A 72,089-nucleotide genomic window follows, 5' to 3' on the forward strand; every position below is an offset into this window, starting at 1 on the left:
ATCTTCATGTAAATCTTATGCATTTGTGTACTCTAAAGCTCTATTTACCTTTAAAGAGACCCTCACTTTAAAGTAAATCTACTCATGAGCAACAATTTTCGGATTGTAATGCTTCGGCTCGTATGTAACAAGGTCATGATACTATCACTTTCACAAAGTAATATTTTTTAACAATAAGACACGTGCGATAAACTTCCACTGAACTATGCTTTCATAGATAATAGTTCAATACCAACTCCCACTCTATAATTCAATTACTTTCACAAAGTAACATTTCAACTATAAGAGATGTTTGTGACGATTCAATCTACTCCCACTCTATCTCTCAGAAATATATCAATATTCATGAGAGATAGCTTTGTGAGTCACAAACATATATATTTAACGGAGTAGTAGGAGTCTAACTTAGACTAAGTATTAGCTTTCAAAAGGCCATCCTAACATGGCAGCTTGATTATCTGCGAGTCTTATCCATGTCATATGTTTAATAGACTCTCTATTCTAGGTATCTCATGGTTGACCATCCGTTTAGAATTACTTGTCCGTTTTGGATTGCAAATTCCCAAAATTGAGTTCAACAACTCAAACCAACTCATATTAGTTTGATCTTATGGGTAGTGACGCTAGGTCATAAATAAATCAAATTTATTACTTAGATCTTTGCCACTACGATTGGATCGTAATGCTTAGAACTTTATTCAATTGGTTCTCTACGTCATTTTAGAAATTTCTCAAATCTTTCAAATGCTTCACCTTTTTATTAGATTAAGTAAATATACCCTTATCTACTTGAATCATTGGTAAAAGTGACGAAGTAGTCATAAATTCCCCTTGCGGGAAGAGAAGAGAATGAGAATGGTGGAAAAGCATGGAACGTACCGCCGGAGGGATTTGTCAAAATCAATGTTGATGCCGGGGTTAAGGAAGGTGTTGGTACGGGCTTAGGGGTGGTGTGCCGTGATGTACGAGGTCGGGTACAGTGGGGCATGTCGGAGGTGCGAGATCAAGTCATGGACCCACATGTTGCTGAAGCTTTGGCGGTCTATGAGGGTCTCCTGGAGGCAAGACGAAGGGGCATTCAACATATCGTCGTCGAGAGCGATTGTCTAATGGTCGTGGAGGCTTTGAGGAAGAGAACGAAGGGTCGAAGCGACTTCTCCCTTATCGTTGATGATGTTTTAGCTTTGTGTTCTTTCTTTATTTCTGTTTGTTGGTCATTTACTAGTCGTTTGAACAATAGTGTAGCGCATATTTTAGCTCATGGTCAGCCTAGAGTAGTCGGTAGAGTATGTTGGTCTGATGTTTTGCCTGAAAAGGCGAACGATGCTGTTTTGTTCGATTTGAGTTTAATATAGTGAGACCTTGTGGTCTTCCCTTCAAAAAAAAAAAAATAAATTCCCCTTGCGGTGATGCTCATTAGAACACATACATTGGCATGTATTAGTCTCAACAAATCACTTGCTTGTATCCCTTTACCACTAAAGGAAGTACAATTATATTGCAAAGGAGACAAGATTCGCATATTCCATATGATTGAAAATCAAATGGTTCAACAATTCTAGTTGACACTAGCGTTTAATGCGTTTCTCATTTACGTAACCTAATTGAAAAATCAAATGTACAGATCATTTGGATTACCAGTTATGAGTCTTTTGGTGCGTATTATGTAGATATCTTTACATGAGTTGGAACTATCTAAAACTTGTGTATCATAAAGATAAGTGACATGGCTCACATCCTTGTCTATTTTCAATAAAATACAACAATTGTCTTTGATGACAAAATATAGATCCTTTCATGTCTCACATAGAAATGGAAATAATGCTTTAGACTAAGTGGGTACATAATAACAATTATGTAAATTATAACTCAAAGCTATTTGCTAAAACAAGTATATAAATTTCTCTTGAAGTGGCGGCTACCTGAGCTCCATTTCATTGTCGGAAATTCATATCATTCTTGTTTAAATTTTCCACATTTCCAAGTCCCACTTGGAGTAACAAGCCCAACTTTGATATCTACAAATACATGGGGCAATTTCGCTTCCAATGGCCCATGACATTACAATAATGACATTCATGGTAGGATAGGATACCCATCTTGGTTTTGTGGTAGTCTCACTATCAACTTCCAATTCACAATCGGATTTGGGTTTCTTACCTTTCTTTACTTTTCCTTTATTAATACCAATACTCCTTTCATTTGCAAGGATACTCTTGCTAGAACTCCCACTTAATTTGATATTTCTCCTTGTTTCATCAAACAAGGATGTCTTGGAATCTTTAAGATTCTCCTCATATGATCCTCTTACCTGAGAGGTAGGCATGAGTATGTGAGTGGGAGGTGAAGAAGTAGTAAAAAGACAAAGATTTCCATCCTCACTAAAGCCAACGCGTAATTCTCTAATCGTATCATTGTCATAATCGGAGCATTTTTCATCGTATGATTGGAGCTATGAATTAAGGTGATGGGTGTAGGAGTATAAGATGAATTCATTGCGAATAATTAACTACAAAATAGAAAATGAAGGAATTAATTAACATCTATCGTTTTAATAATACTCGTAAATTTAACTACAAGTATTGCATTTATATAGTGACCTCCACCCAACTATATAAATGATTCCGAGATCCAAATTCATATCAATTCGGGCACGGTGAGCCGATTCATCCCTTATTAATATAACTCGGTGGATTAACTCTTTAATCGATTCTACTTTTAGAACTCTCGGTCGATAAAAATTACTCTAATTCTCATCTTTAGCCCGGAACACATGCGACTACGGTCAACAATACTTCCGTTGAGCTCAATCCAAATTTCGATGTAATAACTTTTTACTACCCCACTTCGCCAACGTAACAAGGTTTGTATTACGGTGAAGCCGGATTAACTCCCTTGTGAAATTGGTACTTCATGGGTTTCTACTTTTTGGTAAGGCTATTTCTCAATTATTATATGTGAGAGGTCTTGTCAATTTATTATCTATCACATTTTAAGTGAACTAAAGCGGTGAACTACGATAATTATAAATGACACGGTCGATGACTCGATATGATATGCATGTGATGTTATGGCGATTTGGCAATGCATGCAACATATTAAAAGAAATGCAAAGCAATAAATAAAATTCCTAGTATGACCTTCCTAAAATAGAAAATCAAATAATCTATTACATATTCGGAAACCAACTCCTTTGGTCCCTTGAATCTTCAAATGGCACGCCTCCCAAGACACCGTCTTTGTCGGATCACCTTTCCGAATGGCACCGTCTTTGAAGATGCTCCATAATTACAAATAATAATAAAAATACAAAGCTATTCCTATTATACATTTGTAAAATGGAAAAACTAATAAAAATAAAATAAAAGTGATTCGAGATCACATTAAATTACAACCGAATCAATATTCCCTTTCATTACGGGTAATATTGATTAAACTAAGGCCATACTAAGATAAAATTACATAATTCAAAATTATATAAATAAAAGACATTCAACAATTGAAATATGCAGCATTATAATATGTATCTATCATGCCAAATGATGTGCCAAATCGCCCTATTTAACTTATGTCGTACATATAACCCGGATTTATGGAAATGCGTGATAATAACCTTTTAAAATCACTAATTAACACTTAAATCACATCTAAGCTCAAGTTAATTATCCTAACACATTTTAGGACTCAAAAATCAGTCATCACTAAATGTTTGACAATAGTTCAACTTGATTTAATTTTATGCTCATTTTTTACCTTAAAAACATAATATTTATGAAATAAATCCAAATTAAATCATAAAAGTTTCAAAATTTGAATTTTAAATTTTTGAACATTCTGGAATAATTCCATGACACTCATAATGTCAAAAATCATGGTTAAAATTTTCGAATTAATTTTGAGAAAATATAGTTGCATTTTATCAGTTTTATCTCATAAAATACATAAAGTATCCGAAAATTAATCCAATAATTTTTAAAACTTTAGATCTTAATAGTGGGATATTAATGCAACTTAAAATAATTTTCTCAAACCATGCAATACGTTTTAGCTAATATTTGCTAAAATAGTCACTATTTATGCCATTTTTACTCAAAAATCCATAAATCATGCAAAGTAAGATCATTAAATCTAGAAATTTACATACTCTCTGTAAATTATGCATGTGACATCATATTAAAAGATCATGGCTTAATTCGAAATTTAACTATTTTAAACCATTTTACCTCTTTTAATCCATTTTTATCTCATAAAAATCATAAATCATGCAATATTAATCAAATTAACACGTCCTTTTACACACAACTTGTAAAATATGCATGTGAGGTCATATAAAATTTTTAAGGTCAGAAACTTAGTTTAACTATTTTTAGCATTTTAATTCCCATTTTAGTCATAAAAATGTAATAAAATCACTAAAAATCATTAAAATGAGCAATAAATTTCCATAAATTATAAAAATAACCTAAAACCATTTTAGGACCAGAATATATAACATGCATAGTGATTTCGTGGCTTATACTAATAAATCACAAATCTTTAAGTTTTATATGTTAACCTTTTAACTCGGAAAAACAATAACCGATTATGCATGCAACATCCTTATGCTCTGATACCACTTGTTAGGTTCATATACCTATTATTAGACTCCTCTAATAGTGAACTAATTAACTTGTTAATTATTTGTTCTTTAGATCTAGTGCATGCATAACAAAATGAAAGATTTATAAGAAAAACAATGTTCCTTACATTGCTATATGGTTCGAAATATAGGGCACAAGTAAGGTCACCTTCCTTCACTTGTTCTTGAGCTAAATATGATGGATGATATTCCAAGATCCCAAGTATAGAAATCCTCCTTAGATTGCACCCAAGACTTACCCTTAAACTAGTATACTAATTAACTAGATTATTATACTAGTATCCTTAAAATGATTCTAATATTATTATTATTACTACACTAGTAATGTTGTTTTGATATTAGAAAAGATGAACAAAAACTTATGAATCTCCAAAAACTTGTTGGAGAAAGCTAGAGAGAAGGATGAGCAAAAACTCTTGCATGTAGACTTTGAATGAATGAGTAAGTATAATAAGAGACCAAAATTCTCTATAAAGAGAGTTGGAAAACCGGTAGGAAGGGTCAAGGGGAACAAAACAAAAGATGGAATCTCCTTTCCCTTTTTCTCTTATCAATAGCTTAGGTGTGTAAGGCTACATAAAGGTAGGTTCAATTATTTATATATATATTATCACATAATATAAAATAATCACAACCCATTTGCACACCCACCATTTCGGTCTATTCACCATAAAATGGACTACCATTTTATTTTTGTCAATTTGTCATTTGTCACACAATATGTCACATGTAGTATGTTACATGTTATTAATTAATTTTAATGCATATTTATCACATAAATATCATTTTACAAATTAATTAAATTACATACAACAAATTGACTAGTGATATTTGATCACATAAATAAAATGAGTCATATAATTATAATTCACAACATCTTGTAATTATAATTAACCATTCATTCTTATCTCTATTGTTTCTCAAACAATATGCAAATTTAGTAATAAAGCATTTTTATTACTAAAATAAATTTTATTTAATCCCATTACAATAAGATAAATTATATTCTCTCTCACAAATAAATTGTTCACTTTTAAGGAATTGATTACCTTGTATCATCATACAATTAACCAATTTATCCATTAAGGGAATTGTCCTTTAGGTGTGACCTTAAGGGATCAACTGACCACCACCGTCACACGACAGTAATGTCAAACTCTAGTCAGCCAATCATTACCGATGAATGACGGTCAGTCGACTGTAAAAAGAATCATCCCCCACATATTCTTAGTATGAGATTTAATTATGATATTTAAATCATGTGATCGCACTATTGTAGAGGACACATTTCCCAACAGGGGGGTGTTACGAAATATAGAATATATTCCGTATATGCAAAATATTGTTTGTAATACTTCGTGTCTTGGTTATGGTAATTAGGTCTCGTAATTATTCGGTTTCCTAAATCGTATTAGGGTTGTATGAGTATATATGTAATGGTTTTAACACAGATAATTCCCAAAACTATTGTTTATCAAGTTAGCCTAATCGATTTGGCGTCTTAGATTCTTTATCTTTAGTAATGGTATGTAATTTTTGGTTTTATGGCAGGTCCCAACTCTCGAGGACAGAAATCGACAAGTCTACCCTGAAGTTGTTCTCACATAGCGACCCTGACTCCAAGATGTTCATGATATGTCTTTTATAATCTTTAAACCTCCCAAGGGATTAGATATCTCACTAACTTGGTCTTTATAATCTTTAGACCTCATAAGGGGTTAGAATATGTCAATGACTTGGTTAACAACTATTGTAATGATTCTGGTCAGACAATTCGATACCAAAGTTCCTTCGCCAGTTTTTGAGATTAAATGAAGCTTTAAAGTAAGTATTTGTATATGTTATCTCTAAAATTTGAAGTTAGTTTAGACTTTAGCGGTCAAAGTCATGAATAATTAATACTTTTTTTTCTTTGATATCGTCATTTACATATAAAAATTACTCCTTGACAATAAAATTAAACGCTCATCTAAAGATTGAAAACCTCAGAAAGACCTGTGCCTGATGCTCCTTCAAGAATGCCACATCCACCCCCTCCAGTTGGAAGTGGACCATCAATGGCGAACTTCACAATGGGCCACCAACAACCGCCGCCGCCTCCACCTCTCCAAGGATTCCATGGACAACAATTGCAAAGACCACTACCATCTAATATGGCCTAGTTCCATGATGTGATAATCTCGGAACTTCTCTTTGCATTTTTGGTACTTGGTATACTTTCATTTTCCTAGTCCATGATGTAATGTACTTCGTCGGCCCCTGTCATTTATTATCCTTTTTCATTTTGGGTGTCTCACTCATTTGTTGTCCTTTTTATATTATGAATACATTTTATGAACAATTTGGTCATTCACACTCAATTTGGTCCACATATCATTTAGTAATTGACTTTCTCATCTTTTCTTGGTCTTTGTGTCAATACCAAAGAACTACAAATGACCGAAACGGATGGAGTATATTGTCGTGTACTGTACAACAGTCTTATTTCTCAACCCTTTTTAATAAGTTGAAAGTAAACCTACGGTCTCAAAAAGTTGTATAACAGCTATATTGAAAATTGAGAGCTAGCATACTTTATGAGCATGGGACGTAGGAAGATTTGATCATGTAAATATGCATGTGTATAGTGTAGTATGATAACAATACACAAATTGACACCATGCCCAGCTTGTTACCAACTCGAAATGCACACTTATTTATGATGACTAATTGGGAAATCGAGTATGCGACAGCATTGCCTGTTCTACTCTAACACCTGTATTTTTACAGAGATGCTGCTCACCTAATATCATTGCTGCCTCACCGTTCTCAAATTATGTACTTGAAATTCTTTTAGAATGTTCACTTTTGCAAATGTCACTTGATTGTCCCAATTTTAATACACAAAATCTCATTGAAGACGGTTATCCTCTCACAAAATATCCATTGAGAAGTGAGTGGGAAGAACATGGGGGTGCCCACCTTGTCCCCTCTCCCTTTTTGTGAGAGATCTTCAACTTGTGACGGGATTAGCCCGTCACAAGCAAGACGCTTTGATTTTAATATTAACATTAACATTAACATTAATATTAAGTGATTCGCACAAAAAAAAAACATTAGTATTAAGTGATAGTTTAATATTGCCTCTGTCCAAATTTTTTAAGGTGGTTTGAAACTCATTGGCCACAACTTACCTCGCTCATTCGAAAAAATGAAATAAATTGGTCATGTCCTAAATGATCAATCTAATTTTCTTAACTTATAAAAAAAAAATTAAAATGGGCACTATAAATCACTTTTAACTTTTAAAAAATTTGTGAATATCAATTAGCTTAATTTATAAAGTTATTAGAGGTGGTACACTGGTACTCATGAACCATGACCTGGGTTCAAACCCTGTCAGCGTTAAAATCACCCTTATAACTCTCTTTACACAAAAAAAAAATCACTCAAATAATGAGAGGAGATACACTGGTACTCATGAAACGTATTCTGCCAAAACTATAATGATGTTAAAAGCCACTAATTCCCCTGTAAGATGATTTCATGAAAATCTTAATGTGAAACCTCTCACTATTGGGTCATTAACATTTTTATTTTTATTTTGAGTCAACTTTAGTATATTATAAACTAAACCTCATGCCATCTTTCTTGCTAAAGGCATCACATTTAAATAAATTTATATTTTAGATTGAAATCTAGTATCATTATCTCGTGTTTTATGGTCTGACAAAGTAATGAATCTTTTATACCATGAGGATTTACGAAAATGTAGCTAATTGATCGAAATATTGAGAATATTACATTTGTTACTCAATTTTACGTTTTTATATTAGTAACTTTCATTTGACTGTTAATTCAATCAAAAATATTCCTCCGTATTTAATATTTTACATTTTCACTAATATTTCATATTATATTAAAATAATGGTACGTGACAAAAATAATTAAATGATTGACTATTTAATAAAAACGTCGGTGCTAGTGTGCCACCGTTTATATGAATGAATATGAAATCGATTTCTAATACCAAATTAAAATGCATATAATACAAATTTTAATAATAAATTGAATTATGGATAGGTGTATTTTGGCAACCTTGTTTCAATAGTAGGGATATGTTGGGGTAGGTACGATCATTAATAAAGACGTCGTTATCTGGAAGAGGCCACACTTGATATGCTCCACCACCTGAGGATGTTCATTCTTCTAACTTCAAATCCAACCTATACATTTTAGCTTTACATTTTATAGAAAATATTACATTTATGTTGTATATAAGTCTTTTTCTTTCTTTTCTTTTTCAAGTCATTCAAACTCTCATACAAAAATGTCATTCAAACTTAAACTAGCCCTATCAATTAGGTGGAGCCAATGTGCACTTGTTAAAAACTCATTTGACAAGGCCAACAATCCTTTTAACTCAATTTTGTCTAAACATTAAAATGAGTCTAATTTCATCCTACTTGAACATTTAAATTATCTTTTGCTTTTCCCCTAACCCCATCCCATGTAAGCTTTTTTTTTTTTTTTTTTTTTTTGGTCATTCATACTATTTGACCTGTCTTAAATTTAAGACGAATACACTAATCTTAAACAAAAATTTGTCTAACTCGTTATCTCAAGTCTAATATATATTCATAATATTGGCTCGTAATGTAAAATGACCTAACTAAAATATATGGTTTAAGGCTCTATTCTTTCTGGCTTAATTTCAGTTCAGTTCAGTTCATCTTTTCACAAATTAACTATTTCTTTATCTTCATTCAGTTTATCTCTGCTCCATTCAGTTCAATTCAGCTTCTTTTAGTCGAAAAAGAACAAGTTCAAGTATTGTTAAATAATTTTTTTTTAATAAAATAAACCTTACACGACTTGGTATGTTTATCAAGTATCTTTACAAGAATATGGGATGTAATTGTAGACCTGGTAAAAGCAACCCGGCCCGATTGACCCGATGAAAAGGCTAACCCGAGACCCAAAATTGACCTGAACTACATCACCCGAATGTGACCCGAAAACCCGAATTGACCCGAACATGACTCAAGTTTTCTTACAAGAATATGGGATGTAATTGTAGACCTGGTAAAAGCAACCCGGCTCGATTGACCCGATGAAAATGCTAACCCGAGACCCGAAATTGACCCGAACTACATCACCCGAATGTGACCCGAATCCGAATTGACCCGAACATGACTCAAGTTTTCTTGACCCGATCCGAAACCACCTAATCAGAAAATGACCTGACAAAACATAACTCTAATTGAACCGAAAACACTTGAAATGACGTTTTCTCTCTTAGTCATTAACCCGAAAATGACCCGGCCAACGAACCTGAAATAACTCGATCCCACCCGAATTAACCCAAAATTATTGTGATGGGGCATATTCTGCACCCGCTGACCAGTCAACATATTGAGCAAGGTCAAAGATATCCACAGCAAGTCAACGGCTTAGACAAATTAACTGACGCACGACTGTCGGCTGTCTCTTGGGTCCCGGTTGTGCAACTAGCCACCGAGGCACACATCCGCGAACTCATATCCAAGACCCCTCGGCGGTGAGTCAACAGGGCCCGCCGGCCTGCCATGGGTCCTTCGGCCGAAGGGTAGATCAGTCTTTCCACCTGCTAGCCACTTGGCCACTTGGCCACTACGTGACAAAAGGTGAAAGTCTATAAATACTCCTCAACTCTCATTGAGGAGGAGATCCACAATTTAACCTAAGAATCACTATTCATCTGGTAATATCTTCTTTATCTCTCTACAATATATACTTCACCAAGTAACAACAACTTATCTCTCTAAGTTTACTGACTTGAGCGTCGGAGTGAGATCGCTCGGCCCAAAGCCGAGCCCTCAGTTTGTTCATTGTTTCAGGAGACCGCAAGGAGGATTCAACCAAAGACGTCATTCTACAAGCACGGGTGGTAACAAATAATCGCTCCTGAATTACACCCGGAACAATTGGCGCCGTGCCTGGGAAAAGATACTAGAAGCTAGTCACATTCATTCCCAAACGAAAAAAAAAAACCAAAACAAAACCCACCCAAAAGCTAAGAAGATGTCAAAACAACAAGAGGTATTCGTGAATCGACGAAACCGAGTTACGCTAAGATAATACCGTCCCACGCTTCGAGTTGCGCAGCCCTCCACCGGCCGAGTAATTCAACCGGAGTACGGGATGCCAAAAATACCAGAAGGACGAGGTGGTCAACACCCAGATATCCGCCAGAGGGTGCAACATGCAATCCCTCAAAGTGGCAAAGAAGTCAGGGAAGGGGAAGAGCCCATCCTTGCAGCAGGAGGGCGACCCGATGAATACCGACGTCGGCATGGTTGAAGAAACCCCGACCGACCAAGAAGAGCCGCATCCCGGCATATGGGAAATAACTACTGACGGGTCCCCCACGGCGAACAGCTCAGGAGCTGCCATGCTTATCACCAGCCCAAACGGGGACGTGTTTGAGCACGCCTTAAAATTTACCTTCTCAACCTCAAACAACGAATCCGAATACGAGGCGGTGATAAATGGAGTCGAATTAGCTAGGGCTGCCGGGGCGGAGCACGTCGTGGTTCAAACATGCTCACTATTGGTGGCCAACCAAATCAGGGGAGAGTATGAGGCTCGAGATGACGGGATGGTAAGATACCTGGAAAGGGTGAAAGCCGACACCGCCAAATTGAAGTCCTTCCGTATACGAAGACATTCCCAGTCCGACGCTCCCTCAAGACACACCGGCTGACAAACATGGAGGGTGCACCTTTGATGAGCCATTAGGACACTGACAATCTCGGGAAAATTTTGTATAAGCGGCGGAGGTGCCCAAGACAACTGTGGACACCCCGACGCATGTTTATATCTAATGAAGAATCGTCCAAGTTTTCCATCAAAGTATTCATTTCCCCCATAGTCACTATCAAGAGCGACGCGCCGTCGCAGTCACCCCAAGAAGTAGACGCTACGGCGATCACCCCAAGAGGTAGACGCCGCGAAGCGACTCCAAGAGGTAGACGCCACGCGATCACCATCAAGAAATAGGCGCCGTCGCATCACCCAAGAAGTAGACGCTACGGCGATCACCCCAAGAGATAGACGCCGCAGCAGTCACACTCCAAGAGGTAGACGCCACGGCGAGTCACCATCAAGAAATAGGCGTCGTCGCGATCACCCCAAGAAGTAGACGCTACGGCAATCACCCCAAGAGGTAGACGCCGCAGCAGTCACTCCAAGAGGTAGACGCCACGGCAATCACTATAAGGAAGCGACGCGTCATGACAAGGTCACTACCAGCGGTTGATACTCGCGAAAGCGATCAACACGCCCTAGAACGTTAAACACAATTGAGATACGCATTCTAACCGCTCGGTCAAAGCCGAGGTAGAAACAAAAGAAGCGCTCAATTAATAACGTAAGAAGACAACTCAGACGAAGACAAGAAAAGACCTCGGCCAAGCTAGAGGCAAAATAAGCAAACTCTTATTAAAAATTATAACAGTTACAAGGAGAATACAGATTTACGGTCGTCCCCATAAGGATAAGCCAAAACACAACCTACCAAAGTTGTACAAAATACAAGGGAAAGAAAGGCAAAAGGTTACAGACATATCATTTAAGCGCCAAAAGATGGCGGGGAGGAAAGGCTTAATAATTGGCCCCGAACAGCTAAAGCTATCCGAGACGCCGGTGAGCCTCGGTGACGACCGCCCGTCTCCCTATGCCTTCTTTGCTTGCCATTAGCGGCGTTAGCGAAGATCGTCCTTAATGGGCGACCCGGAAAAGTGTCTCGGCTCACCGTCTCGGCTTTCTTGGCGCGCCTCGGCCTCGGCCTCGGCCTCGGCCTCACGCCTCGGCCTCAGCTTTCTTGGCAGCCTCAGCCTCAGCAGCCTCAGCTGCCTTCATCCTCTCGGCTTCCTCTTTGGCCGCCTTAGCCTCCTCAAAGAAGGGTCGCCTTCTCCGCGGCCGCCTCTTCCTCCTTCTTCACCCTTATCTCCTCCTTGGCCTTCTCCTTCGCGGCTTCCTCCTTAGCTTCGAGCTTGTCATCAAACAACTCGTCAAATTTGTCCCACGGAAAGGAGCCATCAAGAGGGAAGAGCTCCCCAATCACTTCCCTGGCAGGCTTCTTCACGGGTCCCGTGATTGGGCGCACATGTTAGGGAGGAGAACGGTTTGGAGTGTCTCAATGTCCTCCTCCCTTTGGGCGATGATAGCATCCTTGTTCCGAACCACCTTCCCCTGGACTGGAACAAGCCCCTAAACTCGTCCCTCTCGCGTATGGTAAAGGTCGGCGTGCTTCGAACAAGGTCACGCATCTCCAACAAATTTAGCGGCTTTCACGCCGCGACCTCGGCCTTGGCTCTCTCGATGCATGGACTTCCTTTTCGGCGTCCTCCATGAGTTTTCTCTCAAGACGGACGCCTCTTCACCTCGGCCTTGGCCCTCTTAGCCTCCTTGTTCGCCGCATCGAGTTCCGGCCTTAGCCGCTCGAGTGTGGGGCGACTTCACCATGGTCTTCTCTTGCTCCATAATGTGGGAGCCACTAGCCGAGTCCATTTCGCCACCTCTTGCATATTCTCATCCCCTCCGCCACAAGCTCGGTGGGGAAACCTTCCGGAGTAGGGAATCGACGGTGACATTTCTATCACCCGCCTTCTCAGTCGCTTCTCTAATTGCCGCACAGTGAAAACGGCGGCTGCCGACGGTTGATCTACAAAAAATCAATTAAAACATCCGTGTCGCATACGAGGACATATCGGAGAGCTCAGAATCGAACGCCTAATGAACCGGCTAAGTCTGAGCCACAGGATATATCCGTACCATGCTTGGCCTTCTTGCTCGGAGGACGCATCTCCTCGCCGGCAGCGATTGCGAGAGCAGCAAAGCAGAAGCATCGCGCAGGGGTGGGCTCTTTCCTTTTACGGACAAGGGGAGATCCCTCCTCATCGGAGTCCCCCCCATTGGTAATGTCAACGATCACCACCCTCTCCTTCTGGACTGAAGGGATGGGAGGTGGAATTGATGTCGACGTCGTCGCCGCCGAAGACTTTGTTTTCCGCGTCCGGCGCGGCATGTTACTAGCAACCTTCGCCTGGGCCGCCTCCACATTCAAGCCTTTCAGCCGCTGATCCATGAGATCATTCGGCGACGTTCTGCGATCACGGGCTAGGGCCTTAGGATGCAAAACAGCAACGGTCTTATCCTTGTGCAGCCCCATTCTCTTAAGAATATCCTCAGATAGGTCCGAGCCAAAATGATCTGCAAAAGAAACAAAGCAAGAGTTAAGCAAGGAACCAAAGTTCAAAATGAAAAAACATTGAGAGCAGAGATGGGCCTCACACCGACCCCACTCACCCTGTGCTAGGGCCGGTATGAGGCCGACATGGTAGAGCAGCTCATCCTGAAGAATGATCTGCGTTGGGGGAATCCATCTTTTCGGCACCCCACTCTTGTCCGCCTCAAAAAGCCTCATCGCGAGCTTCTCATCCTCAGTAAGAGGGACCTTGCTGGCGTCCATCTTAAGCTTTTTCCGGGTGACCCATCTGTCATGTTCCGCCTTAGTCCTGGGAAGCTTCGACACTCCAGGTAGGTGGGGTGTCGAGTGTCGACACGACACTTCACCAGACACGACACCTGACACGTCTGGGATACTGCACAGTACGACACGACTCCCGACACTTTTGCACAGTGATAGTCAGAAGTATTTCAAGGAAGATGGAGAAGAGAGAGCGAGAAAAGATGAAGAAATAACGTGGGGAAAGGTGAAAAGGGTTAAAGAAGAGAGAGAAATGTGGGGAAATGTTAAAATATAAAAGAAGAGAGAGGCGGCAATGCATATTTAATGGTCTATTAATCTATTTTATTTCCCCACAAAATTACTCACATGCAATTGAAAACTGAAAAGTTGGACTTCTGAAATAAATTCGTCCTTTCCCATGTAAAAAAAATGATATTAATAAACTATATTTACTATTTATTTGTAAGCTTTTAATTTCGAAGTGTCGTATCGGTGTCTCTAAAGTCGGTCAAGACACTTGTTTGACCGCATCCCCGTGTCACTTAAATTTTAGAATCACGCGTCCGACACTCCGATACGCGTCGGATACGACACTTCTCTGCCGAGTCTGAGTAACACAGCCTTAGTCTCGCACCGCAAATTAACTTGGTGCTGGAAGGACCGGGGCAGCGGATAGTCATCCTGCACCTCAATGTACACCCACCGATCTTTCCGTCTTTGCAAGAAGACACTTGTCAACGGAGACGTAACCCGCTCCATTTGCACGCTCGTACCATCCGACGCGACCGTAAAAATGACGGCCGAAGGTGGTGAAGCCGACGGAATAAATTAACCGTTGGGACCTCCCCCTTAAAGAGACAGAGCCAGACAAAGCCGACTATGGTCCTAATAGCCAACGGGTGCAGCTGGGCCACAGCGACGTTCATGGCTCTAATGATGGCCATAACGTAATCATTCAGCGGAAACCGGAGCCCGTACTCCAGGTGCCGGATGTATACGCCGGTGCAACCCGGTGGAGGGCAACAGATGGCTCGACCCTCCTCGGGATAACAATTTTGTATCCCCTGCCAAAGTAGAAATGGCCCTCGAAAAATGTCTCGCCGAACAATCGGCGAACTTATGGGTCCAAGTACGGTCAGGGCCGACCTTACAGGGGTCGCCGTGATCCATGACATACTGCCTCCCCTCATTAGGGCGAGCCCTTTCAGCATCATCGTCATCATCATCAACATCGTCATCGTCATCGTCCTCCCAATCCTCCAAAGCCTTTGGGTCAACTTCGGGAGAAGGAGACCTAGGGCCCTCGGACCTTATCGGGACGGCATCTAGCATCTCCTCCTCATCAAGACGCGACGGGGAACTCCCTGGCGCAGGTTTGCTAGGTCCAGCATCGGCAGAAGACACGTTTACAACAAAACTTACAAGTTAAAAAGAGAAAATTTGTTTGTTTACCTTGAAGAAAAATGCTACGCCGGAGTAATGATTCTGAAAGCTAGAGAGAAGTTTCGTCAAAGAGGGCTAGAAAGAAGAAAATTTTTGAGAAAATGAAATTGGTGCCCAATTTCAGGGATTAACTGCCCTATTTATAGGAGAAGGCCCATGAAGAAGGACCAATCAGGGCACAACCCATGAAACGCCAGCCAATCAGCAAACAGACACGTGTCGGACATGCAACCACGGAATGTCAATCGTTGCAACAGTTGAACGTCAATCAATGCAACAGTGACTAAACGTCTTCAACATGCCCCTTCAAATCTCTCTGCCCATTCATCTTCCTCAACAAATTCCTAAGTATCCGTTTCTCTGCCGACCACATGATCAACCAAGCCAAAAAGCACCGGCCAGGGGGCAATCAGAAACAACCGACACTCTCCACCCTGGTCTCAGCCAGCGTCATTGCCTTTTCCACATCGGATGTCCATTATACATCCATGTGGAGGGGAGATATGGTACGGCCTAAGCAGAGCCATGCCGGGGAAGAAGAAGCCGGGGCAGAAATTTTCACTTGCGCAGAATATACGCTCAACATACATCGAGCCCATACCACGGCATGTAGACTACGCCGGGGCAAATTGATGAGGCATATTCTCACCAATGACTACCAACATATTGAGCAAGGTCAAAGATATCCACAAGAAAGTCAACGGCTTAGACAAATTAACCGACGCAAACTGTCGGCTGTCTCTTGGGTCCCGGTGGTGCAACTAGCCACCGAGGCACACATCCGCGAACTCATATCCAAGACCCCTCGGTGAGTCAACAGGGCCCGCCGCCGCCATGGGTCCTTCGGCCGAAGGGTAGATCGCCTTTTCCACCTGCTAGCCACTTGGCCACTACGTGACAAAAGGTGAAAGTCTATAAATACTCCTCAACTCTCATTGAGGAGGAGATCCACAATTTAACCTAAGAATCACTATTCATCTAGTAATATCTTCATTATCTCTCTACAATATATACTTCACCAAGTAACAACAACTTATCTCTCTAAGTTTACTGACTTGAGCGTCGGAGTGAGATCGCTCGGCCCAAAGCCGAGCCCTCAGTTTGTTCATTGTTTCAGGAGACCGCAAGGAGAATTCAACCAAAGACGTCATTCTACAAGCACGGGTGGTAACAAATAACTGCTGTGGAATTACACCCGGAACATATTGAAAGACCCGAATTAAACCGACCCGAACTGGCCCGACTCAAAATCGGTCCAATTGGCCCGTTTGCCAAGTTATGTAATTGTATAGGGTATACTTAAAGCAAGGAAGCAATTGTTCTATCTAGCTCTACAAATCTACAAGCAAACCAAGATATTTCATAACCTCTTCACATTACTCCTAAGCAAAACTTAATACCTCATTTATTTGCCATTATAATAATAAAACCACACTCTTCCTCTTTATTTGTCCTACTTAAATACTCCTCCTATAACATAACTATACTAATTAAAACCTCCTTGATTGATTACATTTTTACATAAAGGGTATAGAGAGAGAAGGGATTAATATACTCCAAAAGATGAGCTCAAGCTCAAATACTCAGGGGCAAAATAGTAATTACGATGCATCATTCAAGATCTTGTTGATCGGAGATTCAGGTGTCGGCAAAAGTAGTTTACTTGTCACTCTCATTTCTAACGCTCTCCATGATCTTCCTCCTACTATTGGTATTTTTTCTTTTTTGGATTTTTTTTTACAGTCGAACTCATTTTATTTTCATCTCTATTTTAATTATTAAGTTAAGACCATCTTAAACAAGAATTGTTATTTTTTTAATTAATTATTATGCACTTAGTTCTTCATTTCTAAGTTACCGTTTTGATTAAGCAACTTGTTGCATAGAACATGTTTTTTTTTTTTGTTTTTTTTTTGTTGGTATAATTGTGCCATCAATGTTTGATCAATTTTATTGTTTGCTGTGATATGTTACGACCAAAAGAAAGTTATTGAATTGGCTTTAAAGTTACTCAGCTCATTTATAAAGTTGCTGATGAGCTCAATGACTTTGTGAAGGAATTGAGCTTTTTAAAAATTATCCCGCCTGACTTTGTGAATGAACTCAGAAACTTTGCGGAGGAGCGTAAAAAAATAATCTGGATGAGCATACAACATTTTATAGGAGGATCCATTAACTATTGGATGTGTAGATGAAAATTTTGAACTTAGTTAGACCAATTTTAACAAGTAGATTAAACCAAAAGTTTAAGCTGAAGGTCAAGAATGGTCAAGACTAATAATCAATGGTTTTATGCCTTTACGGAGTTGCTCTTTCACATACGCCTTTTACTTTTTTACATACATTTTCCCATAAGGTTTCCAAATATTACCCTTCCCCAAATTAAATAACCTAAATTCCATTTCTCCTAAACCCGAACCAAATCCCTCCCAAATTCTTCATGGATTTTAATTTTTATACCGGGACAAATAATTAGATCGTTTTATCGTTTTATTAACAAATGACTCTAGTTTTTGATGGGTTAAGTTGATTTAATCTTTTTTGTTTATCAGAATTAATTTTCAATTAGAATATTGATTTGTGAAGGGCTTTGTTGGCTCCTTGCTGCGAAATAATCTGTGCACCTTTAATGGATTGGAGAATTTGTCCATGAATAAATTGGGAATTGGTCTCAGTGCTCTTTTACACAAATTTTCTTCAAGAAATTATCAATTACTCATAAGAAAGTAAGTAGTACGCACCCCAAATTTTATGAATAAAAAATCAGTATGCATACAATCAAGAACAACATAAATTATTTCAAATAAAACTCATTGCACAATTTTTTTCCTCGAGCATGGAACGGTTATACACAGGTTTAAATAATTATTTGGATTAAAGATCATCAATTATGTACACAGATAGGACCTGGCAATGTATATATATTAAAAATTGTACAGATCAAAGGTGGTGAACGGAGGCGGTGTTGGTGATGAAGAGAGTTGAGGGAAGGCAGAGAAAAATCAGTTGGATGAGTGAATGAAAAAAATGATAAGGGTAAAATTGTAAAAGACGTATGTGAAAGAGTAAAATTCGTATGTGAAAAAGCAACACCCTAAATTTATTAATTCATTGGATTTGGTTACTAGAAGATCCAGATAGTAGATTGATTGATGTATAACTACTATATATTCATTGGATATGGCCTAATATTAGTATATTCAAATACAGAGTAGCATTAGCATATTGTGATATACATGAAATTTATATGTTGGGGGAGACTGTAGACCATTCGGTATAGTTTGGATTCGACCCGATGAAATTTATATTGGTATGTGATATTTAACAAACATATTTTTTGTAATTTCGCTATTAAAATGAGCACAAATTCTCATTATTGATGGGCACTATCCGTCTATACGTATAGACGGATACCATTTCTCCTCACAAAATACTCATTTGCCATAAAGTGGGAAGCACATGGGGTGCCCCATCTTGTCCCCCCTACTCATTTTATTAGAGGTCTTTACCCGTCTGTTCGCCCCACCCGTCTATACCAAGACCTATTGTAAAATGAGACGGTCAACCTGTTATTAGTTTGCTAGTCTATTCCATTTTAACATTATATGCTGCCTAAAATATGTATATGCCAAAATTGCCAATTGTCGCCTTTGTTAATGTATAGATAAGAGTTTTTATTTTTTATTTTTTCCCTTTTATACTAATTAAAATTTTTTTTACCTTCATATGAATTTTGCGTTTTTTTAGCTTGATATGAATTTTTTTGTTTTTACTTTTTGAAGTTTTCTGCTTTCATTTTTGTATTTTTTTATAGCCATTTTTAAAGCAACAAGCAACTCTTTATCTAGTAAACATTTGTCATAGTGTTTGTACTCATTTGATTTTTGGTAACGATTCGTTTTTAGGTGGCGAACCATTTTATATCGTATATAGTTGTTACTTTATGTTGTTTCGTGATCCTTTTACTCTTTGTAGTAAAAATGGTTTTCGTGTGAACTTGTTATAAGATTGTCTCAAGACTTTTGCATTTTGGTTGAATATAAACGGTAGTAAAATAGGTCCCTTGTTACTTGCTATTTATATTAGTTATCGCTTTTAAATGCCAGAGGAATGGACTAGTTTCCATTCATGTAGATTTTTAGAAACCGACTTGACGCAGACTTGGACCGTTAGTGAGCTTCGGAGTATTAGATAATGCACTTTATCAATTGTGTCATAAAGTTAAACCAACATTTCACATGACTACTTATGCTACAATTCACAAGTGATAGATCTTAGATGAGAATGCCATCGCGGTAAAGGAAAAGGGTGATCATATGATCAGAGTACCACAAAAAATGGTGCATTACTTCATAATGTAGGATGAGCTGCATGGCGAAATCTTTTCTGATAATTTGTGAAGGCATTTGTGCTAAGTTTTTTTCGTTGATTATTTCTAGGAGTGGATTTCAAGATCAAAATGCTAACGGTGAGTGGAAAGAAGTTGAAGCTTACGATATGGGACACTGGTAATTATCTGCCCTTTGAAAGTTTAATCTTATCTGAATTATGTATCTGCGCAAATGTGTATCACGATGGTCCAAGACCTTGCAATCAGTAAAATATGGTGGTTTTACTTTGTGAAGCTAATATGCATACTCCAGTTGCTCTAGGATCAACGCGAAAAGTTTTCTGATGATTGTTAATTTACACATGATGCTTTCTCCCAAGTTTTTGAAAACTTTATGGTAAGATTATTTGCTGATATATGCATATTATTCTTTGCAGCTGGCCAGGAGAAGTTTAGGACATTAACGAGTTCCTACTACAGAGGGGCCCAGGGGATAGTTCTAGGTATGCTGTCTAAAATTAATCTGTAAATTTTGCAATTCGCAGATCATATAAGCAACTAGTTCAGTAAGAGCATGTCATTGATTTCGCGCAAATTAGCTTTTGGATGGTTATTGTCAAGATCTTAGTTTACCTTTCAAATACGGTTGATTGTTAGTTTTGGTTGTTGAAAACATAATGTTATGTTTTGGTATATCACCTGAGTGCAGTCATATGTGAATATTTCATTTCCTATTGACTTATTCTTTTATTTTGAATTTCCCTGTTGCCGTTTCAGTGTACGATGTAACACGAAGAGAGACATTTTCCAATTTGTCTGATGTATGGGCGAAAGAAGTGGAACTTTACTCCACGAATCAAGATTGTGTCAAGATGCTTGTGGGAAATAAAGTTGATAAGGTGAATTTGATTTTTCATCTTCTTGTGCATTGTCTTTGAAGGCCGATTACCTTTTGAAGTTTTGAGCAGGATATTTCCTTAGATGGACATTCATGTGGTGGTAGTGTAAATACTCGATGTTGGATCATTCATATGGTATTATAAACATGATATCTGTTAATTGTGGAGTTGGTACGAAAACAAAATACAAATAAGGCCTTCTGTTCTTGTGTGATTCAGAGAGGGGTTTGGAATGTTCTTAATTTTTTTTGGCATGTATAAAACGAAGCACCGAGACCTTTAAACCAGAGATATAGTTAACTTCTCTCGGGACCCTGTCCACCATTTTAACTCGGTAAATCATTAGTTACGACTGTTAAGTCTTAACAACAAATTTCTTACAGGTTTGTCTGTTGGTATGTTCAGTAGTGGTAGCTAATGAAGTACTAACTTGACTTTGGTTTCAGGATTCTGAAAGAGGTGTAAGTAGGGAAGAAGGAATGGCTCTTGCTGAGCAGCTGGGGAGTCTATTTACCGAGTGTAGCGCTAAAACTCGAGAAAATGTTGAGCAGTGCTTTGAAGAACTGGCTATGAAGGTAATATTTTGATGTTTCATTAAATGAGGGTCTTGAGTTATCGGAAACAGAGAAAAAATAACAAGGGTCTTGAGCTATACTTGCATTAGTCCAACCCTAGACCGGGTCGCAAATATGAGGAATGAGCCTGCAGCTTGGACTATGCAGAAAAACTCAAAGTGGGGCTTAGAGGAGTTGAAGTACGGACCCTATTTGGCTACTTATAATATTACGAAACTTTGACGAGTTTATGGGATGGCAAGCCTGAATTAAGTTCTTAAGAATTAAATTCTATTTTGCGGGTACTCAAACTCAACAAAGTCTGAGGGATAAAGTTAGTCTTATATGCACAGCATGTACACAACTAATTAGATGTTATGTTCCGATGTTTTAGCTCAGTAATCGAGGAAAATCTTGGTTTTGAGTTGAGCTCGATAATCAATCAAACTGAACAGTTATCATAGAATACACTTTTTGAAAGATCAGTAAGATCTTAATACAAAATTTAAAATATATTTCGGTTACCTACACTGAATTCTAATTTTGTGTTCGCATAACCACAGATTATGGAGGTACCTAGTCTATTGGAGGAAGGATCGAATATTGTGAAAAGGACTATCTCCAAACAGAAGCCAGAAAACAAGCCTCCGTCGGGTTGTTGTTCCTGAATTAGCTGTTGAACCTAAAATATCGACTGAAATCCGTGATTGTGGGATTTAATGATTGATAACATCATCGTCCGTCAAAGCTAGTTCTTGTCTAAATTATGTACATTCTCTCTTCTTTCCCCCCTCCCCCTACTTGTGGTAAAGTAGCTCTATCAATATCGACTAGGAGTTCGACAAGCTTGGTTTCTTTCAATCAGTCTATTGTGAAGTTGTTGAACTAGTTTTGTTTGAGAGCCTGTATGTAAGAATTATTGGAATTTGGAAATACAAGAGTTGCAATTTGTGTATTGAAGTCCTCCATGGTTTTAATTCATGGCAGTCATTTGCTACCCTTACCTATTCGCCGTATTTTCCTCTACTTTTCTGGAGACGTCGCGATAATTTTTTTGATTTATGAGGACATTTTTGCTATTTGTAATTCGTTTGATTGTTTGTTTTCTTTCGTTCGTAGAAAATTTAATAAAGTATATAGTATAATGAATTTGTATAGATTTATTTAATTACATTAAAGTCTCCTGGTTTTCGGATTAATATATAGTACGTACTAGATTAGATACGTGTTACAATTTTTTTTTCACATTTAGTTGGTAACAGTGTAACACAATAGATTAAGCCATGGCAATGGATTGTTGTTTTCGGTTGTTGAGTTCCTTAACCAGATCGCAAACGTTCTGATACGAGGATCCACCCCTCTGAACAGCTTCCTTACACTTGCCCACGAATGGTTGTACCCGTTTTCTCATTTCCTCTGCATTGTCGTTCATCATCCGTCTAACTGCTTCATCAACCTTATTTCTTGTTACGCTTACCTTTCGCACTACGAGATAAGACGCCCACTCCTCATTCCCAACCCGAATCCCTACTTGTAGTACATCCACCATGAAACACTCGTTGTAGAACTGTTCCACCATCAGAGGCCAGGTAATTACTGGGACGCCATTACTCAGACTCTCTTGGCACGAGTTCCATCCACAGTGTGTCATGAATGCACCCACGTTAGGGTGACCTAGTATTAGCTCTTGAGGAGCCCAGGTTTTGAGTACCAGCCCTTGGTCCAACTCCCTTACACGAGCCTCGAATCCTTCAGGAAACCAGGCTTCGTCATCTTGATTGCCAGACCTATTTACCCGAGCCACCCATATGAACGGGTGGCCCGAGGCCTCAAGACCGTAGGCAATCTCGTGGAATTGCTCCTTACACATTGGGGCGTAGCTCCCAAAACTCAAATATAGTACCGAATTTGAGGTCTTGGTATCTAATCACTCAAATATGTTATCGTCCTTTGGAACCGGATAACAATGGGGTGGAGCGACTAGACAACATTTCCGCCCCACCACATTATTGTAATAATGGACGTACTTGGACTCGAATTCACAAGAACTATTAACCATCAAACAATAACATGTATCCATTGCATGTTTGAAGGATGATATAAAATCCTTACCCACTATAACCGGACCTCTAAAATGATCTGGCAAGCGCGATCTTGTTAATTCAACATGGTCAGGCAGGCCAGGGAGGAGAAACGGTTCCCAATCTGAACCCACATTTACATTTTCATGGGGCTTGAACCGGTTAAGACTATCCTCACAACACACATGAAACAAACTCCAAGGATTAAACATTATCAAAGGAATGTTACCCTCAAATGCCACATTTGCGGCCCAAGGGTGAAGGAAGTCGACTACAATGCAGTCGGCCAATTGATCTCTAACCAGGTTCAGAATTGGGGTCGAAAGCATCCCAACAGCCTTCATTAATTTAACCGCATTCTCAATGTCAAGGGAGGGAGTGGTCAAGATACTTTCAAGGTCGTCTTCATGTAATTGTTACCCCACTTCGGAAATGGGTATCTTAACTATATGGAAGCCGATATCATGATTCATGACCTAAAGCACGGTCGGTGTCGATGGCACTTTGGAAGGTTTGGGAAATTTGTAAGGTGCTGATAATGGTAACTTGTACATTTGGGTGAGATGCAAACAACCTTGCTGCTTTCACCATTGCTGCAATGTGACTTATTCCTATAAAGGCTGGTAGGAAATACATTTTCACTTTGTTTTTAGAGACTCTGTTTTGTTTTGTCATTATTTCTATATTTGTGTTCCTTAACGATGGATTGAATTGGATTTGGATGATAGGAAATTGTTTTGCTTTTTATGTGCTTTCGTTTTTGTGACAACATGTCACAATATATATATATATATATATATATATATATATATATATATATATATATATATATATATATACACACATATACATATACACATTAAAAAGGTTACTATGTAGGCATGTACTGTAAGAAATATCGGCCAAAATAGAATTAATGTCACATACTCCCTCCTACTCAATAGATTCTTTACATTTTATTAAAATACCCCTCACAAATGAATAAAGAATTTGTTGAGTCAGAGGTAATATTATTTACTCGAGTTATAATTATATTTGTGAGCTATTGATCAAGTTTAACCCAAAACTGGGCTTAATTACGTCTTAAATGGGTCACATGCATTCTTTATTGAAGGGGTCCCCACCTATTGCATTTGAGAGAGTGAGGCCGAGATTAAGTGTCACCCGGTGACGCAACTCATTTTCCATTAGAATGAGCGCATTAGACTGCTCGCATTATCAAGGCGAGATATAGACGAGGACAATGCCGACGTTTGATCCCCAAACATTCACATGGAACTTCAAATAAATGTAACTCCTTTCGTCCCGGTCAATTGTTATCCTTTGATTTTGGCACAAAGACCAAGAAAGAAGAAGAGGCCAGTTATAAGATGACAAGTGGACCAAATTGAGTGTGTAGGATTTAATTGCTAATCAAATGCAATCCTAAAATAGAAAGAACAATTAACTTAGACATCCCAAAATGAAATAGGACAATAAATGACTGGGGGATTGAGTGAGCATATTTTATCAACAAATCTAGGCAAATTAATGCTGAGAGCAGGAGCCATGCAGGTGCCAACTGCCAAGGATGGCGGTGCCCATTTATATTTAATTTTACTGGTCAAAAACCCGTAGCTTCGCACGCGACATTAAAGGCTTGTACCAATGACGATACAATTTTTTTTGTTTTTCGATTTCAATTCCAATTATTGTGGTGGACACAAGTCCCAACGGGTGCAAAAATTTTTAGCAGGGGTAAACGGGTAATGGTATAAAGGTAACTCGAAAAAAATTAGAAAATTTTAACTAAAACCTTTGCGATTTTCATCCGCTAATGGGGGCGAGCGCGCCTACTAGCCCCTAAGCTTCACCACTGATTCCAAACGAATTTTTAGCTTTATGATAAACATAGTTCTACATGTGCATAATGTCCTCGATTTTTTAAGCTGGAAACCAGATTCATAAATAGTCATGCGGCTAGTAAAAAAACCAAAGGCAATCCCACGCTTCAGCTCACAATAGGAACACACAAAACGCATAAGGAAATGTCTTATTCTATTTTCGATGAACGATTACATTTGCGTATCCTATACAAATAAACGTAGACAAACTGAGATACGATTGAACGTGAGAACCGAACCACTATTAGAGTTCAATATTTATAGTTAGCAACGTTAGACTCAAATATGACGCGCCAAAGAACGAAATCAAATACAGAAAACCGCTGTGTCAAATGCTCTGTGAATTAAGATCAAAGCTCAAATTCAATCTCTAAAAATGGAAGAAAAAGAATTCGATGCATTAAGGGTTTTAACATGAAGGAGTAGTAATATACATGTACACAAAAATTCGACAATACATAATCAATAAGATAAGCTATCGTAATTCTATCGTCCACCGGGAGGACGATACTCCTCACACACAAAGACAGTATAATATTCATTTGGTGGATTGTTTTTGTGTGGGAGGAGTACCGTCCTCCCGGAGGATGGTAGAATTTTTGAGCTAGCACAACACTGTCATGTCGTTTCTTTGTGACCATTAACCAAACCCTTAGTGGTCAATAATTATTCATGTTCAGTTACACAAGTCAAAGACACCATGTTATTAAAAGACAATGAGCCTACTTCATCTACCTTCATTTTAAAACGGTCCAAACAATCGCTCAAAATTTATGGGTTCTCTAACGGTGGTAGGCGATCATGATTTCTGAATTTCCGACAAAATTGATGCATAAGCACTATGACAATAAAACTTAAGATAAAATATAAGAACATAAAATATTTCTACGACATTAAGCAAACATCTGGCGTGCATTAGAAGATAAAATGCATACTCATAAGTGCAAACGACAAAGACGATGTTAAAAGGCGATAAGCTCAATTCAAAACGACAAAGACGATGTTAAAAGGCGATAAGCTCAATTCAAACGACGACGATAAGCTCAATTTATCTACCTTACTCCTAGAAGGCTAGAATGGCGAGTAAACCATACAACAAGGACCCAAACTATCATCAAATGTTGCTTTAAGGACCTTAAGTATTACAAGGGTGCAGCGAAGTTGGTGAAGGAATTAGAAGAACATGTGGACATTGAAACTCCGAACTCTACAGGAGTAGGTTCCGATGTTACAAGGGTGTGGGGTTGTAGGAGATTACAACGGAGGGAGAACAATCAACGTCACATGGTAAGAAATGTGACTTCGGCTAAGAAGGCGGCAACTTAAAAGACCCCGTTGATAAAAAGGGTAGAGGTAGAGCTCCTAGGCCTAGACAAAAGACGGTCAGGAGGGCTATAAACGTAACATGGACGAAGCTTGTAAAGAAGAGACCTTAGGGTTTTATCTTAATTGATTTTGCGTTTAATTGATTTAGTTTACTCGAATTAGGAATAATCGAATTGGGTTTACTAGATTTAATTTTATTTGGAGGATTACGTAAACATTTTTATTAATGTATTACACAATACTTCTAAACTAAACATGAAAAAATAAATAAAACGAAACACCGAAAGTAAAAAGGGCAGAGTATAATTTTAATACAAAAAACTTTAATTCGGGGGCGTTTGTTTCGTGCACGGGTATGGGGTTGGAATCAGGAATCATACCCGGGTGGTATGGGTTTGAAACTTGATTCCTCATACCTTGTGTTTGGTTCATTTTTGAGTTGTATGAGTTTGAACATCAATTAAGGTTAAAATGCGTAAATTAAAGTATTATAAATAATAATTTCAATATTATAAAATCATGAAAATGATTAGTTAACCAAATAAGTATATAAAAAATTGGATTTACAATATGCTATAATTTGTTTTTTCATATTTTTGATCAATTTAGTTTGATACCCGTGGGTATCAATCTCATACCCACCCCCTTCCTTGGGTATGAGAAACCCATACCTCATGGGTTTGAGGTATGGGTATGAAACCCTTGTATTTGCCAAACAAACACTTGGTATGGGTTTGACTCATTCCAAACCCATACCTCATACCTTTTTTGGGTGAACCAAACACCCCCTAAGTGGTTGCAACGGACAGAAAAGAACACGTAAGCAACGGGTGATATAGAGGAAACAATGAACTAAAAAAGTCTTCACCCTTCCTCAATCACCAAGATCCAAAAGATGCTGAGATCCAAAAGATGGATCAAAATAGACGAAGACATTGAGATCCAAAAGATGCTGAGACAATTCAAACTCTAAATCATGTTTCATCATTTCCAACCTCTTGCAAGGATGGTATCGTTTGTCGAATTTCATAAAGAAACCAGAAAATTATCTGTACTCTAATGGTGGCTATAAAATCCACAATTTAAATAGAGAACTCTCGTAAAATCTTTCCTGCTCTAATGATTCATGTAGGACACAATTAAGAATGACTGGAACAAGAAGACCAAGGGATTGCACTTGAATCAGTACTTACTAGTGTCCTATAGCATTAGTTGCAGCCTCTAGAAATCCCCTTGCATCTGACTCGGGATCAGCCAGTTCACATGGGGTCTGCCAAAGTATGAAAAATGAATTTCTTGAGTTGAAATAAAAATAGGCAGTCTAGTACTACCTCTATCTCAAATTTATGTCGATATTTGACTTTGGTGGTCAACTAACATTAACTCTGACCATCAAATTCTCAAAACGTATCTTAGAATGTAAAATTTGGCAATCACTGGTATATTTAAATTTCTTAAAAAGTTGTGAATAATTGAGAAAATATCGGTCAAAGACAACATTGTCCGATCACTAAAGTCGAATGGGGGAAATACAGATGGTATGGGGAGGGTAACAGAACATTAACTGAAAGACAGCACAGCCAGAATCACTTACCTTGTGATAACTGTTCTTCGTAGTAAGAGACGCGCCATGGGACAGCAGCAATCTGATAGTGTCCAGGTGCTCACCTCGGGCTGCATGATGAAGGGGCTACAGAAGGGAAAGGGTGTTACTACATCTTATTGTGTGACAGCAGGAAACTGATACTCCCTCTGTTTTACAACATCTTACTATTTGATCTTTTGACTATATGCTTTTGCATTTATGTACTACAGTGTTCTATTTTTTATTGAAAATTGAAATTTTTTATGACAAATGTGAACATTTACTATCATATGACAATTTTAATAATTTTTCAATATGATTACGGAGTACAACAAAATAAATATAAATATCTAATTGCTACTTACTGTGTCTCCTTCAACGTCAACTGTATCAAGCATCCGTCTAACACAACCTGGATCAGTGGCGCGGCTAATCAAAAGTTGGACTATCTCAGTATATCCTGTTACCATCAAGAAGATTACAAGTTCAAATGCAATCATTCGAATATCACGAAGATGAAAGTATTCTAAGATATTAAAGCCAATCTAGAGCATTTGACCAACCGCCAGCACTAGCATCATGCAAAGGAATTGCACCATCCTCATCTTTTGCCTCCAAAGAAGCTCCCCTTTCCAAAAGGAGCTGAACAATAATCATAAATTACAGAGTAATTATCCTTCATTCTGATAATAAAGACATGCTCACCAAAAAAAACAGAGAAAAAGTAATCAACCTGAGCACAAGGTAAATGACCATATAAACAAGTAAGGTGAAGAGCGGTATCTCCATCTTCAACCGGTTCGTCAACATCGCCATCCAAGTTATCTACATGATCAACAAATAGTTTTAGAAAAGTATAGGGGCAGTGTTACCTTCACTAAACAACATCACTATACGACAAGTCGACAATCATCCTTTTAGTACATGCAATGTTCAATAAATGGGCAGAGTAAAGCGGGGTGGTAATCGAAAGATCCAATCACAGTAAAGAACAAAATCAAACACTCCTTCCGTCACAAGAAGAATTATAATCAATTAAAGCTCATTTATATGGTCTTAAGGGCATGAGCCACAAATAACCCTCTCTATTTAGCATAAGCATTGCACTCCACAATACTTTCCATTTTGCGAATAATTAAGGCCAATATAAACATATACTCCCTCCGTCCTGGTCATTTGTTATCCTTTTCCATTTTGGGTGTCTCCGTCATTTGTTGTCCTTTCTATTTTAGGAATGCATTTGATGAACAATTTGGTCATTCACACTCAATTTGGTCCACATGTCAATTAGTAATTGGCTCTCTCCTCTTTTCTTGGTCTCTGTGCCAAAACCAAAGGACAACAAATGACCGGGACGGAGGGAGTAGAAATTTAAACCTACAAAGCATATCAAATACTGTAATAAAGTATTTTGGAGAAGCCAAAATTCAAATGTGATCAATCTTTTAGCGACAAAGGAGCATCTTCAATGTACTACTAGTAATAAGTGATATTTGAAAAAAAAAATGAAATGTCAAAAGTATCATAGCAAATTAGCAATCCAACAATAGGCCAGCTCGTAAAGTTAGATTCTAATAACTTCAGAACATAGGATTCATATGAAGACGCAATTTAGACCCCTAACTTTTTTTACATGTTTTACAGCTACATATTTACACTACAAAGTTTAAAGTGAAAGTTCTCGCTCGACCCAAATGGAGCCTCAATTATGGTTTTACAGCTACATAATTATTGGAAGAATGATTTAGGTTTCGAAGGAATACAATCCCTTTCAGCTTACAACTTACTGTATTGTTTATACGATAAAATTCAACTGTATTACTTAAACTCAGCTTTGCCTCATTTAGTTTCACAACTGCATTGCTTACGGGATAAAAATCAACCTCCATAAACTGCGAAAATGCGGCAAACTAACAGTAGATGCTATTTCATCATCATCATTATACCACATCAAGTATATGTGCATATAATCACACTGCAAAAATTCAATGCCAAAAATAAAAATAAAATTAAAATCACTCAATTTGTCCAAAAAAAAAAAGTACAATCAATTCAATGTAACTCAACTCAATTCAATTTAACTTAATTCAATTCAATTTAATTCAAGCATTGCAGAATACAGCGTAAAACATATAATCCTATTTCATGATAACTAAACAACAATTCCTTCTAAATTCAACTCAATTTAATTCAATTAAAGCATTGCACAATACGGCGTAAAACAATGAGCATAAACCCTAGAAATTAACCCTAGAAAGAAGAGAGGCTGAAACCTATGGCAAGGCGGAGGGCGGCGAGGTCGCCGGAGCGAGCGGCGGCGACAAGGTCTCGGAGGTGAGGAGGAGTGTCAGCGTCATCGTCAGCGTCGACGGTATCGAAGATTCCATCTTCGACATCGTTGTCGTCATCTTCCAACATTCCGTTTCTTCTACCTGGTACTGCCATTTCCACTATATTTTCTTTCTCAAAAAATTTAGGGTTTCAGACTTTCAGGTTGTTTACTCTTCTTATTAGATTACGATAATTTAGGGTTACCTAATATTTACCTTATTTTCATAAATACTAACTAAAGTTCTTAATTTTGCGTGAAACTACCTACATTTTCTTGACTTTTGTCGGTCACTACCAAACTGAAAACTCCGATCAAATTAGACAAAATTCTATCGCGAAAATATTATTTTTGGCATTGAACATACATTATTTACTATACTTAACAACCGCCAACTGTGTTGATTAGCTACTAACACATTTATTTCAATTTTTTTTACTAAAATTCTGACTAGTTTGGTCGAGATTGTGGCTAGTTTGGACAACATTATGATTAATTCGATTGGCATTTGACTTATTTGTCGGAATTTTAGTTAATTTGAAAAAAAAAATTGTCGAATTTGCTCATTAATTTCAATTTGGTAGTTTTCGACAAAAGTAAAAAAAATATTAGGTAGTTTCTTGCAAAATTAAAAACACTAGGTAGTATTTATGAAAATAAGGTAAATGTTACGTAGTTTTTGACAAAAAAAACTCATTATGATATAAAATACGGTAATGAGCTGTATTTAAGAACTAAATTACTTCCCAAAATGGAATTAAATTAGGAATTTATGACACAATTACGCGTAATTTGATGTTATTAATGCTTAATTTAAGTTTTTATTTCCTTTTTAGTTATCTTAAATACAGCCCGCCCTTAGGGCTGTATGTATCATTTTCCTATAAAATATATTCTGTTAGTTGGCATTCGGGTTGATTCCGCTTGCTTGACTCATAAAATGCCAGGCTTGAATACCGGAAAAATAGACTGTTGGGAACAATGTCATGAATTGACCATGGGCCAGTCTGACGGTCTGTGCATTGATAGATCGTCGACATGACTCAAGTACGACAATATGGCATGTTTTATCAGCACAGCAGCACTCGACAGAACACGATACATACTGTGTTTAAGGTGTCGCTTTAGTTCAACTAGCTGTGATGAATGATGATCAAGCAGTATATCTACTATTTCTTGCTGATATTCTAACTGGTTTGTTGTAATGTTCTATCGGCATAAATATTATAGAACATTTTCGATGACAAGCTAATTTAGTTTAGGTTTGTCAGTTGCAAGTATTGAATTGTTTTATGATTTCTCGGAAGAAAAGTAAACTCGTAATTATTTCATTTGAAAGAATAAATAACAACCTTACACTACCAAAATCATCATACAAAACTGGTAGGCTCACAAAATGAGAAGCAAATATGTATCCTCCCCAAAATTTATGGTACAATATATCAAGTGCTTTTGCTACAAAATTTCCAGCCTCCTAATTGCCATTCTCGGTTTTTCATCCTCCATCCGGTAATAATAACTCCGTCCCATTGTCATGGAGGTCATTGGATGATTCAGAGCAAGTCTCAATCAGTATAAAATATATCAAGGTGCAGCTGAGTCGGCATATTCCTTGGCCTTCTGTCTAACATGTTCAATTCTTTCTTCATCACCTACGGACTTTTCATAACCGAGATACTTCTTGAATAAGAACTGCAGATACAGATAGAAAACAAGAAATTTTAGTCTGAAAGAGACGGAAAGCAAAGATAATGATGACTGAGAGAAGCTTTACTTACATTCATCTTCTTCGGTGGGAGACTTAAACTAGTTGCCCTCTCGAATAAACCATGGATTAAGTCAGCATCACCAAGTCGAATTTCCTGTACAAATCTCAGGAGGTTAAACGCAAATTCTTGTATGAGATGGTCTGTATATGAGATCAACTAAATTTGCAAGGATGTCCTCCAGGAGACTTGCTGGAGTTTAAAAGGGTATATTAAAGCATAAAATTAACAATCTCACCTGATCAAGGTAGACACTCCACAAGTCTGTTCTCTTTGGATATTCACGCAACATTTTCTCAAAAGTAGAACGCCCTCTATCCGGAATACCAATTTTGAACTCAAGAATTGCTGCTTGTGATAAGAATTTAATGTGCTCATGGTATGGAAGAGATAAGAGAGCACGTTTTATCATATTATCAACTTCGTCGGGTTTTTGCTTCATAAGCCACTGAATTTGCCTCAGCCATACCTTTTACAAAAACAATAGAATTAGAGAGTTGAATTTCTTCATTATAAAAACAGTGAAGCGGGCATTAAACATATATACCTCGAATGATTGCTTGAACTTCTTCACCATTTTCCCAAGGAGCTCATCGGCCAACTTGTGCTGCTCAGTCCTTTCGTACAATCCAAGCAATTCCAAATGCAACTTCAGGGGGTCACAATATTGCAAGGCTCTCTGAAAGAGATTAGTGACAGCCTCCTGAACATACAAGAAACCGAAAGTTAATAAGAGTAATTTTCTTAAACGAGAACACGATCATCCAATTTTCGTAGTTTAAGTTAGGTTAAAGAAAAGCACCTCACGAGGATTGCCGTACTGATTTTCCAAGTTTAGATATGCCACCCACACATTTAGCTTCTCCGTCTCATATGTGATGTTGATGGTTTTCAGGGCCCTTCAGAGAATTAGAATCAAATAAATAAAGGTCATAAAAAACACAACCCAGAAAAAATACATTTTTATAGTGAGCTGTGAAAAAGGCACGCTTAAGGATAAGATGGCGTCAAAAACGTCCCTCAATCTTATCAAAAATAGAGTAGATTAGTAAAATAAGTAATACCAAGAAATAAAGAATGCAGGCCAACAGCCACCCCCAAAAAATGTCAGGAGTGTCGTAAATAATCTTGAAGCGAAATTTTCTACAGAAATAACAGGCTAACGTCCTTTACCTTTCAGCAACTGAACGCGCTCCCTCGACATCAGCTGTTGAAAGCATAAACTGCATGAATTTTATCCAGACAAAGCTATTGTTTGGAGAAGTTCTAACCACTTTCTCAAACTCGTCGGTAGTTTTTGGTGCATCTTTTTCCAGTAAGCGTTGCTCGGCAGCCCTGATTTCTAATTCTCTATCTTCCTTGGCCTTTTTCATTGCCCGCCTTTTGTTCTTCTCATCTAGAACACCAACAATTTGACTTTCCTTCAAGTCAAATCGCTCATCCACACCGTCCTCCTCAACATCATCAAGAGTAACCTCCAAGGGTGGAACCGAAGCCCTTGACTCAACTTGCGCAATTGCCAATTCATTTTCATGTTCAACTTCAGAAACTGAATGGGAAATTTGAGACACACCAATGTTCATGTTTGACGCAGAATCGTCAACGGCGTCAAAGTCCTCTGAACCTTCATCAGAACTTAAAGATGAAGAGCTAATAGCAATGTCCTCGTCCATCAAATCAGAGGACTTCATCCCAAGTGATATTCTTTGACGCTCAACATCTAGCTTTTTAATCTTTGCAATAACTCTATCCCCTGCCCTGAATTTGTCCTCAAGGTTGTCAATATGATCATCTGAAACTTCTGACACATGGCATAATCCAGTCAACTTCGTATTATCAATCACTATAAAGAGACCAAATGACTCAACCCGCTTAATCCTGCCCTTAATAACATCTCCAACATTCAGATCACTCAACTCCGACTTGAGACTACTGTTGCCGCCCACCTTCAGAGTAACTTCAACTCGTTTAGACAGAGGCTCAACCGACAAAATTTTCCCACTTACAAGTTTACCCACAGGGAATTCTTTCGCCGGGTCTTTAATAAACTCATCAGACAAGTTGGAAATCAAAATTTTTGCGTCGATATTTCTAGAAATCAAAACGAAGCACCCTTTAGGAGTGACACTTTTCACATAACCCTTCACCTCCATACCAGGCTCAAGTTCTTCAATGTTATCAAAGCGACTAGAACCCTCCACGAATGAGCGCAATGACAAATCAATATGGACATTTCCCAGGTCCGAATGGCTGATTTCAAGGACTTTGCACTTAACAAATTGGCCTTCTTGATACCTTGATAAGGGGTTCGAGATCCATGAATCTACAAGTTCTGTGTAATGAACTTTACCATATACACGAGGTCCCAACTGCACAAGTAGGCCCCCGACACCAGGAAGAATTTTCCCAACTCTACCACCAACAACGTCCCCATCATGAAAGTGAGCAATACCCTTCTCATCTAATGTGTCACTGCTCTTGTTTGCTTTGTCGGCACATCCTTTCTCCACAATACCATTCAAACCAGCAGAAAACTGGCGAGTGACTAAACGAAGAGTCTTTCTCTCCTTGTCAATTGTCAATACATACCCGGATACTACGGATCCCACCTTGAAGCGCTTCTGGAATTGCTTGAGATCATCAGGTTCACAAGCACTGTCAAGAATATAGAGCCTAGCTTTCACTAGTCGAGATATTGCTAACAGGACCCACTCTTTATCCACTTTGACAACATAGCCAAGGACATTCTGTCCTACTGAAAAGTTGAAATCATCAGCCATTTCTAGACTCCTGCCCATAGATTCTGGAACAGTAAAATGGGTTAGAAAAGTGAATGAGATAGGATATGGCTTGCTATAATATATCATACATTACACGATGACACGTCCATTAGGTTGAGATACTTATAAACTGGGAAGCGAACCAATAAGAATTTTACATCAACATTTACTTTTATATAATGAAAAAACTAACCAGTAACGTGAAAGTCTGACGATTGTAAACAACTTCACTTTCAGCGTGCTAGAATTTTAAATGCTACAATTTATGATTCCTAACAGTTTGACTGCTAGAAGCCAAACATTTGATCACTTCCTTGTCTAACTGTTTTTATTTTTACATAGTTTTCCTTATCTAACTTAGAAAAAAGCCTTGAAGGCAACGATAGTTATAAAACATATGATCTCGCAATGGACGCATTGCGTAATAGGAAACTTAAGAGTTCTTGTTAAAGAGTCGCATTAGTTAGATACTGTAGAAGTTAAACACAAATTTCTGATATTCGTGTTATCCATTAAATAACACTAAGACAGGAAACTTTATTATTATTATCAACACAAAACATCAACAAATTAAACTTTATCATGATCTATCCTACACAAACGTAAAATAAAGTAAATTTCTATAATTCTGGGAATTCTTAAGGTCTATAGCTAAATGTTACAATTAATAATGTCATGGAATCATATTAGTTCAAATTTGGACACATATGAGAAAAAAATAAAAGACAAATAGCCTAAGCCTGCTTTTGAAGAGGAGAAGGAAAGCCAAATCTCCTTGTGGAGACGAACACTTCCATTAAGCGCACTATTAGGGAGCGTGCGGAGGGAGCCAACAGCTACACTAGCTTCAAATAATTTGAAGAAAATCTAACAGAAATCTGTAATTTTATGTTTCTTGGCTTAGAAACTGTAGGAATTATGGACCTACCTTAGGTTACTGGTTTAATTTTTATTTTTGGATTCTAAAATTCTCTAAAGTGGCTGCGCTGTGAAGTAGCGGTCCTTCAATGCAGTTCTCGACGCAATTTTCATCTTGGGTCATTCGGAAACAGCCTCTTTGTGTTGCTAACACAAGGGTAAGGCTGCGTACATCCGACCCCCTCTTACCCCGCAATTTGTGGGAGCCATTGAGGCACTGGGGTAATGATGTTGTTGTTGTTGTTATTCTAAAATTCTCTCTCACTACTACAAATAAATCATATACTCTACCATTTTGAGTAAAGCCTACAACAGAGTAACAGCCTATAAATTTCGGTGAAGGTAGTGGTCTGAACAAGGACTAAGTTCAAAGACTATGGACAAGTAATGTGATTAACATCAATTAGGCAAAACTTCCAAAGCAAATTTTCTTGACCTCCAACAAACGATACAATCTACAAGCTGAGCTGAAACATATTGTAGCTCAGAGTACAACACCATTGGTAAAGGGCTCAATTAGGTTATGTCAGACACGACTGCTTAAACAATTTAACAGCGGTGATATACAATTAATAGTGAAAAAATTGAAAGACCGTTGATTAGAGAGCAAGCAGCAGAAAATTGAGCTTCACAAGATTTGCCATAAAAATTAGTGGTTATGTTTGGCATTATATGTGTGAGGTGACTATGATTCTGTGAATAATGTAAACACTGAAAAATGAAGTTCTATAAATAAACTGATCAGATTATATATCTCCAAGGAGAGTTCTACGTCTGAAAGTAGATCAGATTATATATCTTTTAGGAGGATTTGTTATGTTTTAAATATGTTGTTCATGACTACAGTAATTAACAAAATATTTGGAAAAAACAAAAGTAGTTGCCATAAATATGTTTAAACCTGAGAGCAGTGACGATTTCAGAGACAGTTCCCATAAGCACGCATTCTTATTCCTCTCAGCAGTTGGACATTTACCAATAATTTTAGCAGTCAATATCTGCCCAACCTCATAAGAAGAGAAAGGTTCTTCAACAACATTCTCATCATTTGTCTCTGTAATATGAACTCGTCCTCGAAGCCCACTTCCAAATTTTACTTGTAGCTCAAGAGGTTTGATATCAGTGATCTCAGCCTCGACAAGAGATCCAACATCACATCCACCCTTCTTTTTAGCTTTTTTGGCATTTGAAGGCAGGCTACTAGATTCAAGGAGAAGCAACAATCTGTTTCCAGTTGATTCACTTGGAAGCTCCATGATATTTGCAACGATAGTTTCTCCGCCAGTAAATCTTTTGCGTTGTATGTTCTGTGTATTATAATCAGCCACGGCTATATACCCAATGGCAAAGTCATACTCAGGCAATGAAACAACCAAGTAATCCTCTTTGACTATCTCAACAACTGCATTCACTCTTTCATGCACCTTAAACTCCTTAACTTCTCTTTTACGTTTCTTTTTACTTATAGGAGGGACGACAAAATCAGGCTTTAAAGACAGATCAACCAAACGTTCAGATTTAGCAATGTCCAGAACTACAGCTTGAACAGTGGACCCTACTTTGAGAGTCTTCCCACCCAACTGATACTGCGTAATGAACCCAAAAACGTCACAATATTTGTCAAAGCTAACAACAACTCCAACGTCCTTTATGTCGCTAATTTTACCCTCCACAACACTACCAACACTGAAAGCCTGCAGCCAACCGAGCTCAGAGTTCAAATCAGAGACTTGCAATTCAGCAATCTTGCTCTCTATTAGGAAAAACGACCGAAGGAAGGAGATATCTGTTGACGAGCAAGAAGACTGCTTCAGTGACAGTGATATACGGCTACTTTTACGATCGATGTCGGTAATATTGCACCGGACAGATTGCCCAACATAAAAAGCTTCAGAAATATCGACATTTCGGTCGTCAAGGGTATTTTTCTTTGGAGAGAAACCAGTCAAGCGCCCGAGAAATCGAACAAAACATCCAGTCTCAATCAAATTACACACATAACCATTTATCACAGAATTCAAAGACATCTGAGTAATGTCAGCAGGCAGCGGCGGACTGGCATGAATAAGAGAGTACTTTGCACTGAGAATTAAATTGTTTCCTTCCATATCTAGAACCAGTAGCTCAGAAAACACATACCCAGGCCTTACTGCTGACTTTAACTGAGAAGCTTGTCCCTGATGATCAGCCAAGTGTTCCGTAAACAAAGTACCCTTAATGTTCCCTTTCACATTAACGTGTAATAATATGGCGTTTGGCTTAACAAACTCAACAACTGCAGAAACTATACTACCCAACTTGACCTTGTCGGCATCAGAAATCTTGGGTGGCGAGATAATAAAACTGAGATTTATATGATGTGCAGCACGACCTGTTACTCTGCATTTCACTACTTGCCCAACATGGTATCTCGTGCTCGGATCACAACCTGACTCTAAACCAAGTTCAGACCTGCTAAAACAAATATTATATTATAAATAATCCAAAAAAAAGTAATCTACCAAATAAATCCAAATAGTCAAGTGACAAAAATTAAAGACAGCAAGACCTCAGAGATGGTTAAAACACATTAAGGATCGAAGGTAAAGAGAACTTAAGCAAAGAGTTATTAAGAACCGCTACATACAAGAACAACTACAGCAAGACCCATCGTCATTTTTTTGTTATTCACCAAAAGAAGGCAGTGTAATACTTCCTCCCATTTTCAGCTCATTAACTGATTTCATATCATTTCCCTAAAAGACCCATATGCCCTTTTACACTTAACCCACCCTCACAAGTCACAAGTCATACCCTCTCCTACCCTGCTCACTTATCTCAATTCTCATCCCAAAACCAAAACTAAACTCCATCACCATCCATGACCACTCTCTCCATCACCATTCACCACCTCCGTCACCACCTCAACGCAATCTCCACCTCCACCTTCACCATCAAACCTACCATTACACCAACTGACCTATCCCATACCCCTCTCCTCTGGGCCCACCATTACACCACCACCACCACCACCAATGTTAAGATAGAGGGAAAGACGGCGAAGGTTAAAAACCCCTAGATCTAGGATGGTGGAGGTCGATGATAGGGGTTTTGGTAGTAAGGTGTAGTTTCAAAATACATAGATCTACGGTAGCACACAGTGGTGGGTAGTGTTGTGTGGCTCGAGAGATGTGTGGAAGAAAGTGGTGAGCAGGGGGCGGATGCATCTACCATGGCAATGTCAGCAGTTCTAACATGCCGTTAGCGGTGACTCGGCGGTTCTAGCACGTCATCGACGATAAGGCATCAGTTCCCGCACACCAGCGGTAGGGGTCAGGGTTTGGGGGCTGCTGATGGGGGATAAGGGGTTGGGGAGAGGTGGATGATAAGAGTAGGAATGTAGGATTGTGGGTGATGTAAAGATGGGTATATTTTAGTAAACAAGAAGCATGTTGCCCACTAGTTTTGATGTTGGGGGTAAAAGCAAATGCTATATTTCCACTTAATGGGAGGGAGTAAATAATAAGACATATGTTTAGTACAATTGTCATCCATGGTCGGTTTTAGATTTGATCTCCAAATCTTGTCAAGTGCAATATAGCCCGAATCCGGCACCGACCAAGCCATTGTCGCAAATTAACAAATTTTTAAAACTTCTTCAATTAATTGAACCACACATAATCATGTTGTTGAGAGACTACCAACAGAACACCATTGAAATGCAAATAAAGAAGGATTGACCTTGGAACAATTCCTTTCACTCCATTGTAAAATTGGACAAAACATCTATCTATCTCTATCTTGGTTATCCAGCCGTGGGTAATAAATTGTTCAGTTGCATCACCATAAGAACTTAGAATTCCAAGCTTTGATTTGACCTGAAATCATAATTACAATACATAAGGCATCATGTAAGAGTGGAACATGGAGATAAAAGTACAGTAATTAATTAGATTAAATGCTATGTAAAACAAAAGGATGCCTCTCCCAAATATTGGCACAGTTAAAACATCACAAAAGGACACCCCTAAAGCTATAGTTACACCATAGAGATACTCGACAGCACATGAAGAACATAGTCAACCTACCAATATGATGTATGAATACACTTGAGCACAAGACACCATAAGAATCGCATTTATCATTTCGGTGTGCCAACAGTAACAAAATGAATTAAGACCTTCCCTAAACTTAACAGAAAAAGAAGATAAAAACTGCTCGGTCATGCAATAGGACGACTTTTCAATTGTTGAACATGAGATAGCATCAATGGAAATCAAACTGGCATCCACATCAACCATACAAGAAAAAATAACTACCAACTTACAAGAGTTTTCTTATGCGTGACAGTTGTTCTTTTTGATTTGCATCCCAGGACACGAAACTCTAAGTCAGCTCCAACCTGAACAGAATCATTGAATTCAATAAGCCTCTAATGTCAGCAGTCTCCTTGAAGATAAGAGTACAGTGACATAGGAAGTATATTGCAACACAATATAAGATTGTACATTATTACACTTTACGACATAAAAAACACACTTGAAGTGGTCTCTTACACAGGTCATAATGCGACGCTTTATCATACTAGGATAAAAAGCCAAGTTCGAGTAAGCACAGTACAACATCCACCACCACCACCATACCCTATACTTCAAAGGCTACCGATTATGTCAAGAACATATAGAGGTCACTTTTGGAGTGACCAACGATAAAATAAAAACAGCGTTAAAATAGCATTAGATCGATGTTCCTTCACAATATAACAACCGGAAACAGTTTAAAAGACATTTTGCTTTACTCTATAGCACCAGAAAGCGAAAAAATAGTGAATCTCTTGGCCCATTCGAAATGGGAGATCGTGTTCAACATGATGATTGGTTAGTTTAACAAGGCATAATTTAAATTAATTACATAATAATACAATAAACGTTCCAACAGTATTATACGGCCAGCAATGGTCAGGGCAAGTACGTCATGCCCGAACCATAATAACTTGAAGAAACCACAATTTACCTTAAATTTTTTCCGGGGACGCTGGACCTCTAATTCTGACATGTGTTGTGAAGGACAAAGTGCCTTGACACCACTTGGAAATTGCACAGTAGCACCAACGCTTTTGACATCAATAACTTTAGCCCTCACCACCATACCTGGCTTAACATCTGCATGAGTGAAAACTGCACCTTCGAATGCACTAGCCTGTTTCAAAAGAAGTGATGAAAAATAAGTCAAACTAGCAAACTAACAATCAAATTTGCAGTGTCTATGGCAAGCATCTAATCTAAATCCCTTAATAAACCATGATGGTCCAACCTGTACATTCATTTGCATCATTAAGCTGCGCATATTTCAGATAATCTATATAATAAAAATGACGAAGTCGTTCCCTTCTCAGTAATGCTCGTTTTCTTATCCATTATCACCAATGTGATTGATAAAAATTAGATCTTATGCTTTCATCTGTATAATCTATCTCATTTTTTGCTGGTCTCTCTTAACTAGCGGTGAAGGGCTGGTCGTGGTAAATGAAAGCACAAAATATATTTCCAGAAATAGTTCTGCTGAAGAAGCTGGAAATTGAAAATCTAAGGTCATCAAGATAAAACTCAAGAAAGAGCTTTAACTCAATACCACAAAGAGGTCGATCTTTACAAACAGAAGGCTCGTGAAAATAGGATAGCAACTATAACTCCTCAAAAGGAGAACCATGCATAAAACTTCAGCATTTAATACATAAAAAATCACAAGACACTTTTCCTAAACTAAATGAGAAACTGTGAAAGGGGAATACCAAAGACAAACGAGAAAAGATCAAACCTTGAGAACACCCATTGCAAGGCCCTCCATGTGCCTAAAACCGAGTATTCTAGCTCGAACAACACTCCCTTCCTTGAACTTCTTCTCCAGATTAGGGACTTCAGTATCAGATACATCAGAAACCTGAAACCATAGATAATTATTGAGACCAACAACAACAACAACAAAAAAAAAAAAAAGTATGTATCACGAAAAAAATATGGAACTGAGAAAATGCATACTGTCACATATGCAGGAGTGGCATCGACAGTGGAATCTGGGCAGTTTGGGATTGCAAGCAAAAGGCCCCATTGCTTGTCTATTCTGATAATTTTGGCTTTATCATATATTTCTCCTGTCTTTACTAGCTGCATATCAGATATAAAACTCTATCAAACAAGGTGTGAACTGTACATCAATCACAAATTAATACTCTTATACCTAAGCATGCATAACAAGATTCAGCAGTCAGCAATAATCAAATCTATTCTACAATAAATCGATGAAACTGATTCCCACTGGCAGAATTTCGATGTAAAGAAATGAAAAAACAGGTAGAGCATGAATATGAACAGATTACTGATGAGAGGTGAACAATAGACGATGACGGCGCCAACAACAACAACCCAGCGCCTCAATGGCTCCCGCATATGGCAGAGTAGGGGGGTGTCGGATGTACACAGACTTACCTTTGTGCTAGCAACACAAAGGGACTGTTTCCTAATAACCCAGAGTAAAAAAATGTGTCGAGAACAGCATCAAAGGACTACTACTTCACAATAGAAAGAAGAGTAGCCAGTTTAGTGAGCCATTTTGCTTTATCCCAATAGACCAGAAAAAATAAATTAAATATTAAAGGGACAATTTCAAATACGACAGGGAGGGCAAAAACCTTCATCTACACAAGAAAAGCTACATAAATGCACAACAGTGAAAACGGAGAGGTACTCAATTTAGTCATTTGTAAGTTATGAGTACGAATTTCAGATTATTAAAGTGATGAATCAAATGCCCCTATAAGCTGCATATAGCTTCATGAATCTATCAGGGAAAAGAATGCCTCATCTTGGTGGGAAGACATTTTAATAGATGTCCCTACGAAGTAAAGTTTCATATGGAATTACAAGAGCCACACACACTATACTCCCACATACAGACTGACAAAGGTTGGAAGAAAGAGAAGGATTCATTAGTACCAACTTTAGCCACTTATGATACACCAACAACGTCCCTAATTTAAAATACCAAAAATGTAGGAATCACTTTGGCCATCCACAAAATTGATTTTCTTCCAGTCTTCACACTATCTTGCATCACTTCTCTTTCATCCATCTCAACTTACCAATTTTCACCAAGCACATTTCCAACAATAAGGATCTCGTCATATAAACCCACATTTTCTCTCGCGAATATAATTCTAAATAAAAACAACATTAATGTCTTTTTTTAGAAAACTATAGAACACAAAAGTTGGTGTAATTTTTAGAATTTATACCAACTCACACACTCTCTCCTATTTCTCACACAAGACCTACCATATGCTCTTCGTGATACAGATTTGTTGTGATGAGTTTTTCAACATGCTTCATTACACAGAGGCTCATTCTTTCATTGTTGTGAGTCTCATGAGACGACATTATCTCCTAAGAAGAGGGGATGAAGATCCCCCTGATCATTATTGAGGGTGGTCATAAGGGCTTACGAATACATACTAAGAATTCTACAGTAAGAAGCATGTTTTACAGTACACCACCCCGTACAAGCCTGATTTGATTTCTAACAGAAAGAATGCACATGATTAGATAATTGTTCGACAGTAGCTTAGATATAGTATAAGCAACACACCACAGGAGGAGCCTTGTTGAGAAGGAGATGAGGGTTCATAGTTAAACCAACTGCCCTCGTAGAAGGATCGACAAAGAGAATACGAGCATTGACCTGCAAAACAAGAGGGTCGATTCAATAAAGCTTCTAGTTAATCAATGAAACAAAAAAAAGACACATTAGATAATCTATTATACATGAGATTTACATAAGTGGCAAAACCCAAAGAGATCCAGCTGCATATTATTTTTTTTGAAGGGGTCATCATCATCATCCCATGGACGGTTCTAAAGGATGATTCATGTCAGCCGACCCCGAATCATTTTGGGATTAAGGCTCTGATGTTGTTGTTGTTGTTGTTGTTGTCATCATCATCATCATAGCCTTATTTTTTTTGAAGGGGTCAAAATTTAAAAATCATAACAGCTTACACAATATCACAATGTAAGTGAGTTGCACAGCATGGCACAATCATACTACCTCCGATTCTTTGAGAATGCTCCAATTACTTTTTGCAAAAGGATTAAGGCTGTGAGTGGGGTGGCGGGTCTCACCAATAAAATAGGGTGATTTCCTAACAAAAACATGCTTAAAATGGAAATGAGGCAGTTCTAGTGAATAGGTCAAAAACGGAATATGGGGCGATTCCTAATAATCAGAGGGAGTATCTATGCATGCACCATTCAGCAGATTGGAATCTGAGTTTCGCAACTGGGAGAAACTATATAAAAGGCAAGAAAATAGAGAAAGCGAGCAAGAAGGGAAAAAGATGAAACAACAGATTTCTCAAAATTTCAAAATTGGACGAAAAGATTCAAATTGTCCGACCTTCATATTTTTGTCATACTGCTTCTTCCAGTCAGACGAGTGAAGTTCATTTTTCAAGTGGAATATATCAACCTGTACAATTTAGAGAATTTGTGTATGAGACAATATAGTAATCCACTAGTTCTTGTGACTTGTGAGACGCTAGAATAGACAAAACAAAATACATAGCACATACAGTTCCAGTGAAATAAGTTAAAAATGATAGCATGATCCCGTTCTCAAGTGTAGCCTGTATTCGAGTATTCACCATCATTCCGGGGACAAGAAGATCAAGTGAGAAACCCTTCAGGTCCTTGGTCTGCATGTTTTAGAAAAAAACAGTTTAACTACAAGGTAACTCACAAAAATATAACAGCAGATTTATCAATTTGAAAAGCGGCTTACCACACATTTGGACACCAAACTTGTATCGGAAGTCAAATAAAGAACTTTGCGAGTTTTATCTACATTCTTGACAACCCCCTGAATAAGCTGCCCTACAAGCACCTTAGCCTCGCTTGCATCTACCACAACAACAACAACAACATCAGAGCCTTAATCCCAAAATGGTTTGGGGTCGGCTGGCATGAATCATCCTTTAGAACCGTCCATGGGTGAACGCACACCTCAAAATGCAAAAATATAGAAAAGGGAAAAAAAATCAATTTAATGAAGAGCCACAAGAAACTAATAGTTACAAAAAATATTCTGCAAATTAAACAATGACAACAGCACATTTGAGTTACAAAACATTATGAACATATCCTTTACCTTCCGAGGTATAGCATACTGATACTATATCTCAATGTTTGCATGTTCCTTGGTGATATAAAAGCCTTATAATGTTGAAGACTTGAAGGAACTTAAAATTAAGCAGCTATGTCTAAACAATAAACATGACACCTCTAACTCTATCAGAACATTTAAATCTAACATTACAGAAAACTTACAAGATACTCCCTCATTTCACTATGATCTTCAAATACTTTGGTTGCAATATTTTAGGGAAGGGGTATATGTGTATTAAAAGACAATATGTAGGGTAAGAGATGAGATAATACTAGCCATACATTTTGTGTCAAAAAAGGAAAGAGGAAGATCATAGTGAATATACATAAAATGGACAGGAGGAAGATTATAGTGAAAAAGAGGGAGTATAATGAAACCTTAATATTCTTCACAAAAATACCATACTGATCGCTTGAAACCTAGGTAGCACCAATACGGATACGCACACGTGACATGTCACTCCAAATTTTGCGAGACACGGACACGGCAAAAAAAAAATCAATATACATATTGAAATAAAGGGAATTTGAAGTCTTCTATATTTGACATATAAAATTGCCTTTATAAGACCATAATGCCTTAAAATTACAAAACAAGCATTTGTCTTATAAACTCAAATTCAAACATCAAATCTTACAAACTCAAATAGTTAGTATTATAATATAATTAGTAATAAGTTATTTAGTCCTATTTTGTGTGTGCTTATAGCGTCAACTACCTAGTACTATAATGTAAATAGTAATTAGTAGTTTTATAATTGTAGTTATTATGTTATTTTCGAGCATTGGTTCTACTTTTTGTCATCTCCATGGTGTAGGTACTAGTTCGTGAGGAAGTGAGGAAAAACAGAGGTGGTGATTCAGAACCATATGAATCCTAAACAAGTCAACACACGGTGTCGGGATGTGTTCAAATAAATTTAAAAAAAAAACGGACATGATTTTATAGGTGCCCAAAACGTTTTGTCATGTGTCCTACGGGTGTCGGACACAGGTCCAACACGGGGATGCTGGCTGGGAGGCGTGTCCGTGCTTCCTAGCTTGAAAAGCTGATTCAGCCTCCACCCCGTTAAAAAGTACTACATATTCTCTATTACAATTCTAAGATATATAACAAATGACACCTTTAGTACCTATAAAAATGTCACCTTCAGAAGTAACTACATATAAGACTAAAATTTAATACCAAAAAATTAAGGTAAATTCTAGCTCGGCAGCTAATTCCTCATATAAAGTTAAAGCTGCCATTGACGAGACAAAGTTCAAACCCATTACGTAAGTTTGATTAAGATACACTTCACATATATTGACAAACGTGTGAAATTGGCTTGAACGGAGGGAGTAAAAATTAACAAAAGACAAACATAGTATACAAAATCTATTATGACATTGATATATAACGACCGCATAGCTAAACAAGAAGAGATATTAACCATAGATTCCACACAATAAAATTTAGGAAATAGGACAGGACACCACCTTCGCTTTTGGCTGATTCAAGTATAAAACAAGTAATAAAAAGCCATAAGACCAACCTTTATCAACTTGCTTTGGCATAAAACCAGTAAAAGAAGGCATTCCAAAGTCAAGAATGTAACCATGATCTTCAATACTTTTCACATAAGCAGACATAACCTGATACACAATGTAAGATTGATAAGTGAAAAGGGATATTTTAAGATCATATCACTTCAAACAAAAAATAGACAGAACAATATTAGAAGACAAATAAACAGATGAACTGATGCAATATGTATGGTCGATCAAGCATTTAATAAGTGGTGAGATGTATAACAAGACCTTTAAGTCAAAAAGGACAAGTATTAGTAGACAGAAGGCATTTAGATTATCTACAAAGAGGAAATGTGTTCTAAATTTGGTTGAGAATACAAATATTACCATTGTTCCTCAACGACAGCCATCTATCAAGCTCATCAATATATAGAATATTAAAAATTTAAAATGCATACCATCCCTTCTTGAACAGCATCCAAAGTGTATCCCTTGTGCAACAAGGCAAGTCGTAATGACAACCAAACCTTCCTTTTCCCTGACTCTTTCTTGTCATCCTCCACTTGCAGCACAATACCAGATACAAGCTGGCCAGCGTGAAATAAGCTAGAGAGAAAATGAGACTCTACATCCTGGTGTAATGGGAGCAAACAAAAAATAAACCATTAATGTAAACATACAAAAGCCATTAGGTAAAGCGGCATCTACAGCAGCGGGCATCCATGAATAATGAATAAATAAAATAATATTATAGTCGAAGAAAACAGTAAATAGAGAAAACTACCATCTTATTTTTATCCAGTAAAGAAGACTCAACCGCTTCACTTGCCCGAACTAATCCGCGCAAACCACCAGGAAGAGTAACTGCGATGTCTTTATCATTAACTTCAGTAATCACTCCCCATAACTTCATTCCTGGAGAGATGTTCTGGAGTACACACAAAACAAAGAAAATTTGGTAACTTTTTTTCAGAATACATCTCTTTTTTACTTGTGATGTTCTGGATTCCATGAAAATAAATGAATCGAACTACAAACCAGAGGGCATAGTTTTTCTTCTTGATAAATCGACCAGCTCTTTTTCTATGCTAAACACCATGAAACTCTACTTTAATTCATTAAATCGACCAGCTCTTTTTCTTCTTGATACGTCAACTAGACATGCCAAATGTATGTCAACTTTCCGGTTTCGACAATATACTACATATTAAGGTGAGTTTGCATCTCATATTGACAGCTTCAGTTCAACCAAAGAGTACTACTATAATGTTCCTTAATTACCCTATCAGTCAAATAGGTAGTTAACTAAATGTATTCATACGAAAGCTAACTTTGGACTAAGGTGGTCCCATGAAAGCAAACAATAAGATAACCAAAAAAAAGTAGACTTACTCCATAACCGGCCTGAAAAATTCTATACTTGAAAATAAAAACATGAGCTTCTCATATCACCCCTATTTAAGTAGCATACTCCGTCCATCGCGTTAATACTCCCAACCACTAACCTTAATTCAAGGGGTAATAATGTTTACAGCTAACACCTTCCTCGGAATGGGATTATGCATTGCCCTCGGGTAACGCATATTCCAACCATCTCCTTGCCACTCCCAGTGGAGAAAATTTAGTAACTTTTTTTTTTAAATGTATCTCCTTTTTTACTGAATACTAACCCCAACCATTACCCTACCTGGGCTACCTCATTTCAACACTCCATCACCAACAATTATGACCTCTAATCAAATCACACGACAATATAAACGGAAACAATTACGGCCTCTAATCAAATCAAACGACAATAAAAACGGAATGAAGAGAAAACCATACAAAAAAATATCCGCGAAACAAAGAGATTAACAAAAGGGTGGGTACCTTCAATGTAATTTTGTTAGCAAACCTTGGTAGTTTACCAGTAACACCCTCCCCAAAAAGAGAACCTAACTCATCATCATTCGACTTCCGAACTCCCCCGGTTTTCGACCCCTTCTTCACCTTCTTCTTATTCCTCTTATCTTCAACCACATTACCATATTCAGCATCAACCTCAGCTTCAACTTCCTCCCTTTCACCTCTACTCAACTTACTCCCCCCACCTGCAAACAAAACCCCCAAAAATCAATCAAATTAATCAAAATCAATCAAAAAACCCTAAAAACAGCGAATAAAATGAATTGAGAATAAAACCTCTGGGAAAGTCGACATCGTTGTCGAATTGAAAAGGTTGAGATTGAGGAGGCGGACGAACAGCGGGTTTGGAAGAGGATTTAACTAGGGTTTCGGATGATTTACGCTTCTTAGTGTTGGACGGTGGCGCCATGGCTGTAGTTTGGCGGCGCGGAGAAGATACCGTTGAAATAGAAATGGTGGCACAACACAAAAGAGTAGGTTTTTGTTCGAGTTGAAGAGGGTTTTAGAGAAGAAGCTCACTTAAACCCTTTTTTTCGAGTTTTCTCACTTTGCTCTTCTTGGACTATTCTAACTAGTTCCTTTGTGCTCGCAACAATATCTCTTGCGACGGATAAGCTTGTGACGGGTCAAATATCATCATATGGATAGATAAAATAAAAGTAAGAGTGCCTAGATAATCACAAATGATTTGTCTTTATCTACCAAACTGGGTTTTATCTGACCCGTCACAAGCTTGTGACGAGGGATATCGTCCGTCACAAATAAGAATTTGTGCTTGCTAAATAGTTTACAATTGTTTCATTCGCTTTAGGATTATTAAAGTAAAAATAGAAATGAGTATACAATTATTAGAAGCAATTTGAAATGAGGAGAAAATATAATAGTGTCACCCACGGGTTGGTATATTTATAGAAAAAAAAAGTGTAACTACAAATCGTAACTGGAAACGTAGAGTCTAATTTTTTTATTTTGAAACTCCCTTAATAAAATAAAATCGCAAAAGTGACAATTGAGCGTGAGCCCCATTACTTCGGCTAATCATGAGATTACTCTTTAAGTTTGGATTGTAGCAATTAGGTCTCATAAGTTATGCAAAAGGTGAGATTAAGGCCTTGTTCTTTCTGGCTTTTTTGAGCTGAACTGAACTGAATGGAGCTGAGCTGAACTGAACTGAATGGAGCTGAACTGAACTGAATGGAGCTGAGCTGGACTGAACTGAACTGAATAGAGCTGAACTGAACTGAACTGAATAAAACTGAATTGAGCTGAACTGAACTGAAATAATCATATTAATATTAATAATATTAATAATAATAATATTTAATATTATTGTTATTATCAACTATAATAATACTAATATTCATAGTATAATACTATTTATACTAATACTAAAAAATTTAAGAAAAAAATTATAATATTATATATGAATAATCATAAATTATAATAATGAAAAAATAGTAATTTTTTACTAATAATATTCTTAATAACAATAATAAATAATAATGTCAATATTAATAATGATATTAGTAAAAATAGTTGTTTCGAGTAAAAACACTCAAGTAAGAGTTGCTCGAATCCGGGTCGGGTCAACGCGCTCCTCTCAGACGATGGCACCTCGAACCTATGCTTGCTCTCTCCGGATGGATCTTTTACGCGTAACAAATAGGGCCTCGAAGGGTTCGCATAGGTCCTTCTCGATGCCTTACGATCTTGGTGGATAGTTGAGACCTTGCTTGAAGCTAAGGTTTCCGTGCCCTCTCATAGTAGCTCGAGTAGTCTTACTTCTAGAGAGAGGAAGTTGTTGGTGAGAAGTATTTTACCATTGATTGGTCAATAATGAGGTATTTATAGGTTTCTATGTGTACCTCAAATGATGGCTTCGAAAGCATGGTTACCATATTCGCTATGAATACGCCTTACCGATTCGCGATTCGCTTATAGAAAATGTGATATGTGTATTTTTAGTAATCAATTTGATAGAATTCGCTTTTAACGATTCGTGATTCGTAGGGTATCAAACGAATCCGTAACCATGTTTGCTAGCGTGTTGACTTGTATGACCCCGTATTGGCTAGTGGGTCAAGTCGGTTGAGCGTGCCCCATCAATAATATTAATAATAAATGTTATTAATTTTAATAATAATACCAATAATAATTATAATAACAACAACAACAATAACAACAACAACAACAACAACAATAATCATAATAATAATAATAATAATAATAATATTAACATTAATAACATTATTATTCACAACAACAACAACAACAACATTAACATTAATAACATTATTATTCATTTTAATAATAATATTCATAATAATAATAGTAATTATAATAAATAAATTATTAATAACATTATTATTAACAATATTATTAAATATAATAATAATAATAATAATAATAATAATAATAATAATAATAATAATAATAAAGAATAATAATAAAAAATAATAATATTAAAAAAATAGTATTATTGATAACAAAATTAATAATAACTATTAAATTTAAGATGAGTACAAATTAAATGAAATTTGAACTTAATGGAGTGAGTTGAATCAATCAATCGAATGGAGTTGAGTGAGCCGAATCAATTGAATGGAGCTTCAATCAATCGAATCGAATCGAATCGAATCAATCAATAGAAATTTGAATGAATCGAAATGGGCTGAAAATAAGCCAGAAAGAACAGGGCCTAAGCCCCTTACTAAAATCTCATGATAAATTCAATATATCATATTACATAAGTGAAATTGATTACACTTTTTACAATATATATATATATATACAATCAAAATAAAAGTTAACATTGAAATCAAAATTTAAAATGAATTAGCATCAGTTAGAGAAGAATTTAAATTATTTCATAAAAATAAAAATATTTATGTTTTATTAAAAAACTGAATATTTTCTTAAATTTGTTAATAATTCTTTACGAAATGAAAAATATATGTATAATGTTTTTTATTTATTTTTTTGTGAAAAGATGAGACATACAAAAAATGTACGTGCTTAGTTTTTTTGGGTAATAGAGATATATTTTAATAAAAATGACGATTTTCTCAAAAAAGAGTAACAAAAAACTAAAGTTTTTATTTTTCCAGAATTTTAATATATTGTCTTTTGTTTACAATTTTTTTTTTTAAAAAAAAAAGAATTTTACACTTTTCTTTAAACAAAATATAACCTAATTGAGTTTTTGTGGTATGAGAAAATAAATATCTCATGAGATTTTGAGTAAGGGGCTTAATTTCACCTTTTGCATAACTTATGGGGCCTAATTACTACAATTCAAACTTAAGAGGCTCAATTACCACTTTTGCGAAAATAAAATAAAATAAAATAATCCACCAAATTATAAAGACTAACAAAATAATAACAAAAAAATTTGACATCTTGAAATTACAGCAAATTATATAAAGTGGTCTTTGAGTATATAACTATATATCACGAAATTAGTTTTAAAAAGCTTCTTTTTGAAATGACTATTTACTTGCGTTTTGATCACTTTGTATGGTTAATAGTATTCAATGCTAAGGAAGAGTAGGGCTGTCATGAAAAAAAATGTTAACGGGTGTTGATCTATTGATGCAAAAGGTAAACCTATTGTCCATAATGTTTAATGATGGACGTGTAAATGATGACCTGGTTTAATAAGTGTATATTGATGTTCAAAGTTAATCCGTCGTGCAAAGCATTTATCAGAACATTCGAATTAATACGAAATTGTCCAAGTCTTAACTGGGTTGAAATAGACATATCCTAAAACTCCAACTTTGAAATTTATGTAATTGAAAATGATTTGTTTTAATGACAAGGAAGACATCAATGAACATTGTAAAATGAACATTGTAAGACCTAACACATGTTTCGATTGTGGGATATCATTTAGATTTAGGAGTCTTGTGTTACCATTCCACAACATGTTAGGGCTATGATGCGGGAGAATCAGTCGGGCTTGGGGTAATGAGTTATGATGCACAAGTTGTTTATGTAAAAAAGGTGAGTTGAATTTTGGGGATGATGACCAATTTAAATTGAATTATATCAACGATTGGTGTAGTTAATGTAGTTTTATTATGTATAACACCCTACGTTAATTGAAGAGGTCCAGTGATAGGCTTAAATGGCTAGTGCTTAAAGGGATTGGAAGTACTACTCATATCAACAAAGTGCACCTTCTTTTATGGTCATCTATGCGAAAGAACTCCAAAATTAGCGTGTTTGGCTAGGAGTAATCTTAGGATGGGTAACCTCCTGAGAAGGTTCCCGGGATGCGCATGAGCGAGGACAAAATGCATTGGAAAGGACCCGTATTGATCTGTGGGCCGTGTACACAGCCTGGTGAGCTATCATAAGTAACCGCTCCCGACCCTAGGTTTGGGCCGGGGTGTTACAAGTGGTATCAGTGCAACCCTGCGACCGTGTGGTTATGGGAGGCAGTTGTTATACGCTCTTGGAGGCGGTTGTTACATGCCCAATTGTGATCACCCACCTAGCGGGGGAGGATTCTAGGTAAGCGGTTATGCTCTCAGGCGCAACGAGGACGTTGCGTTCTTCAAGTGAGGGTGATTGTGATACCCTACGTTAATTGAAGAGGTCCAGTGATAGGCTTAAATGACTAGTGCCTAAAGGGATTGGAAGTCCTACTCATATCAACAAAGTGCACTTTCTTTTATGGTCATCCATGCGAAAAAACTCCAAAGTTAAGCGTGCTTGGCTGTGAGTAGTCTTAGGATGGGTGACCTCGTGGGAAGGTTTTCGGGATGCGCATGAGTGGGGACAAAATGCGGTGGAAATGACCCATGTTGATCTGTGAGCCATGTACACAGCTTGGCGAGCTATCATAAGTAACCGCTCCCGACCCTAGGTTTGGGCCGGGGTGTTACATTATGTGAGTGTTAACTTTTATTACAAGGGAGCTAGAAGGGCAAACTTGATGCTGGTGGGATTTTATCTGAGGTCATGAGTACCAACCCTCATGATTTTACCGGTTGAGTAGAGATGAAAGTGGGACGTGTTAGCTCGTGCCTCTTGTCGGCCCACCGTGCCTGTAGAAGATTGGGAATATAGTTAGTTGTAGTTAGTTATTTACAACAACTATCAAGGTTGTTAGGAAGTTGTTACTTAGTTGTTAAGAAAGTTAGTAATAGTTGTAACAACCTAGACTATATAAAGCCTTGTTGTATCTCACTACTTGTATCAAATCAATTCTACAAAATATTATTACATTCTCAATACAGTATACTTATACTTTCTCTCTAATTTTTCGTCTTCTTCATCATCAACATTCATTGATCATCAATCAATCAATCATGGTAGATTAGGATTTCATATGATATCAGCTTCAAAATTCGATCCAAAAATCTATTTTTTTTTCTTTTTTCGCTTCCGCTTTCTTCCATAAACTCTAATCTTTGTTAAAGTCAAAGATGTTTTTGGTGTTATTTCATCAAATTCGTTGTTTTTCTTCTCTGAAATATTCAATTCTTTACGTTTTTTTCTCTGCAAAATGCCTGAATCAAGCTATTACTCTATGCCTGATGATCCTCTTTTTCTTTCTCCAACTGATCAGCCAAACTTACAGTTGACTGCTCAATTGTTTGATGGTTCGAACTTTCTCTAATGGCAACGTGATGTGATTTAATCTCTTTTCTCCAAGAACAAGACAAGGTTTATTACTGGTGATGTTCATACTCCTCCTAAGACTGATAAGAAATACAGAGTACAATCAGTGGGTTCGTGAGGATCTTATTGTTTTGCGTTGGATTCTGAATTCTCTGGACAAGAATTGGCGTGAGAATTTGCAGTATGCTTCATCTTCTAAGGCTCTTTGGTCTGAAATTAGTGAGAAGTATGGACAGCTAAATGCTCTTGAACTTTATGATTTAAAGAAAGATCTTAGCAATGTGAGTCAAGACAATTCCTCTTTAATTGATTATTACAGTAGACTCAAATGTCTTTGGGAAACTGTTGATAATTTGGACCCCCATTCCTCAGTGTACATGTGGTGTAATGTCTAAGTGTTATTGTCAGCTTCTTAAGCGTCTTCTTGATAGAGATGCTAATTTTAAGTTGATCCAATTGTTAATGGGGTTAAATTCTAGTTATGAACATGTTCAGGCCATCCTTCTTTCAATGAAACCCTTACCACCCATTAATAAAGATCTAGCTTTGTTACAAAAAATAGAAAAACATAAGCATATTAATGATTCTACTGGGATGTTCTTACTGCGCTTCCACTGCATATGCTTCCAAGAGGAGGCATAATTTTTCTGGTCCTGATTTTCAAGTTCAGGGAAAAATATAGAAGGAAGCTGGTAATGAGGAAAGTTTTAAGCATTGTACTCATTGCAATAGAGATGGTCATGTTATTGAAGATTGTTACAAGTTAAAGACTTGCACTTTCTGCAAGGTTAAGGGTCATATATATTCAAGAATACTGTTACAAGTATAAGGCTCATCTTGCAAGTAAGGAAAAAGGCAAGGCAGTTGGGAAGAGTTTTAATGTTTACACCCGTCCTTCTGCTAATAATGTGGATACCATGGTGTCTGATAATGGTAGATTAGGATTTCATAAAGATAATGGCAGAGCCCAGGCACAGGTGGGTTTCGTGTCATGCCGTGTTGTGCCGGCGAAAGGTGGGTTTTGTATCATGCCGTGTCGTGGCGGTGAAATGAAAATGACAGCGCAAACACGCCCACGGTCCATGATGTGTCGTGCCATGTCCAAACAATTCCTCCAATTCAACTTTATTTCTTTGTATTTAAAGCGTGTCATGCACAATCTTTTTCTCAAACTTCAGCCTAGACAAGGCCCATGACGTGTTGCATTGTGAAAAATCGTACCAGGGGCGGACCCAAGATTTAATGTCCGGGATAGCCAAAAAAAACAATTTAGTCTATATGCATGTAAATGGAATTATGAAGCGGCTTTAGGGTGGGTGGCTTACGATGAAAATGGAGGTAGAATCTTCGAAGGAGGATTGAAAATTAAAGCGGAATCTGCCCTTCAAGCTGAGGCTATGGGGATTCGGAAAGTTCTTATGTGGGCATGTGAACGCGATATATTACATCTGGATTTATCCTCGAATTGTCTGCAATTGGTAACTCTATAATACTATGGTTTTCTATGTGTTTGGGTACTCTATCGAGTGGGGTTTACTCTGTCGAGTAAATAAGTTGTTTTACGATACAGTGTTCTGACTGATGGGTACTCGATCGAGTAAGTTACTTTTACGGGTTATTTTTGACGGGATTTTTTAATAACGCGAGATTATTATATTAATCCTTCCGTCACTTTCTTTATCATTTCTCACCCTTTCTAAAACCTTACAAAGAGAAGAGAAGTTACGTTGTCTTCGTTCGTCGCGTTACTATCAAATCCCAAAGGTTAAGGTGGGCGGATTGTCTTGTTCGTTATACCGTTGTGATCGTCGTGTCAAGGGTAAGCTTCTTGTATAATTTTTATAGCATTTCGTTGAGTTTGGTTAAAACCCTAATTGGGTAGTTTTGGGGGTTTTGGGTGTATTGTGTGGTTTTAGTGGTAATTGTATGTATATGTGTTATAGGAGGAGGATTCGTGGAGGAACGTTATTGATTAGCTGCTGTGATGGTCTGTGATTGCTATTCCAGGCAGGGTTTCCCTACACAGTATTGATACATAATGTTGTTGATGGTTGATAATTGTTGTTGGTTTGTATCGTATTGGAATTGATAATTGGTGATTGTGTTGTATATTGTGATTGGTTGTTGTTGATTGTATGTGGTTCTCGAGGTGCGTCCTCGGCTGAGTGGAGTCATTTGCGGGAGTGGCTTCACGCCCTTGATTCGCCCTCTGTGGAACCCGCCATAGAGGGGATGTGCACATTAATGAACATGGGTTATCGCTCGGATGAGATGATCGGGGCTTAAGTGGGAACGGCTGCGGTCCCCCACTGGCGGCGAGGAATATCTGTTGCGATGGGTATTCTGGCAAGACTACACACTTGTGTAGTTAGGTGTGTGGAGTTGTGACGGAGTTTGGGTAATGTGTGTGTTGTATCTTATAGTGTGTAGTTAGGTGTGTGGATTGTGACGGAGTTTGGGTAATGTGTGTGTTGTATCTTATATATTGTGTTTTGTGTAATCAGTACTAACCCCGTTTAAATGTTTTAAAAAATGTGGTGATCCATTCGGGGGTGGTGAGCAGTTGTCTAGCAGGTATGCTGTGGATGCGCGCGGGATTAGTTGGGGATGAAGTTACCACGAGTCTGATAGTAGTCTTCCGCTGTGCTGTCTTTATACTTTTGTTACTTCAGCTGTAGTTTGGTTTTAGATCGGTTGTAGTTTACTTTACAGTTGATTTTGTTATGTAATCACTTAAACTTATTTATTAAACTACGTTCTTTTATGGTCTATTTGATATACATTGTCTCGGGTAACCGAGATGGTAGCACTTCCATGCATTAGGTGGTCTTGGTAAGACACATTGGTGTATGGCGGTGTTACAAACTCAACTTGCAGGTTTAGCAAGACCTAACCATCTAATAGGAGAGGTTTAATGGAAGATATTTTCTGAATCGGAGCAAGGTTTCATTGCCTATGTTTTAGTTACTTACCTAGAAAGCTTAATAAGATAGCTCATAGCCTCGCATGTGAGGCTATGAGATTGTAGTAAACCTATCTTGTCTAGTTGCCAAAAAAAAAAAAAAAAAAAAAAAAAAAAAAAAAAATGTAAAGGGAATCAAACCAGGGGCAAATGTGAAAAATCAAAACCTTTACCATTAAATTACAAGCTATTTATTGTGCATATAATAGAATAATATTTATTTATCTCATATTCAACAATAATTGGGGTAGCAAAAATCCGCCTTCTAAACCATTTTTTTTATGCTTGGGGTAGCGGCCGCCACCCCTTGCTACTAGGTGGGTCCGCCCCTGCGTACCAATCATGTGTTGTGCTAAAATGAGTCATAGACGGTGCTGGGTCATGCTAGCCCAATGATCCGCGTGCCCACTTCCATCTCTACAGTTAAGCCAGGGACGCGTGCTCACTTCCATCTCGGCGCAGAGCAAACATATGCATGTGTGATCCATTGTTCGTAACTAGCATATAGTAATTTTAAATGATTTTGTTGTATAAAATAGAAAGTGTACATGGATATCGGATACCAAAAATATGAGAAACACATGACAAAAGAAAATACTCTTTATTCTGCAAAGTGGTTCTCACTTATCAAAGTTTTAAAATTACAGTAAATATGCCCCAAAAAAAATACAAAATATGAAGGGTAACTAAACTAAGTGTACTTGTTAAAAAAATAAAAAAAAAATAAAGTGTGGAGCCAATGAACATTTAAGTATCGTATCGGCACATTCGACCGGTAACTCAGTAACGGTATATTAGTTGCTTGTAGGCTTCACTGTTTTGGGAGTAAAATTCTACTTCAGCCTGCAAAACAAGAGATTAACTCAACCTCAATTATGCAGCTCCAAGATTAAATTATTAGTGCAAATTTTGTACCCTTTTGTTTTCTTAAATAGTTCATTCACGGATTTTGAATCGTAAGAATATTGAGAGAAAAAAAAGAAAGATGCATTTAACATGCATGCAAAACCAGTGAACTTATGATTAATATTAATGATGAAATATCATGGAGAATGAATTTATGTTTTAAAATTTTGGCATATGACTAAACTGTCTGAAGCGAGAACCAAACAGTTATTTAACTCAGTGGTGGATCTTGATTCTAGATTTCTAGGTGTAGTCGGAAAGGGCTTGGCTCGAGGTTGAGCAGAAAAGTTTTAAAAGGTCTAGGATTTGTTTTTTCGGGCGGAGACACAACACTGTAATGAAGGTAATAAAAAAACAGCATTCAGTGTGAATTCTTACCTTTCTAACTCCCTTTATTGCAGTCAGCAAATTTTTACCCAGTAATTCTTCAAAAATGGTATCCTTCTGAAGAGCATCCACAGATTCGGAAAGGTTGGTTGGAAGACGCCTAAGTTCACCTTCAAGGCTAGAAGGGTTTGCTTCTGCATAACAATCAATATGGCCGACATGGTTAATATCACCCCAAAGAGAACATTCACTGAAGATAATAACGGGAACAGCGTTCTGGAAACTTGTAAAATGCTATCTTTAGCTCTAGAGAACAAGCAAAGGTCATTCACAACGGAATAATCAACCAGTTGAACACTTAAAACTTACAGGTTGAGACTACTAACAGCTAATACAAATTCTCAAATGAGACGGTCTCATGATGATTATGATGAGATCAACACATATGGGATCCTGAAAAGGTTTATTCTTTCAGTTGGTGGGGCTAATGGGCATATGGGTCGGTTTATGATAGGTCTTACATTGAATAAACACGAGTCCGTCTTTATAAAAGTGACTGGCTTAAGGCACATAAATCTGTATTAAGTGACAAAAACTAACAAGTACTCTGATTTGTTATCTCCCGTTATGCTGCTGAAATGTGAGAGCAGGATGTGCAAATGATGACATAGTCTTACCGATGGGAGGAGGAAGTGTAAGGTGTTTCCGTAAGCCATCAATACCGGCAGCAATTATAGAAGCCAACCCCAAAAAAGGATTTGCGCATCCATCAAATGATTTGATTTCAAAGTTGCTGACAAGACCATCTGGAATGCCAGGTGGGCAGGCAGTTCTGAGTGGAGCTTCCCTGTTCTCTTTCCCCCAACATTGATATGCTCCACTCCATGTATTTGGTTGTATCCGGTCATAGCTGCAGATGACAAATTTAAAAGAAAGATATAAGTTTAATTACATATACTCTTTTTCTTGATTGCCATCATAATGATAGTTAGACAAATAATTGTTTTCGTAAATGCAAAACACACATATACAGAACAGCAGCAACATTGCACTGTTGTCTCAAAGGCTCCTGTCTGGCAGTCGCAGAGTCAGGATTTAAAGTTTGGGAAGCAAAATGTAGACTGAAACCATGGTATGACATGACTTGGTATGACAATTACTGAAACCATGGGGGAGAAGCATTTTACCATGCAACTGTATATGGTGGGAAACTGTGTTACTCAGACACGCCGACACGTGTCGGTGTCCGACACGTGTCGGCGTGTCGGACACGGCTATTTGGGGTGAATTTTCCTGTTTTGTGGTCTAAATTGAAGTGTCGAAGTGTCGTGTCGTGTCGGACACCGACACGTGTCTGACACGCGACACGGCACTTAAGTGAAGTGTCGGAGTAACAGAGGTGGGAAATCATGATACGACTTGGTATGACAATTACCCACCATACGGACCCTAAGAGCATCATGAAAGTCATGTCTCATTTAGATAAAACAAATATTACCTATTTGGGTTTGGAGCAGTAAACGCCAAAATTGCTGGAAGATGAGATAGTACTCCAGCCATGAATTCCTCACCAACTTTGGACATTCCATGCTTTGATCCAGCAGCTCCTGTGAAAACATTCACTCCGTTCTCCCATAAGCTTAAATGCACATGAGATCCAGATCCGATGTCATCCAGTGCATACCTAAAATTACGAACAAAGAAACCTCATCAAAAGGAAAGTAGAGAAAGATCTACTAGACTACTACTACTACCACGATAGCTAATATAAGATCAACCGAGAATATGGTGAAGCTAACAAATTTAAATATTCAAAGCCTCGTCCTTTTCATTTGAAATCCCTCGTATCTTCTGACGGGTTTTTAAAATGTTGTGTTCAATCCCTCCAATACATTTTAATAAAACGAAAACACAAACGGCGTGCACATGTACACATTACAAAGGAGTAACAGAGAATTTCAAGTTCATGTAAAAGAGCCTCTTGATTACTCGTCTTACTAAAGCATAATCAGTAGAATCAGCCATGTGTGAGGAAAGACTGGCGATACCAACAAAAAAAAAAACAATACAGCTTTAGTCGAAAATAATGTAGGATCTGCTCACATGAACCGTTGTCATAAGGATCCGTACCTAGAAAAAGTTAACCAAAAGACCTTTAAAGTGTGTAGGGAAAGTTTCAAAATGAAATTTGTGAGTAGAAAGTCAAGATGAATATTTTCCGAGTTCTGACACAAGGCAATGCAGCAAACATATAGATAAAGGTAGTCTGCACAATGAAAAAAGTTATCTTACTGAAGCCATTAGAAACTAGACCTTAACAAACAAAATGACTAACAAAGAGTATAGCTAAGTTCAGCGATCCAATAAAAGATATAATAGTTATTTTAACGCGTTGCAAAAATCAGAAATGCAGCAATTCCATTGAATCGGCCAAAAATGGAAAATGTTGCAATTACGAATAAGAGGGATTTTAAAATAGGATAGATATTAGAGAAAGTTTCAGATAACTGTGGAGAAACAACCTGGATAGCAGTCTCATGGTTAGTACATCCCACAGCAACTAGAGAGCAAGGAAATTTGAAGAACTATTCTGTATAATACAAACTATGCAACTCTTAGTTAAGATTCAATCTTGATACTCACTTTGGCGTCAAAGTTGCCAGCAATCCATGTTTTCTTGCTACAGCCCTGATAGCTTCACGTGCGAAAACCAAATTGTCAGCTGCTTTAGTACAAATAGTGTGGCCCAATGCCATTTCAAATTGGCCTTTCCCTGCTTCTGCATGTAGCTATCATATTCAAGAAAAATGTAATTAGTTGAAAGAGATCCGATAAGAGGAGTGTATCGATAAAAGGCAAAATGAAAAACTAACTGGAGAAGATTGAAGATGTTACATAAGCACAGAATTGGTAGCTGTTGAGCAAGATGATTTCCTTATGTATAAAGTGAAGCAATTATAATCGTTAAAGCCCTGCTCTCAGTACTACCTACTCGCGGAATTCTCTTTTGATTGCTATTTTAAACATATTTTAGTGAATGATGGAGTAGCTATTTTTTTAATGGTTTAAGGGGCCGTAAGTGTAGTTTCAATCTCAAAGCCGAAGTGCCTATATCTAATGACTTACTAGCTAGGCTTCGCTGACACCGGAACTAGGTAACAACTTTTATATGAAAAGTAATGTTAATACTCCAACAGATTTAAGTTAGTATATTGACTAGTACATCATTTACGAGTAACTAATCCATACAAAGCATGTACTTTGACTAGTAAACAACTCTCTAGTGCATATAAAGCATGTGCAATTACTGCGCAACTCCAAGGATACATTGGTAAGCAGATAAAACAAATGTAAATACCTCATATTATGATAAATACCAGACTAGTGATCCTTGTATAGTTGTATCTACTTTACTAAAAACAGAAAATTGGGAAAATCTATGCAATTCGGTCAGTACCTGCTCCACGGGAATGCCTAACGACTGAAGTGCAGCAAACATTTCAAGAAGAATAGGAGCAGCTGCATCATACGCTGACGTAGAACAGTATGGTGTTGAATCGAATGGGGTCCAATCTTCTTTTCCTTCCCTAAACAATTGGTTGAGCTTAAGTCAAAATTAACAGAGGAGCAGAAGGATTATTATTAAGGACTCGTATTGCCAGATGCAATTAGACTAGTCCATGGCCCATGGGCTTTGCCAATTACATCAACTGAAGCAGAAACCGCTGGGAGGGCCTTTAGCCCTTAGAATGAGTGGCCTTATTATTACCTGTTTACAGGTTTCAAGAGATAAAACTCATTCTCAAAGCCGGCTTCCATTTCCTGCACAAGTGAAAGCAAACATTATGTATGAATTATGATAAAGATGAACGGGATCCCATTTTATTAATAGGTGTTGCTATCGAGATAGTAATACCAAGTTAAACTCTTCTTTCAGAACTTTTCCAACCCTCCTTAATGCTTCTCTTGGGCAATATTCCCATGGTTCACCTGGTCTGAGATGCATGTCAGCCAAGACCATCTCTTCTCCTTTACCCCTGCAAGGAAATGAAAGGAAACAAACATGAAATAAACTCAATATCAATAATTTCGAGGTCAAACTACAATTGGCCTCAACTTAATGCTTACATGATTCTAGAATCAATACCATACGAGATCCTTAGTCCCCGAGAGATTCAGGATCGTTGGACAAAATTATGAGCTTTAGAGGAGTATTTTTTTTTCTCAATATGTTAGTTATCACCAACTAGTTTACTCGCTACCAGATTTCCTTTTCTTTTAAGATTCAGTTTCCCCCTTTCCTGTTGTTGCTCTCTTTGTTTTTTTGTCTGCCCTCCATTTGGCCTCTCTATTTCTACCTTTACTAATGGTTCATTCCCAAATTATTTTAGGGGCCAAGACTTTGTGTACTATACGCAAAAGGCAGCACTATAGAAGCTATTTTCAAGATGTTTACCATGGGATAGTTCTTTGGGTTGCTAAATCAGGAATGAGTCTGATCTCGCCAGTTCCAGTCAAGTTAGACTCAGCAGCTGGGCCATCCATAAATGAAGTCATTCCCATGGAAGCGAATGTTAAACCAACACCATTTTTCTTTGAGACATCATGGAAGCGTTTTATAGGGACAACCTACAAGAATTAAGGAAAAAGAACATTTTATATCAATAAACCTGTAACAATCAATTCCTTCGAAAAAAATGGAAGTCCACAATCTGTCGCAGACAAAGATCAAATGAGCAATAGTAAAAGAATACTAAAGAAAAATTTACTGAAAAAGGATAGCATTACCCTTCCACCCCAAGGGCTCTTGCCTATGGCGAGAAAAGAGAGGTTGGATGCACAAAGCCTTACTTCTCTGCTTTGTGTTAAAAGCACGGGAAGTAGGCTTCATGATAAAAAAAGAATGAAAATTAACTCAATATACCTTGACGCAATACAGCGTAATTTAGTTTGTTCTCTTTTTTTTTTGAAAAAGAGCAGGGTTTCAAGAAACTAGATATACGAAACAGCAATATTGGATGTGGGAAAAAACTTACACGGCATCTGCATTGTCCTGAAGTATCAACCCACAGTATGCGGACTAAAGTAATATTACTTTTTGGCACAATCTCTGCAATTGTTCCCGGGTGAAGAGCTGTGTTGGTTTTCAGATTAGATTTACCACTCAAGTTGATTTTGTAAAAGCGGATAGCATTTTCCGCAAAGAGGTCCTTAGCAGCTTCCAGAGCTTCCCCAATTGAAAGGTCACCGTCAATGCAAGCATCTTTTAGGACGGAAAAGATAACTTCACGTGCCCTCTTCGCACCTGTAAAGTCGGACTATATTTATGATCATGTATACAAACATAAATTACAGTAACAACTGAAATACGTATAACTGGTTCCAACTTCCATAACCAATTTGCATAGCATGGTCGAGTTTTATAGCTCCTAGTACAGCTTCCACACAGCTCTATGACATAATGATAAGCAAATGATGAAGACGCTCCTATAACGACTGTATGCGTGCCCCGAAACACCAAGATATCAGACGTATCTAAATATCAAATGCAAACATGCAACAAGTTGGAATAAAAAGAATCAAAGCAATATTAAAAAGATGGAAGGATCAATAATATAGGACAAGTTGTTACTTTAAATGTTAAATATCACAAGAATAATGAAACCCTAGAATTTATGAGGGGTGAAAGTGTGAAACACCAATCTCATAACATAAGCTGGATGAGTCGCCGTCCAAAAAATAACTGGACAACCGATTTAGCTCATGACAGATTTTATAATCCATAGAAAAAAATCCCGACAGGCATGCAATTATACTTTCATTATCTCTACAAGCTCAGAAACATGAGATCCAGGTTTTGCTTGACGTTCTGTGGTGGAAGATAAACTAAACCACCTCTTTGAATAGATTATGTGTCATCAGTGAACTGACCTAAGTAGAATGCCTCCGGAAATGCATAGGCATCAGTGCTGAACATCACCTGTAACAAATTATGTTCATCCTGTTATCTCTAGAACATAGATAGTGACGTGCAAAATAGTAAAAATCAACATATTAGAAGTTTGTTGATCAATGGTACACATACTTATACTTGACAAGGACATCTCACCTTTTTCAATGGAGCTAGCTCCAACAGCTCTTTGACAGCGGTTTTCATTCCGTTGTTGCTGAGTAAAAGGAGTCCCAAACCAAAATCAAGGTAAACCTACAGGATCAAGAAAAAAAAAATCAGAATTCAGTTTTTTAAAGGCGTATCTTATGGGCAGCTAAAACAAGATTCATTATCATACCTGGGGGTAAACACTCGCCAAGTATGAGGCTTCTTTGGAGAATGGATATGATGTATGCAAGAGAACAAGGCGGCACTTAGAAAACCTTTTATCTTCGAGTAACATTCGGAGATGAAGGGGGTTAGATGTCCTCAAGTCTTGATCTTTGTCACCGAACCTAGACCCATACAATATACCCATACAATATTACGAGGAAAAGAAGTAACAAAAATCAGGAAGCAGAAAACCAACATTCTCAAAACAACACGAAACACAGAAATCATTCTGTAAAGCAACATTATCCAATGCGTCAAAGACTTCCGTAGATGGTGGGGTAAATGGGGGTAGTATATTCGTATGTATACAACATTACCTATGTGTTACCTCAATACAAAGATGCTATAAATTATTGTTAAATTACCCTGTATGAATCTGCATCGGCAAGTCAAAGGACAATGCAACCTCCAGACTACGGGTAAAGATATAATCAATCAATTTCTTATTAGCAATGCGGACAGGCTTCCCAGCTGAAAAAAATAGCAAGCAGCAAGCGTCTTATTTCTCCTATCTGATCTCGGAAAAAGGGAGTATGAAACAATACGCAATATATCAAGCCTCACTCACCATTTAAAACTTCAGAAAGACCATCCTCGGCGTCTATTTCAGAGACATTTGTATCAATCTCTAGACCACCACGATAAGCAGCTATGCTTTTCAATCCAACCACTGAACCAGCTAATGTGGACCACAGTCATGGAATGCAGACTCGTCATAGATTTTTTTTTTCCTAAACATCATGATACAGTAATTTCCCTATCATAGAAGGTAAACTTGTGGTGTACTATGATATCAAAGGATATGATTTCAGCTTGCCAACAAATGATTCAGTAAAAGTGTTCAGAGTCCATTTAGCCCCATTGGGTAAATCCTGCAATTATTCGAACAGAATAAATAGATTACATTTTAACACCTCTGTAAAATTCACCCACATAATTCGAGTATATGGAAGAAACAATAAAAAGGACGGTAATGAACAAGCTCAAACGATTAGGCTTCAACAACAACAATGTTTTAGTCTCATTAATTCATTGTAAATGCATCAATGGCTTCCGCCAATATCAGGTTAAGGAGAGGGTCGGATGAACTCAACGAACACGTTTTTTATAAGAGACTGTTTTTAGATGACCAATGAAAATTGTGTTGTAAAATGGATTGACACACAGCTACTTCGAGATACAAGAAGCATAACTATTCTAGTGAACCATCAAGCTTCATTCTATCATGTTCCGACGCCAATAATAGTGAGTCTTTGGACTTTGGCACAAATTAAAACATGAAAAGAAGTTACGAGCAGCAAAGTCACGGCATATGGAAATCTAATGTGTAGGGGGTAAATTTCTTACTTCGTCCAGAATTTTTTCTGCCACATGCTCAATTCTCAGAATCCGACCAACAAATGGCACAAAAGTCTTGTGCCACTCAATGTCATACTTCTTGTCGAAATTGAGTCCATCGTCAATGAGCAATCCAGAGAATCTTGCAGCTCCGAAACATGCTGAGGTAACAGATTCTAAGCCCGATTTTTTCCGGTAATCTTCAATGCTTTGCAGGGTTGATTCACATCCATATAGAGCAGCAATTTCCCTCACCCCTCTCTGTAAAAAAGTAGCATCTCATCAAATGTTGCAGACTAAAGTTAGAACAGCCACTTTTCACTTAGATGCACCTTCATATACCTTGGTCGAAGCTCTCACAGTTAATTGTGGCCTATGGTGGATTAAGGGGATCGGATGTATATTATTCCCCCTTGGGAAAACTTGTGTAGTCACGTACACAACCACTACCACCAAGCCTTGACCCCACCCCCACCAGTCCACCACCACTCTTACGTGTGACACATCTTTGGGTAGAGCTTATTTTTCAAAATTCTGCGGTCTGACATTAAATTATTGTTTCACAAGAGACTTAATTATCTTGCATTCAAACCCTAATTAATTAGACCGCAACAAGGAAAATAACCACATAACCAATTGTTTAAAAATCAGCCGTGACACTAATCCACGGCAGAGTTATCGAGGTTTTTTGAAGGTTACTGCAACCAGACTCAATCTATCGCATTTTGAGGTGATTTTACTGCATTTACCGAGAATAGGCTGAGAAAACATATACTGACAATCGCGAAGATTTAATCCTAACACATCAACAACAGCAAAATCTGTGCCAAAAGGTATTGATTGCAACTTTTCCTTAAATTACAAATTCACTCCTACAAAGAAAACATGGAACAATAAATAACAGGCAATGTCATGGCTTAAACATCTAACATTACCAAAAAAAATAATCTGACAATTTCTAACTACTTGAAAATACAGATTTCTAAAATTGATTAGTAGCTAAACACATGCCAACACAATTGATTTAAGGGTTGCTTTTCCTAAATATGGACATAAATCAGGTATGCCTAATTTATGTGGACTTGATAACTCAATACTTGATCACTTTCCGTCTTCAACACAAAAACAACAGATTCCTTGCTTTTAAGGGCACCCAATAAGCCATGTGTGCCAAATTGTGTGAGAGCTACCTCTTTTAAAACTTAAATGATTATTTACCAACCCTAACAAACTTTTCTAGGACCACCATTTACTTATTCATCCAAATATAGTGATCTCCTATGTTACGGGACTTGGTTAGAAATCGGATATAGGTGCCTACCCAAGTGTCAAACTCGGGCTATTTTATGAAAAAACTGTCAAAGTTTTTGGTCACTAGTAAGCGTCTCATACAAGAATTACTTCTCGGTGTTCTTACCTTAAAATTGTGGTTTACCGAATAGTTACATGGTTATCTATAGTCAATAAAAAGCAATTTTATTACAAACCCGATTAAAATGTGATTTCATTTTGTCACCAAAATGTTCCAAAAACATTGCACGCTCCAAAATGACCTGACCTGACCTGATCTAACTTGACCCAAATAATTGATCAATAGGTCAAGGCGTATGACTTGGTTCAGGACCGGGGTGACTTGACCTAAACCCGACTCGACTGGTCCGGTTCATTTAAAAGAAACAAAAATGAAAAGAAAAGACAAACCTTGAAGGAGAGAGTGTGGGGAGCAAAGGATAAGGCATCGTGAGCATCGGCTTCAGTGAAACATTTGATGAAAGGGAAGGAAGAATCAATGGCGACGATATTGTGAGCATGTCCATCTAATAACTCTATCTTCTCCACTGTCTCTCTCAGCTCTCTATATGCATCCATTACTTTCTCCACTACTTTCTCTTTTGTCTTGGAATTTGCAAGTAATGGGTTGTTGTTGAGTGTTGACTTTTGGTCTCTTTATATAGACTACTTTCCCCAAAGTTAAATTTCCATATCTTTCGATTATTTGTTTACCTATTAACTCGAAATGTCTAAGCTCTTTGTCAAATTTTTGTGTTTTTTTTTATTAGGAAAGTTATTTTAATGTGTAAATGGGTTATTTAATTAGAATCTGTCCCATTTATCATCCAAATACACTAGTTAAATATAGTTCACTTGTATTCTTTTGTTTTTGAGAAATAATTAATAATTAAATATCGATACATTTTAATTATTTGTTTACTTATTAAGTCTAAGTGTTTAAGTTGTTTGTCAAATTTTTCTTATTAGGAAAGTTGTGTTGATGGGTAAATGGGTGATTTAATTAGAATCTGGCCCATTTGTCATCCAAATACATTACTTAAACGTAGTATACTTGTATCCTTCCGTCTTTTGAGGAATAATTAATAACTAGATTTGTGACCAGTGAAATTCACGGGTTTATCTGTTTTAGTTTTGATATTTTTATTGTATTGTTAATATTTGCTCGAGCAATCCCCTATATACTAAATGAATAGGAAAAACTTCACATTTTCCCGCCTAAAAACACCTTTCCTATCTTGATATAATTAACTCTTATTTACTTTCCTATTTTGAAATAATTTTCTATCTACAAAGATTTGTTGTATAAAGAATTTGTTTCTAGGTTTTTGTGATAAAAATGTCATTGACTTTGTAAGATAAGTCATAGTTAAATATATGTTATTAAAAAAAATCTCCCCTCCATTTTTAGTCTTCCCATTTATTTTCTTTTTATCTCCTAGATAATGTTTTGACCTCTCTTTTCGACCCACATATATAACTTCAATTCTTTTTTGCTTGAAAATGATATTTTGTGAAAGAAAAGAGATTTTGATAAATGGGAAGATATAAAAAAGTTGGAGTATAAAATAATATCTCTAATTTTGCGTAAAAAAATATTTTCATTAAAATACACATCATGTCATTACGTAAATCTCTTGATTAATTTGTTTGTTTTAATTTATTTTTTCAAATCAAATAAGATAATGAGAAACATTACAAAAGTAATGAATTGTTAATCTATAAATAATATACTAAAAACTAGAACTCTATAAATATCGTGCATGCAATGCACGGGGTCTACACTAGTTAGTTGTTAATCCATTTAAAAATATACAGTCTTAAAATACATAGAAATTAGTTAGTTAATACCTTATTTCTTTGATAACTTTGGTTTATTTTTGTAAATCGAATCCTGCAAGTGACAATGTGGTAGCTACTAATTTTGAGAAACTTCACAACGGAACAATGACAAAGACGACTCATTATATATACGTGTGTTTTACTCCGCAATATAATAAAGTGAGTTTTTTAAATATTAAAAGTTGAAACCATCCGTATATAATAAATTCCGTATGGAAAAATCTTCAATAACGCCTTATAAGGTTGTATGTAAACGCAATATCTCAGTATAGTCGTCTCCAAATTATTTTCAGACCTCTCCATCAACCCTTCCATAGAAATATCTTCGAAGTGTTATCACCACGTGCATGCTTCAAATATTATTTACATCCGAAAGACATTTATTATTGTTGGAGTAAGTGTCCCCGACAATAATGCGATCACAATTGTCGATCATGATGATCACATGTTTAAATCTCATATTTAAGAATACATGAGGGAAAGTAATATTTTACAGTCAACTGCTCCACACATATCGGTAATGATTGGCTGACTAGAGTTTGACATTCTTCGTCGTAAATGCACGGTGGTGATCGATTGATACCACGAGGTCATACCTATAGGGTAATACTCTTAATTGATTATTTAATTAATCGTATGCCGATACGAGTTAATTAAATTGCTTAAAATTGACGGATGATTTTGTGAGTAAAATTAACGTGTCTCATTGTAATTCGATTAAATAAGATACGGTATAAGTAATCGAATTGTTTTATTACTTAGATTGAATTATTGTTTACAAAACAATTGAAACATAATGAATAATTCATTATAAATACAAGAAGTTGTAATTTATAATTCGATAAACCATTTTGGTACAAGTAATTAAGAATTACTAGTTAATTTTGTATGTGACATATTTTATTAATATGTTGATTTTTAATATGTTAAAAATACACTATAGTGTAACATGTCATGTAACATATGACACATGACAAAATTGACAAAATGACAAATAAAATGGACTACCCATTTTATCTAAATATACCGAAATAATAGAAACATAATGATTAAACCTAAAAATATAGCCTTGCATGTCTAGTCTAATCTCACTACAAGAAAAACTAAAACAGGCGACCGAAATTTGGCGACTGATATATTTAGTCGACAAATTGGCGACTGAAAACAGTCGCCAATTTGGCGACTGGCTTTTTTAAAAAGGGAATCAAATTTGGCGACCAATATTTTAAATTTGGCGACTGATGTTTAGGTAGTCGCCAAATTGGCGACTGAAATTCGGTCGCCAAAATGAATTTCAGTCGCCAACTGTTTTACTGGAAGCCAGGCTGTCTATTTTAAAAAGGCAAAAAAATTGGCGACTGATTTGTATAATTTGGCGACTGAAATTAGGGTAGTCGCCAAATTTGGCGACTGAATTTCAGTCGCCAAATTAAAAAAATCAGTCGCCAATTTTTTTAATACATTCAGCGCTCCTCTCTCCTACTTTACTCTTTGCGAAAAAAAAAAAAAAAAAAGGGACGAGCGATTTGGCGAAGCGACGACACCAACGAACAACACCACACAACCACCCTTCCACCGCCATTTCCACCCTCTTCAATTAGGTTAGTTTTTTTTGTTTAATTTCAGTTTATATAGTTTAATTTGTTAGATTAATTTGTAGTTAGTTTGATTAATTAGTGGTTAGTTTGTTAGATTTATTTGTAGTTTGTATGTTAGATTAATTTGTAGTTAGATTTAGTTTAATTTGTGTTTGAATTAAAAGGGAATGATTATGAGGTTTGTCTTTAGGTTTAGGGTCATGGGGGGCGCGGGGGGGGGGGGGGGGGGGTCGGCCGTGGGTTGGTGGTCCGGTGGGTGGGGTCGGCTGTGGGGTGGCCGTGGGTGGGTGGGTCGTGGGGTGGTGTTTGGTGTTGGTAGCTAAGTGAAACCGTCTCATTATCATTAGTATTAAGCTAAGTGGAACCGTCTTAATTAATATTATTATTATTATTATTATTACTAAGTTAAGTGAAATCGTCGTATTATTATTAATATTAAGCTAAGTGAAACCGTCTTTTGCATTAATGGAAATAGCTAAGTGGAACCGTCTTTTGGATTAAGAGAAATTAGCTATTAGCTAAGTGGAACCTTCTTTAGGACTTGATTTTGATAAATTTAGTTTGATAATTCATGTTATTGATGAATTGAGGTAGAATAACCTTGTTATTTTTGTTTTTCTTTTTCTTTTTTAGGGGGTTGTCACCGCTACTTGCTAGGCACCACCGTCTGCGATAGAGTTGTTGCTTCTTGTTTTCTTTTCATTTTTGCTTTTACTTGATTAGGTAACCTCCTCTTACCAGTTACCTTTTAAATTTACTAATTTTAGTTCAAATTATGTTACGGACTTTAGGATAGAAACCTTTATTATGTGGTTGAATTGGGCTATTGATTGACTTAATTAATTTAGTACTTGATTGTGTTATTGTTTGATTTGATGTTGACTTAGTACCCGTTCAAGAATTACTCATTAGGAGTAATTCTTGAATAGTCCCATTTTGGGATTTGTCTTTGTGCGTTTCAAGTCATTTAGGTAGTAAACACGTACTTGTGATCTATTAATGAGGAATGAGTTTGGTGGCGATCCCTTTAATGTTCTCCGAATACATGTATATGTGGAGTAATTAGTTATTCTACATAGATGTGTATTTGGAGAACTGAAGGGGATTGCTGCCGAATTTTTTCCTCATTAATAAATTACAAGTGTGTTTGCTAGTGACTTGAAACGTACATTGACGGGTTTAGGTTGGAGTGATAAGGACCCCATTCGAAGATGGATTACTTATTGACAATAT

General features: G+C 37.2%; 6 protein-coding genes across 6 annotated transcripts; 1 reads left to right on the forward strand and 5 right to left on the reverse strand.

The window, feature by feature from the left end:
• Nucleotides 1–16,883: 16,883 nt before the first annotated feature.
• Nucleotides 16,884–22,318, forward strand: LOC141600176 (ras-related protein RABC2a-like). The gene is made up of 6 exons (XM_074420362.1): nucleotides 16,884–17,286; nucleotides 20,015–20,083; nucleotides 20,343–20,408; nucleotides 20,683–20,804; nucleotides 21,251–21,379; nucleotides 21,922–22,318. The coding sequence occupies exons 1-6, from the start codon at nucleotides 17,139–17,141 to the stop codon at nucleotides 22,024–22,026; spliced, it is 639 nt and encodes a 212-aa protein (XP_074276463.1). The 5' UTR covers nucleotides 16,884–17,138; the 3' UTR covers nucleotides 22,027–22,318.
• Nucleotides 22,319–22,634: 316 nt separating this feature from the next.
• Nucleotides 22,635–23,228, reverse strand: LOC141641237 (abscisate beta-glucosyltransferase-like). The gene has a single exon (XM_074449910.1). The coding sequence runs from the start codon at nucleotides 23,226–23,228 to the stop codon at nucleotides 22,635–22,637; it is 594 nt and encodes a 197-aa protein (XP_074306011.1).
• A 57-nt stretch (nucleotides 23,229–23,285) lies between these two features.
• On the reverse strand, nucleotides 23,286–23,783 carry LOC141641242 (putative UDP-glucosyl transferase 73B6). The gene has a single exon (XM_074449914.1). It carries the CDS (start codon nucleotides 23,781–23,783, stop codon nucleotides 23,286–23,288), a length of 498 nt encoding a protein of 165 aa, XP_074306015.1.
• A 3,800-nt stretch (nucleotides 23,784–27,583) lies between these two features.
• Nucleotides 27,584–30,808, reverse strand: LOC141600185 (uncharacterized). Its single transcript, XM_074420368.1, has 6 exons — nucleotides 30,507–30,808; nucleotides 28,967–29,058; nucleotides 28,797–28,875; nucleotides 28,599–28,693; nucleotides 28,243–28,338; nucleotides 27,584–27,918 (listed from the first exon to the last, which is right to left on the reverse strand). The coding sequence occupies exons 1-6, from the start codon at nucleotides 30,676–30,678 to the stop codon at nucleotides 27,841–27,843; spliced, it is 612 nt and encodes a 203-aa protein (XP_074276469.1). The 5' UTR covers nucleotides 30,679–30,808; the 3' UTR covers nucleotides 27,584–27,840.
• A 1,061-nt stretch (nucleotides 30,809–31,869) lies between these two features.
• Nucleotides 31,870–49,206, reverse strand: LOC141600192 (rRNA biogenesis protein RRP5). Its single transcript, XM_074420378.1, has 21 exons — nucleotides 48,914–49,206; nucleotides 48,602–48,822; nucleotides 47,517–47,660; nucleotides 47,191–47,364; nucleotides 46,756–46,855; nucleotides 44,838–44,956; nucleotides 44,629–44,751; nucleotides 44,454–44,525; nucleotides 43,647–43,739; nucleotides 42,044–42,169; nucleotides 41,823–41,945; nucleotides 41,019–41,204; nucleotides 40,333–40,407; nucleotides 39,747–39,883; nucleotides 36,928–38,477; nucleotides 33,502–35,131; nucleotides 33,131–33,227; nucleotides 32,876–33,031; nucleotides 32,567–32,797; nucleotides 32,341–32,424; nucleotides 31,870–32,254 (listed from the first exon to the last, which is right to left on the reverse strand). Exons 1-21 carry the CDS (start codon nucleotides 49,044–49,046, stop codon nucleotides 32,147–32,149), a joined length of 5,682 nt encoding a protein of 1,893 aa, XP_074276479.1. The 5' UTR covers nucleotides 49,047–49,206; the 3' UTR covers nucleotides 31,870–32,146.
• An 8,595-nt stretch (nucleotides 49,207–57,801) lies between these two features.
• On the reverse strand, nucleotides 57,802–68,229 carry LOC141600198 (protein fluG). Its single transcript, XM_074420386.1, has 18 exons — nucleotides 67,828–68,229; nucleotides 66,136–66,387; nucleotides 65,593–65,660; nucleotides 65,357–65,472; nucleotides 65,154–65,259; nucleotides 64,754–64,910; nucleotides 64,573–64,668; nucleotides 64,395–64,443; nucleotides 63,500–63,768; nucleotides 62,920–63,092; nucleotides 62,380–62,500; nucleotides 62,233–62,285; nucleotides 61,921–62,050; nucleotides 61,107–61,252; nucleotides 59,962–60,147; nucleotides 59,141–59,373; nucleotides 58,515–58,657; nucleotides 57,802–58,073 (listed from the first exon to the last, which is right to left on the reverse strand). Exons 1-18 carry the CDS (start codon nucleotides 67,993–67,995, stop codon nucleotides 58,011–58,013), a joined length of 2,529 nt encoding a protein of 842 aa, XP_074276487.1. The 5' UTR covers nucleotides 67,996–68,229; the 3' UTR covers nucleotides 57,802–58,010.
• Nucleotides 68,230–72,089: the final 3,860 nt, after the last annotated feature.

Source organism: Silene latifolia, chromosome 1 (genome assembly GCF_048544455.1).
Source record: "Silene latifolia isolate original U9 population chromosome 1, ASM4854445v1, whole genome shotgun sequence".
Classification (NCBI taxonomy): domain Eukaryota; kingdom Viridiplantae; phylum Streptophyta; class Magnoliopsida; order Caryophyllales; family Caryophyllaceae; genus Silene; species Silene latifolia.

Bases quoted from the DNA above. Each gene is read 5' to 3' on its own strand.
- LOC141600198 (XM_074420386.1), bottom strand. From the start codon at position 67,995: ATGGATGCATATAGAGAGCTGAGAGAGACAGTGGAGAAGATAGAGTTA. The intron at 64,669-64,753 runs GTATGATAATGA...TTGATCCTGTAG, and splicing joins TGGCGAGTGTTTACCCCCAG to GTTTACCTTGATTTTGGTTT. The intron at 63,769-64,394 runs GTCAGTTCACTG...CCGACTTTACAG, and splicing joins TCCGGAGGCATTCTACTTAG to GTGCGAAGAGGGCACGTGAA.
- LOC141600176 (XM_074420362.1), top strand. From the start codon at position 17,139: ATGAGCTCAAGCTCAAATACTCAGGGGCAAAATAGTAATTACGATGCA. The intron at 20,084-20,342 runs GTAATTATCTGC...TATTCTTTGCAG, and splicing joins GCTTACGATATGGGACACTG to CTGGCCAGGAGAAGTTTAGG. The intron at 21,380-21,921 runs GTAATATTTTGA...GCATAACCACAG, and splicing joins TTGAAGAACTGGCTATGAAG to ATTATGGAGGTACCTAGTCT.
- LOC141641237 (XM_074449910.1), bottom strand. From the start codon at position 23,228: ATGTGTAAGGAGCAATTCCACGAGATTGCCTACGGTCTTGAGGCCTCG.
- LOC141600192 (XM_074420378.1), bottom strand. From the start codon at position 49,046: ATGGCGCCACCGTCCAACACTAAGAAGCGTAAATCATCCGAAACCCTA. The intron at 44,526-44,628 runs GTATGTGCTATG...TAAATTGTACAG, and splicing joins TAACTTATTTCACTGGAACT to GTTGATATATTCCACTTGAA. The intron at 33,032-33,130 runs GTGCTTTTCTTT...TTGTATGTTCAG, and splicing joins AGTACGGCAATCCTCGTGAG to GAGGCTGTCACTAATCTCTT.
- LOC141641242 (XM_074449914.1), bottom strand. From the start codon at position 23,783: ATGAAGGCTGTTGGGATGCTTTCGACCCCAATTCTGAACCTGGTTAGA.
- LOC141600185 (XM_074420368.1), bottom strand. From the start codon at position 30,678: ATGGCAGTACCAGGTAGAAGAAACGGAATGTTGGAAGATGACGACAAC. The intron at 28,876-28,966 runs GTTGATTACTTT...ATTATTGTTCAG, and splicing joins GTCATTTACCTTGTGCTCAG to CTCCTTTTGGAAAGGGGAGC. The intron at 28,339-28,598 runs GTAAGTAGCAAT...TCCCTTCTGTAG, and splicing joins TTGACGTTGAAGGAGACACA to CCCCTTCATCATGCAGCCCG.